Source organism: Procambarus clarkii, chromosome 45 (assembly GCF_040958095.1).
Source record: "Procambarus clarkii isolate CNS0578487 chromosome 45, FALCON_Pclarkii_2.0, whole genome shotgun sequence".
NCBI lineage: Eukaryota > Metazoa > Arthropoda > Malacostraca > Decapoda > Cambaridae > Procambarus > Procambarus clarkii.
Window position 1 is genome coordinate 37,112,940 of NC_091194.1, and position 56,277 is coordinate 37,169,216.

General features: G+C 44.8%; 1 protein-coding gene across 1 annotated transcript; it reads right to left on the bottom strand.

Moving 5' to 3' along the window:
* Positions 1-12,652: 12,652 nt before the first annotated feature.
* LOC138350346 (PE-PGRS family protein PE_PGRS26-like) lies at positions 12,653-51,716 on the bottom strand. The gene is made up of 7 exons (XM_069300972.1): positions 51,636-51,716; positions 18,987-19,161; positions 18,676-18,828; positions 17,812-17,940; positions 16,396-16,596; positions 14,956-15,156; positions 12,653-12,672 (listed from the first exon to the last, which is right to left on the bottom strand). Exons 1-7 carry the CDS (start codon positions 51,714-51,716, stop codon positions 12,653-12,655), a joined length of 960 nt encoding a protein of 319 aa, XP_069157073.1.
* Positions 51,717-56,277: the final 4,561 nt, after the last annotated feature.

A 56,277-nucleotide genomic window follows, 5' to 3' on the forward strand; every position in this document is an offset into this window, starting at 1 on the left:
GTTAGTGGTGGGAGAGTGGGCTAAGGTCTAGTGGTTGGGAGAGTGAGTTAAGGTCTAGTGGTTGGGAGAGTGAGTTAAGGTCTAGTGGCTGGGGAGTGGCTAAGGTCTAGTGGTTGGGAGGAGTGAGGTTAAGGTCTAAGTGGTTGGGGAGAGTGAGTTAAGGTCAGTGGTTGGGAGAGTGGAGTTAAGGTCTAGTGGTTGGGAGAGTGAGTTAAGGTCTAGTGGTTGGGAGAGTGAGTTAAGGTCTAGTGGTTGGGAGAGTGAGTTAAAGGTCTAAGTGGTTGGAGAAGTGAGTTAAGTCTAGTGGTGGGAGAGTGAGTTAAGGTCTAGTGGTTGGGAGAGTGAGTTAAGGTCTAGTGGTTGGGAGAGTGGGCTAAGGTCTAGTGGTTGGGAGAGTGAGTTAAGGTCTAGTGGTTGGGAGAGTGAGTTAAGGTTCTAGTGGTGGGAGAGTGGGCTAAGGTCTAGTGGTTGGGAGAGTGAGTTAAGGTCTAGTGGTTGGGAGAGTGAGTTAAGGTCTATGGTTTGGGAGAGTGAGTTAAGGTCTAGTGGAGTGGGAGAGTGAGCTTAAGGTCTAGTGGTTGGGAGAGTGAGTTAAGGTCTAGTGGTTGGGAGAGTGAGTTAAGGTCTAGTGGCTTGGGAGAGTGAGTTAAGGTCTAGTGGTTGGGAGAGTGAGTTAAGGTCTAGTGGTTGGGAGAGTGGGCTAAGGTCTAGTGGTTGGGAGAGTGAGTTAAGGTCTAGTGGTTGGGAGAGTGAGTTAAGGTCTAGTGGTTGGGAGAGTGAGTTAAGGTCTAGTGGCTGGGAGAGTGGTTAAGGTCTAGTGGTTGGGAGAGTGAGTTAAGGTCTAAGTGGTTGGGAGAGTGAGTTAAGGTCTAGTGGTTGGGAGAGTGAGTTAAGGTCTAGTGGTTGGGAGAGTGAGTTAAGGTCTAGTGGCTGGGAGAGTGGGCTAAGGTCTAGTGGTTGGGAGAGTGAGTTAAGGTTCTAGTGGTTGGGAGAGTGAGTTTAAGGTCTAGTGGCTTGGGGAGAGTGGAGCTAAGGTCTAGTGGCTTGGGAGAGTGAGTCTAAGGTCTAGTGGTTAGGGAGAGTGAGTTAAGGTCTAGTGGTTGGGAGAGTGAGTTAAGGTCTAGTGGTTGGGAGAGTGAGTTAAGGTCCTAGTGGTTGGGAGAGTGAGTTAAGGTCTAGTGGCTGGGAGAGTGGGCTAAGGTCTAGTGGTTGGGAGAGTGAGTTAAGGTCTAGTGGTTGGGAGAGTGAGTTAAGGTCTATGTGCTGGGGGCAGTGGCTAAGGTCTAGTGGTTGGGAGAGTGAGTTAAGGTCTAGTGGTTGGGAGAGTGAGTTAAGGTCTAGTGGTTGGGAGAGTGAGTTTAAGGTCTAGTGGTTGGGAGAGTGAGTTAAGGTTCTAGTGGTATGGGGCAGTGAGGCTAAGGTCTAGTGGTTGGGAGAGTGAGTTAAAGGTCTAGTGGTTGGGAGAGTGAGTTTAAGGTCTTAGTGGTTGGGAGAGTGAGTTAAGGTCTAGTGGTTGGGAGAGTGAGTTAAGGTCTAGTGGTTGGGAGAGTAGTTAAGGTCTAGTGGCTGGGAGAGTGGGTAAGGTCTTAGTGTTGGGAGAGTGAGTTAAGGTCTAGTGGGTTGGAGAGTGGGCTAAGGTCTAGTGGTTGGGAGAGTGAGTTAAGGTCTAGTGGTGGGAGAGTGAGTTAAGGTCTATGTGGTTGGGAGAGTGAGTTAAGGTCTAGTGGCTGGGAGAGTGGTTAAGGTCTAGTGGTTGGAGAGTGAGTTAAGGGTCTAGTGTTGGGAGAGTGAGTTAAGGTCTAGTGGCTTGGGAGAGTGAGTTAAGGTCCTAGTGGTTGGGAGAGTGAGTTAAGGTCTAGGTGGTTGGGAGAGTGAGTTAAGGTCCTAGTGGTTGGGAGAGTGAGTTAAGGTCTAGTGGTTGGGAGAGTGAGGTTAAGGTTAGTGGTTGGGAGAGTGAGTTAAGGTCTAGTGGTTGGGAGAGTGAGTTAAGGTCTAGTGGTTGGGAGAGTGAGTTAAGGTCTAGTGGTTGGGAGAGTGAGTTAAGGTCTAGTGGTTGGGAGAGTGAGTTAAGGTCTAGTGGTTGGGAGAGTGAGTTAAGGTCTAGTGGTAGGGAGAGTGAGTTAAGGTCTATGGTTGGGAGAGTGAGTTAAGGTCTAGTGGTTGGGAGAGTGAGTTAAGGTCTAGTGGTTGGGAGAGTGAGTTAAGGTCTAGTGGTTGGGAGAGTGAGTTAAGGTCTAGTGGCTGGGAGAGTGAGTTAAGGTCTAGTGGTTGGGAGAGTGAGTTAAGGTCTAGTGGTTGGGAGAGTGAGTTTAAGGTCTAGTGGTTGGGGAAGTGAGTTAAGGTCTAGTGGTTGGGAGAGTGAGTTAAGGTCTAGTGGTCTGGGAGGAGTGAGGTTAAGGTCTAGTGGTTGGGAAGAGTGAGGTTAAGGTCTAGTGGTTGGGAGAGTGAGTTAAGGTCTAGTGGTTGGGAGAGTGAGTTAAGGTCTAGTGGTTGGGAGAGTGAGTTAAGGTCTAGTGGTTGGGAGAGTGAGTTAAGGTCTAGTGGTTGGGAGAGTGAGTTAAGGTCTAGTGGTTGGGAGAGTGAGTTAAGGTCTAGTGGTTGGGAGAGTGAGTTAAGGTCTAGTGGGGGAGAGTGAGTTAAGGTCTAGTGGTTGGGAGAGTGAGTTAAGGTCTAGTGGTTGGGAGAGTGAGTTAAGGTCTAGTGGTTGGGAGAGTGAGTTAAGGTCTAGTGGGGGAGAGTGGTTAAGGTCTAGTGGTTGGGAGAGTGAGTTAAGGTCTAGTGGTTGGGAGAGTGAGTTAAGGTCTAGTGGTTGGGAGAGTGAGTTAAGGTCTAGTGGTTGGGAGAGTGAGTTAAGGTCTAGTGGCTGGGAGAGTGGGAAAGGTCTAGTGGTTGGGAGAGTGAGTTAAGGTCTAGTGGTTGGGAGAGTGAGTTAAGGTCTAGTGGTTGGGAGAGTGAGTTAAGGTCTAGTGGTTGGGAGAGTGAGTTAAGGTCTAGTGGTTGGGAGAGTGAGTTAAGGTCTAGTGGTTGGGAGAGTGAGTTAAGGTCTAGTGGTTGGGAGAGTGAGTTAAGGTCTAGTGTTGGGAGAGTGAGTTAGGTCTAGTGGCTGGGAGAGTGGCTAAGGTCTAGTGGTTGGGAGAGTGAGTTAAGGTCTAGTGGTTGGGAGAGTGAGTTAAGGTCTAGTGGTTGGGAGAGTGAGTTAAGGTCTAGTGGTTGGGAGAGTGAGTTAAGGTCTAGTGGCTGGGAGAGTGAGTCTAAGGTCTAGGTGGTTGGGAGAGTGAGTTAAGGTCTAGTGGTTGGGAGAGTGAGTTAAGGTCTAGTGGTTGGGGAGAGTGAGTTAAGGTCTAGTGGTTGGAGAGTGAGTTAAGGTCTAGTGGTTGGGAGAGTGAGTTTAAGGTCTAGTGGCTTGGGAGAGTGGTTAAGGTCTAGTGGTTGGGAGAGTGAGTTAAGGTCTAGTGGTTGGGAGAGTGAGTTAAGGTCTAGTGGCTTGGGAGAGTGAGTTAAGGTCTAGTGGTTGGGAGAGTGAGTTAAGGTCTAGTGGTTGGGAGAGTGAGTTAAGGTCTAGTGGTTGGGAGAGTGGAGTTAAGGTCTAGTGGTTGGGAGAGTGAGTTAAGGTCTAGTGGTTGGGAGAGTGAGTTAAGGTCTAGTGGTTGGGAGAGTGAGTTAAGGTCTAGTGGTTGGGAGAGTGAGTTAAGGTCTAGTGGTTGGGAGAGTGAGTTAAGGTCTAGTGGTTGGGAGAGTGAGTTAAGGTCTAGTGGTTGGGAGAGTGAGTTAAGGTCTAGTGGTTGGGAGAGTGAGTTAAGGTCTAGTGGTTGGGAGAGTGAGTTAAGGTCTAGTGGTTGGGAGAGTGAGTTAAGGTCTAGTGGTTGGGAGAGTGAGCTTAAGGTCTAGTGGTTGGGAGAGTGAGTTAAGGTCTAGTGGTTGGGAGAGTGAGTTAAGGTCTAGTGGTTGGGAGAGTGAGTTAAGGTCTAGTGGTTGGGAGAGTGAGTTAAGGTCTAGTGGTTGGGAGAGTGAGTTAAGGTCTAGTGGTTGGGAGAGTGAGTTAAGGTCTAGTGGTTGGGAGAGTGAGTTAAGGTCTAGTGGTTGGGAGAGTGAGTTAAGGTCTAGTGGTTGGGAGAGTGAGTTAAGGTCTAGTGGTTGGGAGAGTGAGTTAAGGTCTAGTGGTTGGGAGAGTGAGTTAAGGTCTAGTGGTTGGGAGAGTGAGTTAAGGTCTAGTGGTTGGGAGAGTGAGTTAAGGTCTAGTGGTTGGGAGAGTGAGTTAAGGTCTAGTGGTTGGGAGAGTGAGTTAAGGTCTAGTGGTTGGGAGAGTGAGTTAAGGTCTAGTGGTTGGGAGAGTGAGTTAAGGTCTAGTGGTTGGGAGAGTGAGTTAAGGTCTAGTGTTGGGAGAGTGAGTTAAGGTCTAGTGGTTGGGAGAGTGAGTTAAGGTCTAGTGGTTGGGAGAGTGAGTTAAGGTCTAGTGGTTGGGAGAGTGAGTTAAGGTCTAGTGGTTGGGAGAGTGAGTTAAGGTCTAGTGGTTGGGAGAGTGAGTTAAGGTCTAGTGGTTGGGAGAGTGAGTTAAGGTCTAGTGGTTGGGAGAGTGAGTTAAGGTCTAGTGGTTGGGAGAGTGAGTTAAGGTCTAGTGGTTGGGAGAGTGAGTTAAGGTCTAGTGGTTGGGAGAGTGAGTTAAGGTCTAGTGGTTGGGAGAGTGAGTTAAGGTCTAGTGGTTGGGAGAGTGAGTTAAGGTCTAGTGGTTGGGAGAGTGAGTTAAGGTCTAGTGGTTGGGAGAGTGAGTTAAGGTCTAGTGGTTGGGAGAGTGAGTTAAGGTCTAGTGGTTGGGAGAGTGAGTTAAGGTCTAGTGGTTGGGAGAGTGAGTTAAGGTCTAGTGGCTGGGAGAGTGGTTAAGGTCTAGTGGTTGGGAGAGTGAGTTAAGGTCTAGTGGTTGGGAGAGTGAGTTAAGGTCTAGTGGTTGGGAGAGTGAGTTAAGGTCTAGTGGTTGGGAGAGTGAGTTAAGGTCTAGTGGTTGGGAGAGTGAGTTAAGGTCTAGTGGTTGGGAGAGTGAGTTAAGGTCTAGTGGTTGGGAGAGTGAGTTAAGGTCTAGTGGTTGGGAGAGTGAGTTAAGGTCTAGTGGTTGGGAGAGTGAGTTAAGGTCTAGTGGTTGGGAGAGTGAGTTAAGGTCTAGTGGTTGGGAGAGTGAGTTAAGGTCTAGTGGTTGGGAGAGTGAGTTAAGGTCTAGTGGTTGGGAGAGTGAGTTAAGGTCTAGTGGTTGGGAGAGTGAGTTAAGGTCTAGTGGTTGGGAGAGTGAGTTAAGGTCTAGTGGTTGGGAGAGTGAGTTAAGGTCTAGTGGTTGGGAGAGTGAGTTAAGGTCTAGTGGTTGGGAGAGTGAGTTAAGGTCTAGTGGTTGGGAGAGTGAGTTAAGGTCTAGTGGTTGGGAGAGTGAGTTAAGGTCTAGTGGTTGGGAGAGTGAGTTAAGGTCTAGTGGTTGGGAGAGTGAGTTAAGGTCTAGTGGTTGGGAGAGTGAGTTAAGGTCTAGTGGTTGGGAGAGTGAGTTAAGGTCTAGTGGTTGGGAGAGTGAGTTAAGGTCTAGTGGCTGGGAGAGTGAGTTAAGGTCTAGTGGCTGGGAGAGTGAGTTAAGGTCTAGTGGTTGGGAGAGTGAGTAAGGTCTAGTGGTTGGGAGAGTGAGTTAAGGTCTAGTGGTTGGGAGAGTGAGTTAAGGTCTAGTGGTTGGGAGAGTGAGTTAAGGTCTAGTGGCTGGGAGAGTGGCTTAAGGTCTAGTGGTTGGGAGAGTGAGTTAAGGTCTAGTGGTTGGGAGAGTGAGTTAAGGTCTAGTGGTTGGGAGAGTGAGTAAGGTCTAGTGGTTGGGAGAGTGAGTTAAGGTCTAGTGGTTGGAGAGTGAGTTAAGGTCTAGTGGTTGGGGAGAGTGAGTTAAGGTCTAGTGGTTGGGAGAGTGAGTTAAGGTCTAGTGGTTGGGAGAGTGAGTTAAGGTCTAGTGGTTGGGAGAGTGAGTTAAGGTCTAGTGGTTGGGAGAGTGAGTTAAGGTCTAGTGGTTGGGAGAGTGAGTTAAGGTCTAGTGGTTGGGAGAGTGAGTTAAGGTCTAGTGGTTGGGAGAGTGAGTTAAGGTCTAGTGGTTGGGAGAGTGAGTTAAGGTCTAGTGGCTGGGAGAGTGAGGCTAAGGTCTAGTGGTTGGGAGAGTGAGTTAAGGTCTAGTGGTTGGGAGAGTGAGTTAAGGTCTAGTGGTTGGGAGAGTGAGTTAAGGTCTAGTGGTTGGGAGAGTGAGTTAAGGTCTAGTGGTTGGGAGAGTGAGTTAAGGTCTAGTGGTTGGGAGAGTGAGTTAAGGTCTAGTGGTTGGGAGAGTGAGTTAAGGTCTAGTGGTTGGGAGAGTGAGTTAAGGTCTAGTGAGTGGGAGAGTGAGTTAAGGTCTAGTGGTTGGGAGAGTGAGTTAAGGTCTAGTGGTTGGGAGAGTGAGTTAAGGTCTAGTGGTTGGGAGAGTGAAGTTAAGGTCTAGTGATTGGGAGAGTGAGTTAAGGTCTAGTGGCTGGGAGAGTGAGTTAAGGTCTAGTGGCTGGGAGAGTGAGTTAAGGTCTAGTGGTTGGGAGAGTGAGTTAAGGTCTAGTGGTTGGGAGAGTGAGTTAAGGTCTAGTGGTTGGGAGAGTGAGTTAAGGTCTAGTGGTTGGGAGAGTGAGTTAAGGTCTAGTGGTTGGGAGAGTGAGTTAAGGTCTAGTGGTTGGGAGAGTGAGTTAAGGTCTAGTGGTTGGGAGAGTGAGTTAAGGTCTAGTGGTTGGGAGAGTGAGTTAAGGTCTAGTGGTGGGAGAGTGAGTTAAGGTCTAGTGGCTGGGAGAGTGAGTTAAGGTCTAGTGGTTGGGAGAGTGAGTTAAGGTCTAGTGGTTGGGAGAGTGAGTTAAGGTCTAGTGGTTGGGAGAGTGAGTTAAGGTCTAGTGGCTGGGAGAGTGAGTTAAGGTCTAGTGGTTGGGAGAGTGAGTTAAGGTCTAGTGGTTGGGAGAGTGAGTTAAGGTCTAGTGGTTGGGAGAGTGAGTTAAGGTCTAGTGGTTGGGAGAGTGAGTTAAGGTCTAGTGGCTGGGAGAGTGAGTTAAGGTCTAGTGGTTGGGAGAGTGAGTTAAGGTCTAGTGGTTGGGAGAGTGAGTTAAGGTCTAGTGGTTGGGAGAGTGAGTTAAGGTCTAGTGGCTGGGAGAGTGGGCTAAGGTCTAGTGGTTGGGAGAGTGAGTTAAGGTCTAGTGGTTGGGAGAGTGAGTTAAGGTCTAGTGGTTGGGAGAGTGAGTTAAGGTCTAGTGGTTGGGAGAGTGAGTTAAGGTCTAGTGGCTGGGAGAGTGGAGTAAGGTCTAGTGGTTGGGAGAGTGAGTTAAGGTCTAGTGGTTGGGAGAGTGAGTTAAGGTCTAGTGGTTGGGAGAGTGAGGCTTAAGGTCTAGTGGTTGGGAGAGTGAGTTAAGGTCTAGTGGTTGGGAGAGTGAGTTAAGGTCTAGTGGTTGGGAGAGTGAGTTAAGGTCTAGTGGTTGGGAGAGTGAGTTAAGGTCTAGTGGCTTGGGGCAGTGAGGCTAAGGTCTAGTGGTTGGGAGAGTGAGTTAAGGTCTAGTGGTTGGGAGAGTGAGTTAAGGTCTAGTGGTTGGGAGAGTGAGTTAAGGTCTAGTGGTTGGGAGAGTGAGTTAAGGTCTAGTGGTTGGGAGAGTGAGTTAAGGTCTAGTGGTTGGGAGAGTGAGTTAAGGTCTAGTGGTTGGGAGAGTGAGTTAAGGTCTAGTGGTTGGGAGAGTGAGTTAAGGTCTAGTGGTTGGGAGAGTGAGTTAAGGTCTAGTGGTTGGGAGAGTGAGTTAAGGTCTAGTGGTTGGGAGAGTGGAGTTAAGGTCTAGTGGTTGGGAGAGTGAGTTAAGGTCTAGTGGTTGGGAGAGTGAGTTAAGGTCTAGTGGTTGGGAGAGTGAGTTAAGGTCTAGTGGTTGGGAGAGTGAGTTAAGGTCTAGTGGTTGGGAGAGTGAGTTAAGGTCTAGTGGCTTGGGAGAGTGAGTTAAGGTCTAGTGGTTGGGAGAGTGAGTTAAGGTCTAGTGGTTGGGAGAGTGAGTTAAGGTCTAGTGGTTGGGAGAGTGAGTTAAGGTCTAGTGGTTGGGAGAGTGAGTTAAGGTCTAGTGGTTGGGAGAGTGAGTTAAGGTCTAAGTGGTTGGGAGAGTGAGTTAAGGTCTAGTAGGTTGGGAGAGTGAGTTAAGGTCTAGTGGTTGGGAGAGTGAGTTAAGGTCTAGTGGTTGGGAGAGTGAGTTAAGGTCTAGTGGCTTGGGAGAGTGAGTTAAGGTCTAGTGGTTGGGAGAGTGAGTTAAGGTCTAGTGGTTGGGAGAGTGGAGTTAAGGTCTAGTGGTTGGGAGAGTGAGTTAAGGTCTAGTGGTTGGGAGAGTGAGTTAAGGTCTAGTGGCTGGGAGAGTGAGTTAAGGTCTAGTGGTTGGGAGAGTGAGTTAAGGTCTAGTGGTTGGGAGAGTGAGTTAAGGTCTAGTGGTTGGGAGAGTGAGTTAAGGTCTAGTGGTTGGGAGAGTGAGTTAAGGTCTAGTGGTTGGGAGAGTGAGTTAAGGTCTAGTGGTTGGGAGAGTGAGTTAAGGTCTAGTGGTTGGGAGAGTGAGTTAAGGTCTAGTGGTTGGGAGAGTGAGTTAAGGTCTAATGGTTGGGAGAGTGAGTTAAGGTCTAGTGGTAGGGAGAGTGAGTTAAGGTCTAGTGGCTGGGAAGAGTGAGTTAAGGTCTAGTGGTTGGGAGAGTGAGTTAAGGTCTAGTGGTTGGGAGAGTGAGTTAAGGTCTAGTGGTTGGGAGAGTGGGTTAAGGTCTAGTGGCTGGGAGAGTGAGCTTAAGGTCTAGTGGTAGGGAGAGTGAGTTAAGGTCTAGTGGTTGGGAGAGTGAGTTAAGGTCTAGTGGTTGGGAGAGTGAGTTAAGGTCTAGTGGTTGGGAGAGTGAGTTAAGGTCTAATGGCTGGGAGAGTGGGCAAAGGTCTAGTGGTTGGAAGAGTGAGTTAAGGTCTAGTGGTTGGGAGAGTGAGTTAAGGTCTAGTGGTTGGGAGAGTGAGTTAAAGGTCTAGTGGTTGGGAGAGTGAGTTAAGGTCTAGTGGCTGGGAGAGTGGGCTAAGGTCTAGTGGTTGGGAAAGTGAGTTAAGGTCTAGTGGTTGGGAGAGTGAGTTAAGGTCTAGTGGTTGGGAGAGTGAGTTAAGGTCTAGTGGCTGGGAGAGTGGGCTAAGGTCTAGTGGTAGGGAGAGTGAGTTAAGGTCTAGTGGTTGGGAGAGTGAGTTAAGGTCTAGTGGTTGGGAGAGTGAGTTAAGGTCTAGTGGTTGGGAGAGTGAGTTAAGGTCTAGTGGCTGGGAGAGTGGGCTAAGGTCTAGTGGTTGGGAGAGTGAGTTAAGGTCTAGTGGTTGGGAGAGTGAGTTAAGGTCTAGTGGCTGGGGCAGTGGGCTAAGGTCTAGTGGTTGGGAGAGTGAGTTAAGGTCTAGTGGTTGGGAGAGTGAGTTAAGGTCTAGTGGCTGGGGCAGTGGGCTAAGGTCTAGTGGTTGGGAGAGTGAGTTAAGGTCTAGTGGTTGGGAGAGTGAGTTAAGGTCTAGTGGCTGGGAGAGTGAGTTAAGGTCTAGTGGTTGGGAGAGTGAGCTAAGGTCTAGTAGTTGGGAGAGTGAGTTAAGGTCTAGTGGCTGGGAGAGTGGGCTAAGGTCTAGTGGTTGGGAGAGTGAGTTAAGGTCTAGTGGTTGGGAGAGTGAGTTAAGGTCTAGTGGTTGGGAGAGTGAGTTAAGGTCTAGTGGTTGGGAGAGTGAGTTAAGGTCTAGTGGTTGGGAGAGTGAGTTAAGGTCTAGTGATTGGGAGAGTGAGTTAAGTTCTAGTGGCTGGGAGAGTGGGCTAAGGTCTAGTGGTAGGGAGAGTGAGTTAAGGTCTAGTGGTTGGGAGAGTGAGTTAAGGTCTAATGGTTGGGAGAGTGAGTTAAGGTCTAGTGGTTGGGAGAGTGAGTTAAGGTCTAGTGGTTGGGAGAGTGAGTTAAGGTCTAGTGGTTGGGAGAGTGAGTTAAGGTGTAGTGGCTGGGAGAGTGAGTTAAGGTCTAGTGGTTGGGAGAGTGAGTTAAGGTCTAGTGGTTGGGAGAGTGAGTTAAGGTCTAGTGGTTGGGAGAGTGAGTTAAGGTCTAGTGGTTGGGAGAGTGAGTTAAGGTCTAGTGGTTGGGAGAGTGAGTTAAGGTCTAGTGGTTGGGAGAGTGGGCTAAGGTCTAGTGGTTGGGAGAGTGAGTTAAGGTCTAGTGGTTGGGAGAGTAAGTTTAGGTCTAGTGGTTGGGAGAGTGGGCTAAGGTCTAGTGGTTGGGAGAGTGAGTTAAGGTCTAGTGGTTGGGAGAGTGAGTTAAGGTCTAGTGGTTGGGAGAGTGAGTTAAGGTCTAGTGATTGGGAGAGTGAGTTAAGTTCTAGTGGCTGGGAGAGTGGGCTAAGGTCTAGTGGTAGGGAGAGTGAGTTAAGGTCTAGTGGTTGGGAGAGTGAGTTAAGGTCTAGTGGTTGGGAGAGTGAGTTAAGGTCTAGTGGTTGGGAGAGTGAGTTAAGGTCTAGTGGTTGGGAGAGTGAGTTAAGGTCTAGTAGTTGGGAGAGTGAGTTAAGGTCTAGTGGTTGGGAGAGTGAGTTAAGGTCTATAGTGGTTGGGAGAGTGAGTTAAGGTCTAGTGGTTGGGAGAGTGAGTTAAGGTCTAGTGGTTGGGAGAGTGAGTTAAGGTCTAGTGGCTGGGAGTGTGGGCTAAGGTCTAGTGGTTGGGAGAGTGAGTTAAGGTTTAGTGGTTGGGAGAGTGAGTTAAGGTCTAGTGGTTGGGAGAGTGAGTTAAGGTCTAGTGGTTGGGAGAGTGAGTTAAGGTCTAGTGGTTGGGAGAGTGAGTTAAGGTCTAGTGGCTGGGAGAGTGGGCTAAGGTCTAGTGGTTGGGAGAGTGAGTTAAGGTCTAGTGGTTGGGAGAGTGAGTTAAGGTCTAGTGGCTGGGAGAGTGGGCTAAGGTCTAGTGGTTGGGAGAGTGAGTTAAGGTCTAGTGGTTGGGAGAGTGAGTTAAGGTCTAGTGGCTGGGAGAGTGGGCAAAGGTCTAGTTGTTGGGAGAGTGAGTTAAGGTCTAGTGGTTGGGAGAGTGAGTTAAGGTCTAGTGGTTGGGAGAGTGAGTTAAGGTCTAGTGGTTGGGAGAGTGAGTTAAGGTCTAGTGGTTGGGAGAGTGAGTTAAGGTCTAGTGGTTGGGAGAGTGAGTTAAGGTCTAGTGGCTGGGAGAGTGGGCTAAGGTCTAGTGGTAGGGAGAGTGAGTTAAGGTCTAGTGGTTGGGAGAGTGAGTTAAGGTCTAGTGGTTGGGAGAGTGAGTTAAGGTCTAGTGGTTGGGAGAGTGAGTTAAGGTCTAGTGGTTGGGAGAGTGAGTTAAGGTCTAGTGGTTGGGAGAGCGAGTTAAGGTCTAGTGGTTGGGAAAGTGAGTTAAGGTCTAGTTATTGGGAGAGTGAGTTAAGGTCTAGTGGTTGGGAGAGTGAGTTAAGGTCTAGTGGTTGGGAGAGTGAGTTAAGGTCTAGTGGTTGGGAGAGTGAGTTAAGGTCTAGTGGTTGGGAGAGTGAGTTAAGGTCTAGTGGTTGGGAGAGTGAGTTAAGGTCTAGTGGCTGGGAGAGTGAGTTAAGGTCTAGTAGTTGGGAGAGTGAGTTAAGGTCTAGTGGTTGGGAGAGTGAGTTAAGGTCTAGTGGTTGGGAGAGTGAGTTAAGGTCTAGTGGTTGGGAGAGTGAGTTAAGGTCTATTGGTTGGGAGAGTGAGTTAAGGTCTAGTAGTTGGGAGAGTGACTTAAGGTCTAGTGGTTGGGAGAGTGAGTTAAGGTCTAGTGGCTGGGAGAGTGAGTTAAGGTCTAGTGGCTGGGAGAGTGAGTTAAGGTCTAGTGGTTGGGAGAGTGAGTTAAGGTCTATTGGTTGGGAGAGTGAGTTAAGGTCTAGTGGTTGGGAGAGTGAGTTAAGGTCTAGTGGTTGGGAGAGTGAGTTAAGGTCTAGTGGCTGGGAGAGTGAGTTAAGGTCTAGTGGTTGGGAGAGTGGGCTAAGAGTCAGGAGAAGTTGTGAAGTGGTGGGAGAAAGTGATGAGGGTTGAGACTATACAATGACGACTGATAGGGAATGTTAAGGGTTGAGACCTAGAGGTAAAAGTTAAGAGAGAGTAAAAGTTAATTGTTTAGAGAAAGCAAAAGTTAAAGAAGGTAATGTTAAAAATTAAGAGAAAGCGAATGCTAAAAGTTAAGAGAAAGTAAATGTTAAAAGTTAAGAGAAAGTAAATGTTAAAAGTTAAGAGAAAGTAAACTTTAAAATATAAGAGAAAGTAAATGTTAAAAGTTAAGAAAAAGTAAGTGTTAAAAGTTAAGAGAAAGTAAATGTTAAAAGTTAAGAGAAAGTAAATGTTAAAAGTTAAGAGAAAGTAAACTTTAAAAGATAAGAGAAAGTAAATGTTAAAAGTTAAGAGAAAGTAAATGTTAAAAGTTACGAGGAAGTAAATGTTGAAAGCTGTGAAAGAGTTAATGACTGAAGGATGGCGATAACATATTTGTAATATTATTACGGGATAAAAAGCTTGATCTTTATGAGTGATCGTTAAACGTTTTTGGGAAAAATGGCAAAATAAAATAATGTTTAGATTAGAGACAAAAAGTTAATGCGTTATCAAGACGCTACTGAATCAAGAGAGAATGTTCAGGGTTAAGGATGAAAATTAGGAGTTGAGGAAGCAAACTGAAAGTATAAAAATGTGGAGATAGGGAATAAATTGTTGATATGCAGAACGTTTTGGCGGATTGTTGAGGTCTGAGGAGAAACGTTAGGGGCTAAGAGGGGAGATTATTGGCTTAGGAAGAAAGTTAAGGGGGCTTATAGGATGTTGTTGACTGGGTAATAAATTTAACATCATACATGGGAATTTTTCTTTTACTGGAGAAGAATGTTAAGAGCGTTGAGGAGAAGTCATTGGTTGAAATACATTTATAATGAAGAAATTCAAGATAGAAGAGAGTGTTAAAAGATAAGATACTGAAGTTGCACATGAGTTTAGAATTATAAATGAAAGTTATAGAAAGTTAATGATGGTGAACAAAATAATAGAAAGTTAAAGAAAACTTAAAGAAATAACTTAAAAGTTAAAGAAAACATCAGTTCCCAGGGCCGGGACCGCTGTGGCCACTCAGTCATCGTCATTTGCCAACTACATGCAAAAATAATTCCGCGTATTGGACTGGGTCTACCAACTCCAAAAGCGGCGGCAGCCACTCTCCACCAAATACCAATATATGAAAAAAATGACGCGTGTCTCAGTCAACTTCGCGCGCGTGAGAGAGAGAAAATTGGGAAATTGTCAAAAACCTGCAACACCTCAGTGGAGTGAAGCACACTGCTGGTGCTGTAAACACCATCAGATTGAGGTAACTGGGTGAGCAGCAGCACTGCGCTGCAGGGTGAAAGAAAGCACTGAGGCGGACCGCTGGCATGCAGGGAAGTGAAGCTGGCGGTCTGACCGTACACAAAGGTGTTTATTGGTCAGATGTATATGTATACAGGTGGAGGAAGGCGGCCGCCATTGTGAGCCAACAATACCTGAAGAGACGGGGTGAACACCGAGCCGGAGCTGGCCACTGACAGGAGTTGTGATCACAACCACGGGGAGAGGGACAGGTTCACAGAGACGCTGTGGGTAGGCACGAGGTGATGATCACGGGAGACGGAGGCTTCATGCTTCTCCAAGTTGTGGTATCTGTCATGGTCTGTCTGTCTGTCTTCTCTCCTGTCACTGACGCCCGTCAGAGTCTGTCTGCCTCCTCTGTTGTCACTGGCACCCCGCAAAATACTGACTACCGTCATTCACGTCTCATTAGAATTTTTTTATATACTGGTAAATTTTTGGACTGTCATTCAGCTTGTTAATGTGAGCCAGTCCATTAACATTTAAGTACACCGTTATGAGCATCATTTCCATCAAGCGCTGACGAATTACCAATTCTTCATTTTTTTATACATTTCTTTGTTACCAGATAAATGTTTTTTTATTTGGATTACATTATTCAAGAATATTAACCTTGCAGAATCTTCCTCGTATTCTTGATGTTTTGACTTTGTGTGGAGGTCGTATTAGAAGACCCAACAACTCACTCTTTGTTTATGTCATATTCTTTCTAGTTCATCCTCCTATGTTGACTGTTTGCCGACGTATTTATTTCCTGCAGTTAGCGCTCTTATTCTTCCAGCAGTCATCGCTATTATTCTAGTAGGAGTCATCATTAAAATACTTCCCTGATCCATCATTACCACACTTCCCTGATCCATCATTACCACACTTCCCTGATCCATCATTACCACACTTCCCTGATCCATCATTACCATACTTCCCTGATCCATCATTACCATACTTCCCTGATCCATCATTACCACACTTCCCTGATCCATCATTACCATACTTCCCTGATCCATCATTACCACACTTCCCTGATCCACCATTACCATACTTCCCTGATCCATCATTACCACACTTCCCTGATCCATCATTACCATACTCCCCTGATCCATCATTACCATACTTCCCTGATCCATCATTACCACACTTCCCTGATCCACCATTACCATACTTCCCTGATCCACCATTACCATACTTCCCTGATCCATCATTACCACACTTCCCTGATCCATCATTACCATACTCCCCTGATCCATCATTACCATACTTCCCTGATCCATCATTACCACACTTCCCTGATCCACCATTACCATACTTCCCTGATCCATCATTACCATACTTCCCTGATCCATCATTACCATACTTCCCTGATCCATCATTACCACACTTCCCTGATCCATCATTACCATACTTCCCTGATCCATCATTACCACACTTCCCTGATTCACCATTACCATACTTCCCTGATCCATCATTACCATACTTCCCTGATCCATCATTACCACACTTCCCTGATCCATCATTACCATACTCCCCTGATCCATCATTACCATACTTCCCTGATCCATCATTACCACACTTCCCTGATCCATCATTACCACACTTCATTGATCCATCATTACCACACTTCATTGATCCATCATTTCCACACTTCATTGATCCACCATTACCACACTTCATTGATCCATCATTTCCACACTTCATTGATCCACCATTACCACACTTCCCTGATCCATCATTACCACACTTCCCTGATCCATCATTACCACACTTCCCTGATCCATCATTACCTCACTTCCCTGATCCATCATTACCACACTTCATTGATCCATCATTACCACACTTCATTGATTCATCATTTCCACACTTCATTGATCCACCATTACCACACTTCCCTGATCCATCATTACCTCACTTCCCTGATCCATCATTACCATACTTCCCTGATCCATCATTACCATACTCCCCTGATCCATCATTACCACACTTCCCTGATCCATCATTACCTGATTTCACTGATCCATCATTACCGTACTCCCCTGATCCATCATTACCATACTTCCATGATCCATCATTACCACACTTCACTGATCCATCATTACCATACTCCCCTGATCCATCATTACCACACTTCCCTGATCCATCATTACCTGATTTCACTGATCCATCATTACTGTACTCCCCTGATCCATCATTACCACACTTCACTGATCCATCATTACCATACTCCCCTGATCCATCATTACCACACTTCCCTGATCCATCATTACCTGATTTCACTGATCCATCATTACCGTACTCCCCTGATCCATCATTACCACACTTCCCTGATCCATCATTACCTCACTTCCCTGATCCATCATTACCATACTCCCCTGATCCATCATTACCACACTTCTCTGATCCATCATTACCTCACTTCCCTGATCCATCATTACCATACTCCCCTGATCCATCATTACCACACTTCTCTGATCCATCATTACCTCACTTCCCTGATCCATCATTACCAAACTTCCCTGATCCATCATTACCATACTCCCCTGATCCATCATTACCATACTTCCCTGATCCATCATTACCACACTTCCCTGATCCACCATTACCATACTTCCCTGATCCACCATTACCATACTTCCCTGATCCATCATTACCACACTTCCCTGATCCATCATTACCATACTCCCCTGATCCATCATTACCATACTTCCCTGATCCATCATTACCACACTTCCCTGATCCACCATTACCATACTTCCCTGATCCATCATTACCATACTTCCCTGATCCATCATTACCATACTTCCCTGATCCATCATTACCACACTTCCCTGATCCATCATTACCATACTTCCCTGATCCATCATTACCACACTTCCCTGATCCACCATTACCATACTTCCCTGATCCATCATTACCATACTTCCCTGATCCATCATTACCACACTTCCCTGATCCATCATTACCATACTCCCCTGATCCATCATTACCATACTTCCCTGATCCATCATTACCACACTTCCCTGATCCATCATTACCACACTTCATTGATCCATCATTACCACACTTCATTGATCCATCATTTCCACACTTCATTGATCCACCATTACCACACTTCATTGATCCATCATTTCCACACTTCATTGATCCACCATTACCACACTTCCCTGATCCATCATTACCACACTTCCCTGATCCATCATTACCACACTTCCCTGATCCATCATTACCTCACTTCCCTGATCCATCATTACCACACTTCATTGATCCATCATTACCACACTTCATTGATTCATCATTTCCACACTTCATTGATCCACCATTACCACACTTCCCTGATCCATCATTACCTCACTTCCCTGATCCATCATTGCCATACTTCCCTGATCCATCATTACCATACTCCCCTGATCCATCATTACCACACTTCCCTGATCCATCATTACCTGATTTCACTGATCCATCATTACCGTACTCCCCTGATCCATCATTACCATACTTCCATGATCCATCATTACCACACTTCACTGATCCATCATTACCATACTCCCCTGATCCATCATTACCACACTTCCCTGATCCATCATTACCTGATTTCACTGATCCATCATTACCGTACTCCCCTGATCCATCATTACCACACTTCACTGATCCATCATTACCATACTCCCCTGATCCATCATTACCACACTTCCCTGATCCATCATTACCTGATTTCACTGATCCATCATTACCGTACTCCCCTGATCCATCATTACCACACTTCCCTGATCCATCATTACCTCACTTCCCTGATCCATCATTATCATACTCCCCTGATCCATCATTACCACACTTCTCTGATCCATCATTACCTCACTTCCCTGATCCATCATTACCAAACTTCCCTGATCCACCATTACCATACTCCCCTGATCCATCATTACCATACTTCCCTGATCCATCATTACCACACTTCCCTGATCCATCATTACCACACTTCCCTGATCCATCATTACCACACTTCCCTGATCCATCATTACCATACTTCCCTGATCCATCATTACCTCACTTCACTGATCCATCATTACCACAATTCCCTGATCCATCATTACCACACTTCCCTGATCCATCATTACCATACTTCACTGATCCATCATTACCACACTTCTCTGATCCATCATTACCTCACTTCCCTGATCCATCATTACCACACTTCCCTGATCCATCATTACCTCACTTCACTGATCCATCATTACCACACTTCCCTGATCCATCATTACCACACTTCCTTGATCCACCATTACCACACTTCCCTGATCCATCATTACCACAATTCCCTGATCCATCATTACCACACTTCCCTGATCCATCATTACCACACTTTCCTGATCCATCATTACCATACTCCCCTGATTCATCATTACCACACTTCCCTGATCCATCATTACCACACTTCCCTGATCCATCATTACCATACTTCCCTGATCCATCATTACCACACTTCCTTGATCCACCATTACCATACTCCCCTGATCCATCATTACCACACTTCCCTGATCCATCATTACCACACTTCCCTGATCCATCATTACCATACTTCACTGATCCATCATTACCACACTTCTCTGATCCATCATTACCACACTTCCCTGATCCATCATTACCATACTTCACTGATCCATCATTACCACACTTCACTGATCCATCATTACCTCACTTCCCTCATCCATCATTACCACACTTCCTTGATCCACCATTACCACACTTCCCTGATCCATCATTACCACAATTCCCTGATCCATCATTACCACACTTCCCTGATCCATCATTACCACACTTCCCTGATCCATCATTAGCACAATTCCCTGATCCATCATTAGCACAATTCCCTGATCCATCATTACCACAATTCCCTGATCCATCATTACCACACTTCCTTGATCCACCATTACCGTACTTCCCTGATCCATCATTACCTCACTTCCCTGATCCATCATTACCATACTTTCCTGATCCATCATTACCACACTTCCCTGATCCATCATTACCACACTTCCCTGATCCATCATTACCACACTTCCCTGATCCATCATTACCATACTCCCCTGATCCATCATTACCACACTTCCCTGATCCATCATTACCATACTTCCCTGATCCATCGTTACCATACTTCCCTGATCCATCATTACCACACTTCCTTGATCCACAATTACCATACATCCCTGATCCATCATTACCATACTCCCCTGATCCATCATTACCACACTTCCCTGATCCATCATTACCACACTTCCTTGATCCACCATTACCACACTTCCCTGATCCATCGTTACCATACTTCCCTGATCCATCATTACCACACTTCCTTGATCCACAATTATCATACTTCCCTGATCCATCATTACCACACTTCCCTGATCCATCATTACCATACTTCCCTGATCCATCATTAACATACTTCCCTGATCCATCATTACCACACTTCCTTGATCCACAATTATCATACTTCCTGATCCATCATTACCACACTTCCCTGATCCATCATTACCACACTTCCCTGATCCATCATTACCACACTTCCCTGATCCATCATTACCATACTCCCCTGATCCATCATTACCACACTTCCCTGATCCATCATTACCATACTTCCCTGATCCATCATTACCACACTTCCTTGATCCACAATTATCATACTTCCCTGATCCATCGTTACCATACTTCCCTGATCCATCGTTAACATACATACCTGATCCATCATTCCTACACGTCAATTCATCACATTCCAGCCTCATCTGTTGGATGGTTGTTCATGACCACAACCATTATATTCCCTCGTGTTCTTACTCCTCCAGGGTTAGATCTTCCAGGCTTTCTCAAATTATTATATCTTTCTTTCACTTTCTCTTTTTGTGTTAACTGCTACTCTTTTATTTTCGTAATTAGGTGCGAAGCTTCATGGATATACTGCAACTGGGATAGCTAGTCAACAGTTATCACATCTGTTAAAACATCATAGTCTCTCTCACTTTCCCTTCACCCCTTGATATAGAGATTTGATCTTCTTTAGTGAATGTAATTGAGAAGCGTGTGTTGGTTGACCTTTTGGTTCTGGTTTCTCTACTGATTCTCATTGGTTGTTTGTTATGTCTGGCCGGATGTTCAGAGGGGGTGGGGGAGCATGTTGTAGATATGGGCGGGGTTCAGTAGAGAGAGTGGGTGGAGCATGCTGTAGATATGGGCGTGGTTCAGTTGAGAGAGTGGGTGGAGCATGCTGTAGATATGGGCGGGGTTCAGTAGAGAGAGTGGGTGGAGCATGCTGTAGATATGGGCGGGGTTCAGTTGAGAGAGTGGGTGGAGCATGCTGTAGATATGGGCGGGGTTCAGTAGAGAGAGTGGGTGGAGCATGCTGTAGATATGGGCGGGGTTCAGTTGAGAGAGTGGGTGGAGCATGCTGTAGATATGGGCGGGGTTCAGTAGAGAGAGTGGGTGGAGCATGCTGTAGATATGGGCGGGGTTCAGTTGAGAGAGTGGGTGGAGCATGATGTAGATATGGGCGGGGTTCAGTAGAGAGAGTGGGTGGAGCATGCTGTAGATATGGGCGTGGTTCAGTAGAGATGGTGGGTGGAGCATGCTGTAGATATGGGCGTGGTTCAGTAGAGATGGTGGGTGGAGCATGCTGTAGATATGGGCGTGGTTCAGTGGAGATGTGATCAGTTAGGTACTTAACATAAGGCCAACCACCACAGATGGGTCGGTCACTGCCTGGCATATAGTTTTAAGAATAATGATGAATTGAGTCGCTCATAAGGATGTTTTTATCATTAGGTAAGGGTTAAGCTTTTTGAACAAGTTTCTCAGAAATAGTCACTGGCCTTTCACACACACAAACAAAACTGTGTCTAAAATAACGCCATGTGGGAGGGAGGTTGAAAGACTCACTCTTTAGTAACACTAAACTTATACGTTAAAATATGACAGAAATATTACCTGTGGCGCCAAGTCCTCGCATATCAATATCGAGAAACGTCATTAAAATATATACTTTTTGACATTCATTAAATAAAAATCACTAAATGGCTATTGTTACAATACTCATACCTCAACAATTAGTTCAAAAAAATATCATTAAACAACACACACACACATAGCATATCTACTGACAACATATTATAAATACATTCATGAATATATATATATATATATATATGTATATATATATATATATATATATATATATATATATATATATATATATATGTCGTACCTAGTAGCCAGAACGCACTTCTCAGCCTACTATGCAAGGCCAAATTTGCCTAATAAGCTAAGTTTTCCTGAATTAATATATTTTCTATAATTTTTTTCTTATGAAATGATAAAGCTACCCATTTCATTATGTATGAGGTCAATGTTTTTTTATTGGAGTTAAAATTAACGTAGATATATGACCGAACCTAACCAACCCTACCTAACCTAACCTAACCTATCTTTATAGGTTAGGTTAGGTTAGGTAGTAGAGAAAGTTAGGTTAGGTTAGGTTAGGTAGGTTAGGTAGTCGAAAAACAATTAATTCATGAAAACTTGGCTTATTAGGCAAATCGGGCCTTGCATAGTAGGCTGAGAAGTGAGTTCTGGCTACTAGGTACGACATATATATATATATATATATATATATATATATATATATATATATATATATATATATATATATATATATATATATATATATATATATATATATATATATATATATATATATATATATATATATGTCGTACCTAGTAGCCAGAACTCACTTCTCAGCCTACTATGCATGGCCCGATTTGCCTAATAAACCTAGTTTTCATGAATTAATGTTTTTTCGACAACCTAACCTACATAACCTAACCTAACCTAAAGTTTTCGGCTACCTAACCTAACCTAACCTATAAAGATAGGTTAGGTTAGGTTAGGTAGGGTTGGTTAGGTTCGGTCATATATCTACGTTAATTTTAACTCCAATAAAAAAAATTGACCTCATACATAATGAAATGGGTAGCTTTATCATTTCATAAGAAAAAAATTAGAGAAAATATATTAATTCAGTAAAACTTGGCTTATTAGGCAAATCGGGCCTCGCATAGTAGGCTGAGAAGTGAGTTCTGGCTACTAGGTACGACATATATATATATATATATATATATATATATATATATATATATATATATATATATATATATATATATATACATATATTAGTATATTTTGGTAGCAGTCTTTCCTGTAGACATATATTAATTAATATGACCGAAAAAGTAAGATTAATAGTTCTAACACGAATTTTCTATATTTATATTGTTATGATCTCAGCCTGCAGGAGAAACGAGTCTTCCCCCTTGAGAGTTATTTAGCAAGCCTGACCTAACCAGAAGGTCTAGGATATATAGAGGAGATAACACAGATGTAAAATAGCTGGTTGGATATGATGAACAATTTAAGATTATGGGCAGTGAAGAAGAAAACAGATAAATGACTGGCTAGGAGATGTGGACATTTTGCTGGAGGCGTGAAGTCTCGCTTCTGGAGGGCTTTGACCTCACTTGAGGCCAGACATCACAGGGGGAAAGCCGCGCTCCGTTGAGCTCCTGTCAGAAAGGAACCCCTAGTGATATATCTCGAAGAGAAGAGAAGTGTGCAGACATACCAGCTGTGGAATTGAGCTGGGGATGTGTGGTCTCAAGTCCTGGGCGACGAGGAGTGTTTATTAAACTGCCCAGAGGCATTATCGTGGCCCATGGCAGCGCCCTGAGCAAGCTCCGTCAGAGGGAGGAGCGCGCTCGACTAGACAATCTGTGGTAAGCACGATTTAAGCCAGTTCATAGTGATTGCTTGTAGTTAGTCGTGTGCCCAGCGACAGTAGCAATGTTTATTTATAAGTTTGACATGTTTTGATAAGGCAGAAAGCCTAAAATAAGAGAGTGGAGAGGGAGAAACACGGAGGGACGTCCGTCCCCTCTGAGCGCTGGCAGGTGACTGAGAGCTCCCGACGGCGGAGACCCCTCCCGGAGTGAGTGAGGCCCACCAGGCAAGGTGGAGCATGGACCCGCCCAACGGGGGAGTCCACTCTCACAGTATGTAGAGGACAGATAGAGGTTCTAGGCAAACATATTGTGTGATTATTTTTGTTTATGTGTTAAACGGGAAACATTTTTATTGGAGTGTCGATGGGTTGCAGGTTTGTCTTTGGGGAAGAAGTTGCTGAGAACTTCGAAGCCAGCACAGATGAACTGATGAGACTCCAAGGTAGTGGAGCAGAGGACCTCAAGCTGTGAGGAGAAGCAGTGAAGAGGAGTGTCACGTGCTTCTGTAGAGGTGGTGAAGCACCATAATTGCTCGAGGAAACTTCATGGTGTAGCAGCCAAGAGAGCTGTGGAGGACCCTAGCAGAAGGGTGAAGCACCCTAGTTGCTCAAGGATCCTTCATGGTAGCAGCCTGGAGGAGCTGCAGAGGATCCTGGTAGTTAAGCCCGGAAGAACCTAAAGATCAGGGTAGTGAACTTCTAGAGGTGGAAGGGAAGTTCTGGTGGATTACTTGTAGGGAAGTGATAGTGTTTGTTTGTCATTAGCGTGCAAGACGCAATGAGAGGTGAGTGATTGTTTGCATTCTTATGTCAAGGAGTGTTTTATACTGAAGTTTAGAGTTACATTCGTAGGCTGGATTACCTACAGATGTATGTGTTCTAGGAATGATAGAGTGATCGATTGATCATTGTTGTGTATCAAGGAACATTTATACTGATATATATATATATGATATTGCATTCAATGCTGATTTTCCTTGTACATGTTTATAGATATATTCTCTTGTTGATCGTGCAACATTGTAGTATAAGACAATCTACTATTGTCTTATACTATATATAATCAATATGTATATTGATCTACTTGAAGAGGTAGACAGTATCAGGTGGGGAATCAGAAGATAGGATACCACTTGATAAACTGATAATAGAGTTCTGATGGTGTTGGAGTGCACCCTGATGGTAATAGTATAGAGTATAGGATTCATTATTATTATATGTGTATATGTATTGTGTATGTGCTCTGTCCAGTAAATGTATTCCAATTTGCTGGCATTTGACCTTGTCCTAGTGAGGCTTCCCATGAAATAGTACAGAAGGAGAGAGAGAGAAAGAACAAAAAACCACTGCTGTGGACAGGGTTGAAGGTAATACTAATAAGTCAAAAGGGGATTGAGGAGATCATATCACATAAGGAGAGAGAGGGGAGCCACAGCGGCTCGAGTGGGTGTGTGCACGTGACAACGAGGCTGAGTGTTGGAGCCGCATCCCCTAAACGTGTGACGTTGAACCCGTCTCCAAGAGCCAGAAGCGCCAAGGGTGATCTCCTAGAGAGGTATAAGCACTCATAAGCGAGTTGTGGGTTGGGTTGTCCGTAGAGAAGGATCAACGACGACAACAACACCAACCTACACTATAATAAATTGGGGGCCTGTGTCCGGGAGAGTGAACTGACACACCCACACCCTGTCCAAGAGTGGATTTGTATACCCCTTGCTGGAATAGATACACTGTGTGACTGCAGGTGTATATTTTCTCTCTTGGGAAGACTCACAGGACAAGATGGATAAGGTGCAAGCGTTTGTGGAGTCAGGCAAGCCTGAGGACTTGGAAGGTTGCACGAGGGATCAATTGAAACAAATAGCAGAAAAATGTGGCATTAGGTTGAAAGCATCTAAAGTAGTTGGGATGAAGGATGAGACCCTGAGGCAGTTAAGAGCCAAAAATGAAGTGGTAGAACAAGGAGCCCAGAAAGGAGCTGAAAGTGGAAAGGAGGATGATGGGCAGGATGAAGTGAGATCCCAGGGATCAAGTAGGAGCAGCAAGAGTAGCTGCAGTAGCAGGAGTAGCCGAAATAGGAGCTTGGAGAGATTCCAGTTAGAGCTCCAGATGCAGCAACAACGAGAGGACAAGGAGAGACAGTTCCAGCTGGAAAAGCTGAAATTAGAACTCCAGATAAAAAATGAAGCCGAGAAAGAAAAAGAGAAAACCAGACTGGAAATAGAAAAGGAGAAAGCAAGACTAGAGGTGGAAAAAGAAAAAGCCCAGGTCGAAAAAGAAAAAGAGAGAACCAAACAAATGCATATAGAAGCGAACAGAACCTTGGCTGAGCAAAGGATTGAACATGGGTTGCCAGAGGGCACCGCCCCGGTATCACACTCACCAGATGTTAGGATTAGGGAGAAGGACATTCCCTTGTTTGTTCCCGAAGAGGCAGAGAGCTTCTTCGAGCATTTTGAAAAAGTAGCCAGCATCAAGGAGTGGCCACAGGAGGAATGGGCCCAGTTGGTCCAGTTAAGATTGACCGGTGCAGCCAGGGAGGCATACACCCATTTGTCACTGGAAGAGTGCCAGGATTATGCCACGGTAAAGAGCAGCATATTGCGCTCGTTTCAGTTAACCCCAGAAGCTTATAGGAAGCGCTTCAGAGAAATGATCAAAGTTGGAGCATGTACGTTTGCTGAGACAGCAAGGGATCTGGAAAGACGATTCCAAAAGTGGATTGAGGCTGCTGGAGTTGGATCTTACGCTGACCTGAAGCAACTGATGGTCATGGAGAAGTTCTTGGAGATGATGCATCCCGAAACGAAGTTCAAGATCCAAGAAGCAGGGATAAAGGAGGTGAAAGATGCCGCAGATAGGGCGGATATGATTACTGAAGCATATAAGAGCTTGAGGGAGAACAGAGTGAGAAGCGAGGCGAGACGCAGCAATGGCAGATCCAGTGGAGTCTGGGGAGGAAGAAATTATGAAAGACCCAGAAGAGTCTGGGGTGAAAAGAATTTTGATAAATGGGCAGATAAAAGTAAGTACCCTAAAACTCAGAAGAGTAGGTCGCGCACTTCGTCTGAAAGTGAAGATGGAGGAGCTAAACGAGAAACTGATCATTATCCAGGAAGTCAAGAGCCCAGTAAAGCCCCACAGAGTGCAGGTAGTGTGCCTGGCCCGAGGAACTCTCATGCGAGTGGACAAAGTCAGAGCCACTCTGGTACATATGGAAGAGACTTTTCCCAGGTGAGGTGTTACAATTGTAACGGATTGGGTCACGTGATGCGAGATTGTCGGCAGGGCAAAAGAGTTGTGACCCTGGCCATGTGTGACCCCCGAAGTAGATATACTAATGTGTTCCAAGACAAACCACAGAAGGTGAACTTAGTGAACGAGAGGTATAGGCCGTTCATGAGCAAAGGTTGGATCAGTATAGGAGGCCATCCTGAGGTAGAAGTTGGTATCTTAAGAGATACCGGAGCTAATCAGAGCTTGATTACGAGAAGCCTGATTGGGAATGTTCGACGGTTAGCTGGCAGGAGTAAGATGAGAGTATATGGGTTGTTGTCTGAGAGTGACATGCCCGTTTGTACTGTCCAGCTAAGGTCGGAATATGTGTCGGCAGAGATGATGTTGGGGGTATGCCCCGACATACCTGTTCCAGGAGTCCAAGTGATCCTGGGGAATGACTTGTGCGGGAGAAAGGTGTTGCCAAGAGTCATGGTGGAGACTGTGCCAGAGGAGTGCCCAGGAGGCCACGGCACGGGTGGGACACCTGAGAGTGTGAACCTGACTGACATCCGAGGAGATGAGTCAGGAGACCACCAAGCCATTGAGTACCCTGTCTCGGTAGTGATGAAGGCAGAGGTGGCCGACAAGGAAGACGCTGGAGAAGATGAGACAGTGTCGATTAAACCGGTAGAAGATATCGATGTAGATATAGCATGGCTGTTTGATGAAGGTCCAGCCCAGGAAAATGAAGTCTCGGTGAGGTCAAAAGTGAAGATGACCCAGCCGAAGAAGAATCATGTGAAGAGAGCGAACCTGAACAGAGCCCAGTCCGCTGAAATTAAGAGTCGGAAGGCGAATGCAACTGTGCTGAGTAGAAATGAGGAAGGATGTGGACAGACTGAGGACGGGAGTAGAGCGTCAAGTTGTCAACGAGCACAGAGGCATATGGATAGTGGAGTTAAGTTGTGGGAGATGTCAAGAGTTGACATGTTTCACGGAAAACGTGGAGGAGAGATAGTGAAGAAGAGTAATAGCCGAGAAAATGAAAGGAGAAGAGTCAGTATGTGTGGAGAGAGGCTTATGAGCACTCTAGGAGAGGTAAAGCGACATGTACGGTCGAGTGCTGTTGGATGTAGTACAGTGCTCTAAGAAACTTTTAGGGAACGAAGAAGAGTTGAAGGAGAAGAAATGGAGTTGTATAGAAGTGAGAAGTGTGGGAAGAGGATGATGATACAAGCATGGAGGAGTAGACGAAAGCCGAGAACTCGATGGAAGTCAAACAGGATGAGGTCTCGGATAAATAAGAAGACGAAAGGGAGGATCGTCGGTGAGGACAAGGGAGTGAAGTATGATGACAGGAGACGGAAGTATAATGGCAGTAGATGGAAGTGTGAAGACGACAGAGGAGGTACAGACACTAGATGTCTGACTCTGGACGTAAAGAGAAGAAGACGAGGAAACGGAGGGTGGAAACAGTAAGTAGAGTGGACCGATGGAGTGCAGGCGTCCAAGGAGGACAGCCTAGCCAAGAGGTGCAAGAGGAGCCAGATCGTTTGTGAGAGGATCATGTTTCTGGCGAGTTGTGAGCCAGATGTTACAAGGAGCAACGAACTAATTGTAGACTCCTAAGGGAGTACATAAGCAGATCAACCGGTCGAAAATATTGGTTGAAGAACGAGACAGTGTGGTGGCGGATGTATTATCCCGAGCTTTGCCACTGGAATAACTCTCAAAAATAAGGGGAGGGGAGTGTTATGATCTCAGCCTGCAGGAGAAACGAGTCTTCCCCCTTGAGAGTTATTCAGCAAGCCTGACCTAACCAGAAGGTCTAGGATATATAGAGGCGATAACACAGATGTAAAATAGCTGGTTGGATATGATGAACAATTTAAGATTATGGGCAGTGAAGAAGAAAACAGATAAATGACTGGCTACGAGATGTGGACATTTTGCTGGAGGCGTGAGGCTCGCCTCTGGAGGGCTTTGACCTCACTTGAGGCCAGACATCGCAGGGGAAAAGCCGCGCTCTGTTGAGCTCCCGTCAGAAAGGAAACCCTAGTGATATATCTCGAAGAGAAGAGAAGTGTGCAGACGTACCAGCTGTGGAGGTGTGGTCTCAAGTCCTGGGCGACGAGGAGTGTTTATTAAACCGCCCAGAGGCATTATCGTGGGCCGTGGCAGCGCCCTGAGCAAGCTCCGTCAGAGGGAGGAGCGCCCTCGACTAGACAATCTGTGGTAAGCACGATTTAAGCCAGTTCATAGTGATTGCTTGTAGTTGGTCATGTACCCAGCGACAGTAGCAATGTTTATTTATATGTTACACATGTTTTGATAAGGCAGAAAGCCTAAAATAAGAGAGTGGAGAGGGAGAAACATGGAGCGACGTCCGTCCCCTCTGAGCGCTGGCAGGTGACTGAGAGCTCCCGACGGCGGAGGCCCCTCCCGGAGTGAGTGAGGCCCACCGGGCAAGATGGAGCATGGACCCGCCCAACGGGGGAGTCCACTCTCACAGTATGTAGAGGACAGATAGAGGTTCTAGGCAAACATATTGTGTGATTATTTTTGTTTATGTGTTAAAGGGGAAACATTTTTATTGGAGTGTCGATGGGTTGCAGGTTTGTCTTTGGGGAAGAAGTTGCTGAGAACTTCGAAGCCAGCACAGATGAACTGATGAGACTCCAAGGTAGTGGAGCAGAGGACCTCAAGCTGTGAGGAGAAGCAGTGAAGAGGAGTGTCACGTGCTTCTGTAGAGGTGGTGAAGCACCATAATTGCTCGAGGAAACTTCATGGTGTAGCAGCCAGGAGAGCTGTGGAGGACCCTAGCAGAAGGGTGAAGCACCGTAGTTGCTCAAGGAAAACTTCATGGTAGCAGCCTGGAGGAGCTGCAGAGGATCCTGGTAGTTAAGCCCGGAAGAACCTAAAGATCAGGGTAGTGAACTTCTAGAGGTGGAAGGGAAGTTCTGGTGGATTACTTGTAAGGAAGTGATAGTGTTTGTTTGTCATTAGCGTGCAAGACGCAATGAGAGGTGAGTGATTGTTTGCATTCTTATGTCAAGGAGTGTTTTATACTGAAGTTTAGAGTTCCAGTCGTAGGCTGGATTACCTACAGATGTATGTGTTCTAGGAATGAGAGTGATCGATTGATCATTGTTGTGTATCAAGGAACATTTATACTGATATATATATATATGTTATTGCATTCAATGCTGATTTTCCTTGTACATGTTTATAGATATATTCTCTTGAGTACAGAAGAAGAGAGAGAGAGAGAAAGAACCAAGAACCACTGCTGTGGACAGGGTTGAAGGTAATACTAATAAGTCAAAAGGGGATTGAGGAGATCATATCACATAAGGAGAGAGTGGGGAGTCACAGCGGCTCGAGTGGGTGTGTGCACGTGACATCAAGGCTGAGTGTTGGAGCCGCATCCCCTAAACGTGTGACGTTGAACCCCTCTCCAAGAGCCAGAAGCGCCCAAGGGTGATCTCCTAGAGAGGTATAAGCACTCATAAGCGAGTTGTGGGTTGGGTTGTCCGTAGAGAAGGATCAACGACGACAACAACACCAACCTACACTATAATAATATATACATACATATACATACATATATATATATATATATATATATATATATATATATATATATATATATATATATATATATATATTATTAAATATGACCGAAAAAGTAAGATTAATAATTCTAACACGAATTTTCTCAGTCTTTCTTACATTTCTTTTCACTGTTGGTGGTAATTCAAAAATCAATTCTCCAAAATTCATTTTTATTTCTAGTCTGACGCGACACTTGAGCGCGTTTCGTAAAACTTATTACATTTTCAAAGACTTTAGTTACACATACACAACTGAATAGAACTTACACATCTCCGATTTGTTTATATCTACATTTGAGTGAGGTGGATGGGGTGAAGTGGTATTTAATAGGGTATTCAATTCATCAACACAAGACAGAACACGAAACAATGGGTATTGAATAGAAGTGATTGTAGAAAGCCTATTGGTCCATATTTCTTGATGCTTCTATATTGGAGCGGAGTCTTGAGGTGGGTAGAATATAGTTGTGCATTAATTGGCTGTTGATTGCTGGTGTTGACTTTTTGATGTGTAGTGCCTCGCAAACGTAAAGCCGTCTGCTATCGCTGTATCTATCAATGATTTCTGTGTTGTTTACTAGGATTTCTCTGGCGATGGTTTGGTTGTGGGAAGAGATTATATGTTCCTTAATGGAACATATAATCGGAAATGGAAATGTCAAGACACACAAGCCTGGAAACCCACTTCAGCCAATCATTAGCCAGATACTCACACCCACGTACAGACTGGCGAAGCGACTCAACGGCCTGCTAACTCTTTATGTCCCTTGCGCCTTCAGCCTGAAGTCTCCAAAAGAATTTGTTGACTTACTGCGGGGCACACGGGCCACAGGGATAAGAGCCTCGTTGGACATAGAATCACTGTTCACCAACGTACCTGTGGACGAGACAATCGGGATGATAGCCGACAGAGTGTATCGTGATCGTGCCTGTACTCCTCTTGACATACCAGAGAATATTCTAAGGAAACTACTCCAAGCTTGTACTAAAGAGGCACCCTTCTTGAGCCCGGATGGGCACATGTATAAGCAAGTAGATGGGGTCGCCATGGGTTCTCCCCTAGGTGTCCTGTTTGCAAACTTCTACATGGGTACCATCGAGCAAAGTGTCTTAGTCGACATGAACTTGAAACCGGCCATATACTGCAGGTATGTTGACGACATTTTTACACAGGTACCTGATGTCAGACATCTGCAGGAGCTGAAGGAGGCGTTTGAGCAGAGTTCCGTGCTGCGTTTCACTTACGAGATGGAAAAGGATGGGAAGCTGCCCTTTCTAGATGTAACAGTCATTGAAAAGAGCGGAGGTTTCCACACTGCAGTCTACACTAAGGAAACGAACATAGGAATGTGCCTAAATGCCAACAGCGACTGCCCAGAGAGGTACAAGAGGAGTGTTGTTAACGCATATGTCGGCCGTGCTCTCAGCCACAGCTCAGAATGGAAGCAAGTCGACGAAGAACTCTGTAGGGTAAGGCAGGTCCTAGTCAACAACGGCTTCTCCAATGGTTTCGTCGAAGACATCATAAGAAGGAAAGTGACACGCCATGCAACCTCTGAAGAGACAACTAACACAACACCTATACCCCCTATTAGACTATTTTACAGGAACTTCTTTTCCACAGCTCATAAAACGGAGGAATGGGTCCTGAAAGATATTGTTAATAGAAACGTTATCCCTACAGACAAAAATCAGAGGATACAACTGACGATTTACTATAAAACCAGAAAAACGACCAGCCTACTCATGAGAAACTCTCCAGACACAAAGCAGAACGCTTTAAAAGAGACCAACGTCGTCTATGCCTTCAAATGTCCTCTTGGGGATTGTAAGCTCCAAAAAAAACAGTATATAGGCAAGACAACAGCATCTCTTCTAGGTGTTTAACGATGCATAAGCAACAGGGCTCCATTAAGGAATATATAATCTCTTCCCACAACCAAACCATCGCCAGAGAAATCCTAGTAAACAACACAGAAATCATCGATAGATACAGCGATAGCAGACGGCTTGACGTTTGCAAGGCACTACACATCAAGAAGTCAACACCAGCAATCAACAGCCAATTAATGCACAACTATATTCTACCCACCTCAAGACTCCGCTCCAATATAGAACCATCAAGAAATATGGACCAATAGGCTTTCTACAATCACTTCTATTCAATACCCATTGTTTCGTGTTCTGTCTTGTGTTGATGAATTTAATACCCTATTAAATACCACCTCACCCCATCCACCTCACTCAAATGTAGATATAAACAAATCGGAGATGTGTAAGTTCTATTCAGTTGTGTATGTGTAACTAAAGTCTTTGAAAATGTAATAAGTTTTACGAAACGCGCTCAAGTGTCGCGTCAGACTAGAAATAAAAATGAATTTTGGAGAATTGATTTTTGAATTACCACCAACAGTGAAAAGAAATGTACGAAAGATTGAGAAAATTCGTGTTAGAATTATTAATCTTACTTTTTCGGTCATATTTAATAATATATGTCTACAGGAAAGACTGCTACCAAAATATACTAATATATATATATATATATATATATATATATATATATATATATATATATATATATATATATATATATATATATATATATATTACATAATGTATTTATATATATATGATATATATTATATAATATATATATATATATATGTCTCTGAAAACTCACACCCCAGAAGTGACTCGAACCCATACTCCCAGGAGCAACGCAACTGGTAACTACGGGGCGCCTTAATCCGCTTGACCATCAAGGCCGGACAAAAGGAAGTGATAGCCAAAGCTATTTGAACCACTTCCCCGCCGGCAACTCGGATGGTAATCTTGGGCATAGCATTTTATCAAATCACCTCATTCTTTGGGGCACACGTGAGGAACACAAATGCGAACAAGGGATACGAGTGTTTAGTATATCTTGATTAAAATGATTATTTTGTTTCCAGGATAAGATGGTTTACAGCGTTGATACCACTAAAAATATATTTCAAATGTCCTATACACACACACACACACACACACACACACACACACACACACACACACACACACACACACACACACACACACACACACACACATACACACACACACACACACACACACACACACACACACACACACATACACACACACACACACACACACACACACACACACACACACACAAACACACATGAAATTTAGGATAGGGGCGGAAAGATTCACTACAAATGACAAGGAAGTGTGTGAGGAATTGAATAAGAAATTCCAGGAGGTCTTCACCTTAGAGGAAGGAGAAATTCCAGAGGTAAGTGAGGGAATAGCTAACCAGGAAGCACTGGAAGAGTTTGAGATTACCAGTGGGGAAGTAAGGAAGTGTTTACTAGAGTTGGATGTGACAAAGGCTATAGGCCCAGATGGAATCTCCCCTTGGGTTCTAAAGGAAGGAGCAAGAGAACTGTGCCTACCACTCTCCATAGTGTATAACAAATCACTGGCAACATGGGAACTGCCAGATATTTGGAAAGCAGCTAACGTAGTCCCGATATACAAGAAAGGGGATAGACAGGAGGCACTGAACTACAGGCCAGTGTCCCTAACCTGCATACCATGCAAGCTGATGGTGAAGATTGTGCGAAAAAAAACTGGTGGAGCATCTGGAGCGAAGGAACTTTGTAACACAGCATCAACATGGGTTCAGGGATGGCAGATCCTGCCTCACAGGGTTACTTGAATTCTACGACCAGGCAACAAAAATAAGGCAAGAAAGAGAAGGGTGGGCAGACTGCATATTTTTGGATTGTCAGAAAGCCTTTGATACAGTGCCACACAAGAGGCTAGTGCGAAAGTTGGAGATGCAGGCTGGAGTGAAAGGGAAGGTACTCCGGTGGATAGAGGAGTACCTAAGCAACAGGAGACAACGAGTTTGTGTGAGGGGTGAGGTCTCAGATTGGCGAGACGTCACAAGTGGAGTCCCGCAGGGGTCAATCCATGGACCTATACTGTTTCTGGTATATGTAAATAATCTCCCAGAGGGTATAGATTCATTCCTCTCAATGTTTGCCGACGATGCAAAAATTATGAGGAGGATTGAAACAGAGGATGATAGTAGGAGGCAACAAGATGACTTGGATAGACTGAGTGAATGGTCCAACAAATGGCTGTTGAAGTTCAACCCGAGTAAATGCAAAGTAATGAAACTAGGCAGTGGAAACAGGAGGCCAGGCACAGGATACAGAATAGGAGATGAAGTACTTAATGAAACAGACAGAGAGAGAAAGATCTAGGAGTTGATATCACACCAAACCTGTCTCCTGAAGCCCACATAAAGAGAATAACGTCTGCGGCATATGCGAGGCTGGCTAACATCAGAACGGCGTTCAGTAACCTGTGTAAGGAATCATTCAGAATCTTGTAAACCACATATGTAAGACCAATCCTGGAGTATGCAGCCCCAGCATGGAGCCCGTACCTTGTCAAGCACAAGACGAAGCTGGAAAAAGTCCAAAGGTATGCTACTAGACTAGTCCCAGAACTAAGAGGCATGAGTTATGAGGAAAGGCTGCGGGAAAAGCACCTTACGACACTGGAAGACAGAAGAGTAAGGGGGGACATGATCACAACCTACAAAATCCTCAGGGGAATCAACCGGGTAAACAAGGATGAACTATTCAACACTGGTGGGACGCGAAGCAGGGACACAGGTGGAAGCTGAGTACCCAAATGAGCCACAGAGACGTTAGAAAGAACTTTTTCAGTGTCAGAGTAGTTAGTAAATGGAATGGACTAGGAAGTGATGTGGTGGAGGCTGACTCCATACACAGTTTCAAATGTAGATATGATGAGCCCATTAGGCTCAGGAATCTGTACACCAGTTGATTGACAGTTGAGAGGCGGGACCAAAGAGCCAAAGCTCAACCCCCGCAAGCACAATTAGGTGAGTACAATTAGGTGAGTACACACACACACACAGACGCACACACACACACACACACACACACACACACACACACACACACACACACACACACACACACACACACACACACACTTAAGGGGCCTCGTAGCCTGGTGGATAGCGCGCAGGACTCGTAATTCTGTGGCGCGGGTTCGATTCCCGCACAAGGCAGAAACAAATGGGCAAAGTTTCTTTCACCCTAAGTGCCCCTGTTACCTAGCAGTAAATAGGTACCTGGGAGTTAGTCAGCTGTCACGGGCTGCTTCCTGGTGTGTGTGTGTGTGTGTGTGTGTGTGTGTGGTGTGAAAAAAAAAAATAAGTAGTTAGTAAACAGTTGATTGACAGTTGATAGGCGGGCCGAAAGAGCAAAGCTCAACCCCCGCAAAAACACAACTAGTAAACACAACTAGTAAACACACACACACACACACACACACACACACACACACACACACACACACACACACAATTTGTGTTTGTGTGTGTCTGATCCTGTCTGTTGGTCCAGACGGGATCACACCATGGGTACTGAAAGAGTGTGCAGAGGCACTTTGCTTGCCACTCCCCATAGTGTATAGTAAGTCACTGGAGACGGGAGACCTACCAGAAATATGGAAGATGGCGAATGTAGTCCCAACATACAAAAAGGGCGACAGGCAAGAGACACTGAACTACAGGCCAGTGTCCTTGACTTGTTTACCATGCAAGGTGATGGAGAAGATCGTGAGAAAAAACCTGGTAACACATCTGGAGAGAAGGGACTTCGTGACAAATCGCCAACATGGGTTCAGGGAGGGTAAATCTTGCCGGACTGGCTTAATAGAATTTTGCGATCAGGTGACAAAGATTAAGCAAGAAAGAGAGGGCTGGGCGGACTGCATTTTCTTAGATTGTCGGAAAGCCTTTGACACAGTACCGCATAAGAGGGTGGTACATAAGCTGGAGAGACAGGCAGGTGTAGCTGGTAAGGTGCTCCAGTGGATAAGGGAGTACCTAAGCAATAGGAAGCAGAGAGTTATTGTGAGGGGTGAGACCTCTGATTGGCGTGAAGTCACCATTGGAGTCCCACAGGGCTCTGTGCTCGGTCCTATCTTGTTTCTGATATAAGTAAATGATCTCCCGGAGGGTATAGATTCATTTCTTTCAAAGTTTGCGGACAATGCAAAATTATGAGAAGGATTAAAGCAGAAGAGGACTGTTTGAGGCTTCAAGAAGACCTAGACAAGCTGAAGGAATAGTTGAACAAATGGTTGTTAGAGTTTAACCCAACCAAATCTAATGTAATGAAGATAGATGTAGGGAGCAGGAGGCCAAATACAAGGTATCATCTGAGAGAGGAAATTCTTCAGGACTCAGAGAAAGAAAAAGACTTGGGGGTTGATATCACGCCAGACCTGTCTCCTGCAGCACATATGAAGTGGATAACATCAGCGGCATATGCCAGGCTGCCCAACATACGAACGGCATTTAGAAACTTGTGTAAAGAATCATTCAGAACTTTGTATACCACATATGTCAGGCCAATCCTGGAGAATGCAGCCCCAGCATGGCGTCCATATCTAGTCAAGGATAAGACTAAACTGGAAAAGGTTCAAAGGTTTGCCACCAGACTAGTACCCAAGATGAGAGGTATGAGCTACGTGGAGAGACTACGGGAATTAAACCTCACTTTGCTGGAAGACAGAAGAATTAGGGGGGGGGGACATGATCACCACATTCAAAATTCTGCAGGGAATTGATAGGGTAGATAAAGACAGTCTATTTAACACAAGGGGCAAACGTACAAGGGGACCCAGATGGAAACTGAGTGCCCAAATGAGCCACAGAGATATTAGAAAGAACTTTTTTAGTGTCAGAGTGGTTGACAAATGGAATGCATTAGGAAGTGATGTGGTGGAGGCTGACTCCATACACAGTTTCAAGTGTAGATATGATAGAGCCCAATAGGCTCAGGAATCTGTACACCTTTTGATTGACGGTTGAAAAGCGGGACCAAAGAGCCAGAGCTCAACCCCCGCCAACACAACAAGGTGAGTACAACTAGGTGAGTACACACACACACACACACACACACACTCACGGGATGGGAGGACTGCATTTTTTTGGACTGTCGGAAAGCCCTTGACACACTACCCCATAAAAGGCTGATGCATAAGCTGGAGAAACAGGCAGGAGTAACTGGTAGGGCGCTCCAGTGGATAAGGGAGTACCTAAGCAATAGGAAGCAGAGAGTTACAGTGAGGGGTGAGACCTCAGATTGGCGTAAAGTCACCAGTGGAGTCCCACAGGGCTCTGTACTCGGCCCTATCCTGTTTCAGATATACGTAAATGATCTCCAAGAGGGTATAGACTCATTCCTCTCAATGTTTGCTGACGATGCCAAAATTATGAGAAGGATTAAGACAGAGGAGGACAGCTTGAGGCTTCAAGAAGACCTGGACAAGCTGCAGGAATGGTCGAACCAATGGTTGTTAGAGTTTAGCCCAAGCAAATGTAATGTAATGAAGATGGGGGTAGGAAGCAGGAGATAAGATACTTGGTATCATTTGGGAGATGAAATACTTCAGGAGTCAGAGAGAGAGAAAGACCTGGGGGTTGATATCACGCCAGACCAATCCCCTGAAACTCATTTCAAGAGGATAACATCAGCGGCATATGCCAGGTTGGCTAACATAAGAACGGCATTTAGAAACTTGTGCAAGGAATCTTTCAGAACATTATCTACCACATATGTCAGACCAATCCTGGAGTTTGCGGCTCCAGCATGGAGTCCTTATCTAGTCAAACATAAGACTAAACTGGAAAAGGCTCAAAGGTTTGCTACCAGACTAGTACCCGAGCTGAGAGGTATGAGCTACGAGGAGGGACTACGGGAATTAAACCTCACTTCGTTGAAAGACAGAAGAGTAAGGGGAGAGATGATCATCACATTCAAGATTCTCAAGGGAATCGACAGGGTAGATAAAGACAGGTTATTTAACACAAGGGGCCCACGCACTAGGGGACACAGGTAGAAACTGAGTGCCCAAATGAGCCACAGAGATATTAGAAAGAATTTTTTTAGTGTCAGAGTGGTTGACAAATGGAATGCATTAGGCAGTGATGTGGTGGAGGCTGACTCCATACACAGTTTCAAGTGTTGATATGTTAGAGCCCAATAGGCTTAGGAAACTGTACACCTTTTGATTGACGGTTGAGAGGCGGGACCAAAGAGCCAGAGCTCAACCCCCGCAAACACAACTAGGTGAGTACACACACACACACACACACACACACTTGTCTTGACAAGACAAGAAAGGATAGAGACGGAAAATATGAATTGCATGAGATATTGAGATGTATTGGAACATTAATGACAGAAAACGAGGTTGATATCAGCTGCCGGGATAGACCTTACAATTGTACCAAGAATAGACCTGTTCTGGTGCAATTCTCCATGAGGAGGCTGTGGAGTACATAATGAAGAACACGCATTTACTCAGAGGAAGTGAAACCCATTACAATGTCTTTATTGAAAAGTTTATGACGAAAGATGAGCAAATAGCCCACAACAATAGATGGCAAGCACGACACCGTACCCCTAGCCTCTCAGGTAGCCTCACCTCCCAGGTCACATCCCAGGCCACCTCCCAGGTCACCTCTCAGGTCACCTCCCAGGTCACCTCCCAGGCCACCTCCCTGGCCACCTCCCAGGTCACCTCCAAGGTCACCTCCCAGGGCACCTCCCAGGTCACCTCCCAGGTCACCTCCCAGGTCACCTCCCAGGCCACCTCCCTGGCCACCTCCCAGGCCACCTCCCAGGCCACCTCCCAGGTCACCTCCCAGGCCACCTCCCAGGTCACCTCCCAGGTCACCTCCCAGGTCACCTCCCAGGTCACCTCCCAGGCCACCTCCCAGGTCACCTCCCTGGCCACCTCCCAGGTCACCTCCCAGGCCACCTCCCAGGCCACCTCCCAGGCCACCTCCCAGGTCACCTCCCAGGCCACCTCCCAGGCCACCTCCCAGGTCACCTCACAGGTCACCTCCCAGGTCACCTCTCAGGTCACCTCCCAGGTCACCTCCCAGGTCACCTCTCAGGTCACCTCCCAGATCACCTCCCAGGTCACCTCCCAGGCCACCTCCCAGGTCACCTCCCAGGTCACCTCCCAGGCCACCTCCCAGGTCACCTCCCAGGCCACCTCCCAGGTCACCTCCCAGGTCACCTCCCAGGCTACCTCCCAGGCCACCTCCCAGGTCACCTCTCAGGCCACCTCCCAGGTCACCTCTCAGGTCACCTCCCAGGTCACCTCCCAGGCCACCTCCCAGGTCACCTCCCAGGCCACCTCCCAGGCCACCTCCCAGGCCACCTCCCAGGTCACCTCTCAGGTCACCTCCCAGGTCACCTCCCAGGTCACCTCTCAGGTCACCTCCCAGGTCACCTCTCAGGTCACCTCCCAGGCCACCTCCCAGGCCACCTCCCAGGCCACCTCCCAGGCCACCTCCCAGGTCACCTCCCAGGCCACCTCCCAGGCCACATCCCAGGCCACCTCCCAGGTCACCTCCCATTCCACCTCCCAGGTCACCTCTCAGGTCACCTCCCAGGTCACCTCCCAGGCCACCTCGCAGGTCACCTCCCAGGCCACCTCTCAGGTCACCTCCCAGGCCACCTCCCAGGTCACCTCCCAGGCCACCTCCCAGGTCACCTCCCAGGTCACCTCCCAGGCCACCTCCCAGGCCACCTCCCAGGCCACCTCCCAGGTCACCTCCCAGGCCACCTCCCAGGCCACCTCCCAGGCCACCTCTCAGGCCACCTCCCAGGTCACCTCCCAGGTCACCTCCCAGGCCACCTCCCAGGCCACCTCCCAGGTCACCTCCCAGGCCACCTCCCAGGCCACATCCCAGGCCACCTCCCAGGTCACCTCTCAGGCCACCTCCCAGGTCACATCGTCCAAAACTCAGCCCTCCTATACCTCCCCCTGCTTCAGCCCCCTGCCTCATCCCCCCAAACCCCCCCTGCCCCTTCCACATTTGCACTTCCCCAACAACTTCCCTGCCCCTGCTACATCACACTTGTCAACGACCCCAGTGGGTCAAGCCATGCCCTCCCCAAACCCACCTTCCCATCCCCCCTCCCCAACTACCCCTCCTACTCCCCTGGCCCTTCTACTCCATTGCCTTCACTTCCATCTGCTCCATCCCAGCTTTCGCTGCACCCCTCTTCCACTCACCCCCAAACCCCACCCAACCATCACCCCTCCTATGCACCTCCAGCCCACATTTAACCCTGTGACCCCCTAATACCTTCCCCCATCACCCTCTTCTACCATAAAACCCCCATCTACCCCCGATTCCCCCCCCCCTAACTAATACACCTTCTCTTCCACCCCCCACTCCACCCCTCTTCCATCCATTCTCCATTCTCCTCTCAGCCCTCTGCCCTTATTATCCCTTCCCCCCCATCCTCTCAACCTCTATCTGACTCTCAGTCTCACTCTATTTCTCAACCCCCCTATGCCATTCAGACTCTCCCTAAGACCCATTATGCCCTTCCTATCCCCCTAGATGCCCAGACCCCATTTGCCTACCAGGCACTCCCAGGCACCCCCTAGCACTCCCCCCCAGACACCCCCACAGCCCCCACTCGCCCCCCAGACACCCCCCAGTACCCCCAGACCCCAGGCGAAAGTGGGAACTCTGGCACCAGAGTTTCCAAAAAGAGTCTCAAGGTTTGGTACACCAATGCTGATGGGGTATCCAATAAAGCAGAAGAGATAAAAGAAAGAGTTAGTGAGGCAGACCCAGACATAGTGGCAATAGTGGAAACTAAAATAAATGATATGATCTCGGATGCAATCTTTCCAGAGGGGTACCAGGTGATAAGAAAGAAAGGACACAGAGACAGGGAGGGGGAGTGGCACTCCTAATAAAGCGGAAATAGAAGTTTGATGAGCTGGAAAATCCGGGTACCAATGAAAGCATGAACTCCATATATGGAACTCTGACAGTAGATGGGAAGAAAATATTAATCTTGTTACTCTACAATCCCCCACCAAACAGTAGAAGGTCCAGGCAGGAGTATGATGATAGCAACAAGGCATGTATAGATGAACTGCAGAGGGCTGCAACTATTGCGCATAGAATGAGAGCGAAGCTGCTGGTCATGGGGGACCTAAATCATGGAGAGATAGATTGGGAAACGAGGAATCCCCATGGTGGGGAGGAGACCTGGGGAGCGAAGCTGGTAGACGTTATTGACAGGAATTTCCTAACACAGCATGTGAAGGAAGACACTAGGGAAAAAGGAGGGGATACGCCCAGCCTATTAGACCTCGTTTTCACCCAGAATGTAGAAGACATCGAGCATTTAGAACATGAAATACCACTAGGAGCCAGTGACCATTGTGTCCTAGTCTTTGACTACATCATGGAGCTTAAAATTGTGACCAAAGGACAAGAGGTCCGAGTAAGGAGACTTGATTACAGAAGAGGGGACTACAGAAGGATAAGGGACTACCTGGGAGAAGTGCAGTGGGAGGAAGAAATTACAGGGAAAAATAGTACAAGATATGATGAACCAAGTGATATGGAAATGCAAGGAGGCTGAAGAGAGATTTATTCCAACAGTAAAGGAAAAAAGCAGGAGGGAATATAATAACCAATGGTTTAATAGACAGTGTCAGGAAGCAAAAGTGAGAAGCAGGAGGGAGTGGAGGAAGTACAGAAGACAAAGGACAGAGGACAACAGGATTAGATGTAACAGAGCTAGGAACGATTACATTAACATAAGACGAGTGTCGGAAAGAAATTATGAGAATCATATTGCAATTAAAGCGAAAAAGCTACCTAAATCACTACATAGCCATATAAGAAGGAAGATGTCGGTAAATGACCAAGTGACAAGACTGAGGAAAACAGAAGGGGCATATACAGAAAGCGACAAGGAAATCTGTGAGGTACTGAATGCAAGTTTCCGTGGAGTGTTCACAACCGAGCCTGAGTAGCTCCCATTGTTAGAAGAGATTACCCTAGATGGAAGACTATCAGATATAGAGGTGACAGCAGAGGATGTAATGAAACAGTTGACAACACTGGATGCAACTAAGTGGTTGGACCAGACAAAGTATCACCGTGGATACTAAAAGAGGCAGCGCAGGCTCTCAGCGTGCCTCTAGCAATGATCTGTAATGAGTCACTTATGTCGGGAGAAATGCCCAGTTGCTGGAAGGAGGCAAATGTCGTACCGAATTTCAAGAAAGGTGATAGGGAGGAGGCACTTAACTACAGACCCGTATCACTGACAAGCATCCCCTGCAAAATACTTGAAAGAATAATTAGGCTAAGACTTGTTGAGCACCTGGAGAGCATTGGGTTTGTAAACAAGCACCAACATGGGTTCTGGACAGGGAAATCATGCCTAACAAACCTTTTAGAATTCTATGACACAGTAACAAGGATAAGGCAGGACAGAGAAGGCTGGGCAGACTGCATATTTCTTGACTGCCAAAAGGCCTTTGATACAGTACAGCACATGAGACTGCTTTACAAACTTGAGAAGCACGCAGGAGTAAGCGGAAAGGCCCTAGCATGGGTGAGGAACTACCTAACAGGAAGGAGCCAGAGGGTAATGGTAAGGAGCGAGAAGTCTGACTGGCGAACAGTAACAAGTGGTGTACCTCAAGGATCGGTGCTGGGCCCAATCGTCTTTCTAATTTACGTAAATGATATGTTTACAGGAGTGGAATCATACTTGTCAATGTTTGCGGATGATGCAAAATTAATGAGAAGAGTTGTGACAGACGAGGATTGTAGGATCTTCCAAGAGGACTTAAACAGGTTACAGAGATGGCCAGGGAAATGGCTACTGGAGTTCAATACCAGTAAATGTAAAGTTATGGAAATGGGATCAGGTGATAAACGACCAAAAGGACAGTACACAATGAAGGGGAACTGCCTACCTGTAACGATTCGAGAAAGAGACCTGGGAGTGGATGTGACACCTAATCTAACTCCAGAGGCACATATAAATTGGATAACGACAGCAGCTTACTCTACACTGGCGAAAATTAGAACTTCATTCAGAGACCTAAGTGAAGAGGCTTTTAGGGCGCTTTACACTGCCCACGTGAGACCCGTCTTAGAGTATGCCGTGCCATCATGAAGCCCCCACCTGAAGAAACACATAAGAAAACTAGAGAAGGTTCAGAGGTTTGCGACGAGGCTTCTCTCAGAGTTACGAGGGATGAGATATGAAGAACGTCTGAGGGAACTTGAACCTTACGACACTAGAGAAAAGAAGGGAGAGAGGAGATATGATAGGGGCATATAAAATACTCAGGGGAATTGACAAAGTGGAAATAGATGAAATGTTCACACGTATAATAACAGAACGAGGGGACATGGGTGGAAACTGGAAACTCAGATGAGTCACAGAGATGTTAGGAAGTTTTCTTTTAGCATGAGAGTAGTGGGAAAATGGAATGCACTTGGGGAACAGGTTGTGGAAGCAAACTCTATTCATAATTTTAAAATTAGGTATGATAGGGAAATGGGACAGGAGTCATTGCTGTAAACAACCGATGGCTGGAAAGGCTGGATCCAAGAGCCAGTGCTCGATCCTGCAAGCACAAATAGGTGAGTACACACACACACACACGCACACACACAGGAGGAGTTTCAGGAGTCAGAGAAAGAAAAAGACTTGGGAGTTGATATCACGCCAGACCTTTCTCCTGCAGCACATATCAAGAGGATAACTTCAGCGGCATATGCCAGGCTGGCCAACATACGAACGGCATTCAGAAATTTGTGTAAAGAATCATTCAGAACTTTGTATACCACATATGTCAGGCCAATTCTGGAGTATGCAGCTCCAGCATGGTGTCCATATCTAGTAAGGGATAAGACTAAACTGGAAAAGGTTCAAAGGTTTGCCACCAGACTAGTACCCGAGCTGAGAGGTATGAGCTACGAGGAGAGACTGAGGGAATTGAACCTCACTCGCTGGAAGACAGAAGAGTTAGGGGGGACATGATCACTACATTCAAGATTCTCAAGGGAATTGATAGGGTAGATAAAGACAGGCTATTTAACACAAGGGGCACACGCATAAGGGGACACAGGTGGAAACTGAGCGCCCAAATGAGCCACAGAGATATTAGAAAGAACTTTTTTAGTGTCAGAGTGGTTGACAAATGGAATGCATTAGGAAGTGATGTGGTGGAGGCTGACTCCATACACAGTTTCAAGTGTAGATATGATAGAGCCCAATAGGCTCAGGAACCTGTACACCTGTTGATTGACAGTTGAGAGGCGGAACCAAAGAGCCAGAGCTCAACCCCCGCAAACACAACTTGGTGAGTACACACACACACACACACACACACACACACACACACACACAGTAGGCAGTAGGACGGCGGTCAGGGAGCAAGTGTAGGACAGCGGTCTGCGAATTACTTCAATATTCTCGGGATATTTACGTACCAGTGAGACCAAAACATAGTTTTTGGTCATATGAAGGTTACAGCAACGCAGTGATAACGAAACATAGTGAATTCTGATAAAGGTTGATAAGAAAGAAATTGAAAAAGAACGAGATTGTGGCAAGACGGTGGCACCAGAGGCCCGAGAAGGAAGAGCTTGGATCGAGAAGGAAGAGCTTGGATCACCTCGTGGGAGGACCTCTGGAGGAGACGTCAACAATTAAGGCGGACATCGCTTCATAAATCACCTAATTGTGCTGTGGGATGCTTACTCGGAGGTGAGTGCCTCTCAAAGTCAGTCATACAAGGTGTACAGTGTTTTTTATATAGTAAATAGCTTTGGACATAAGTTAATTAAAATAAGAAAAAGTAGCTCAAGAGCTCAGCTTGGTACCAGTTTCTCACACCTGTGTGTTACATTACACTGCCACTGACTAGACCTACCCCCCCCCACCACCTCCTCACCATAACTGACTAGACCTACCCCCTGGACCTACCCCCTAGACCTAGCCACTGACTAGACCTACCCCCCCCCCCACCTCCTCACCATAACACGCCAGTGTAAACACACCCACACACACACACACACTGGTGACCGCTCACCGCTCACCCATCCTCACCCCTCACATTCCCACGCCTTACACTGCCCCAAGACACCCCCCTACCCCTCCCCCTATACACAAACACCCCTGCACTCAACACACACACACACACGCGCGCACACACACGCACACACACACGCACACACACGTACGCACACACACGCACACACATGCACGCACACACACACACGCACACACACGCACACAAAGACACACACGGACACACACACACGCACATACACACACACACACACACACACACACACACACACACACACAAACACACACACAAACACACACACACACACACACACACGCACACGCACACGCACACACACAAAGACACACACGGACACACACACACACGCACATACAGACACACACACACACACACACACACACACACACACACCTACACACACACACACACACACACACACACACACACACACAGGTCAAGCGGGATGGTAAGACAACAGAATGAAGCTGGAGGAGAGGGACTGGACGAGTCATTCATGGAGATGATTGCTAAGGCTTGGAAGGAAGTCAGTGGGGAATTGAAGGACCTGAGGGAAACTATATGTAAGCTGCAGATAGAACTAAGTGCAGCACAAGAGGAGATAAAAAGCCTAAAAACAGGCCCTCATCAGACTCTGGCCCAGGGGACTAACCCCCAGGTGCCAGGAGATGTAGCTATGGCAGGGACCCCAACAATTGGCCCAACCTTTGCTGAAATGCTCAAGAGCCCAGGAGCAATGTCCACAGTCAAGGAAGTTGTAATGAAAGCAGTAACCTCACAGGAGGCAGCTAGATGCACAAGCCAGCTAATGGAAAGGAAAAGAGCTGTAGTAGTGGTAGGTGTCGAGGAACAAGAGGGCTCCACAAGGGAGGAAACGAAGACTAAAGACAAAGCTGCAGTGGCAGGGATATTAAAGAAGATAGGAATGGAAGGAGCTGAACGAGACATAGAACAGTTTTTTCCGGATTGGCCAGTACAACAGAGAGAAAAAAAGATTGATCAAGGTAGTATTCAAGAGCGAGGACATCAAAGAGGACATTCTAGTAAGGAAGAGCAAACTGAGGTATGCAAGGAACTACAAAGAGGTATATGTTCAGAGGGACATGACCAGAGACGAGATAGTAAGGGCAACATTTGCAAGGAAAAGGCGCAAGGAGAGGGAAGAGAGCCAGGGAACCTCAGCCTCCAACCCAGCAATCCCAGAGGGGAGTGGGGAACCCCAATCCAGCAACCCAGGAACCCCAGGGGGGAATGCAACACCCCAGTCCACCACCCAATAGGGCCCTCCCTACCCCCCAGCACAAACCCTTCCTTGCCCCTGCATAATGCCCATCATGAAACCCAAATCCTCCCCCTCCCCTTACCCCAAGTAGCCCCTGCTTTCCCAGCCCCTGGTCTTCTCCCTGCCCCAAGCAGGCCTGAGCAAGACCAAAGCCCTCTATCCCCCACTCCACCTCCCTCCAAACCCCTGCCAACTACACCGCAGGAGGGCGTGCCCTCTCCCCAAGCAATCCCTGCTCCCTCACCCCCAGGACTTCTTCCTGCCCCAAGCAGGCCTGAGGAAGACCTAAGCCCTCCACCCCCCACTCCACCTCCCCCTGAACCCCTGGCAACTACCTCACAGGAGGAGGAGCCTACCCAAGTAGCAATGACCATAGAACAACCTCCTACACTTGTAGGGAGTGTGGGTGAAATTGGATATAAGAAAGTGAGCTTCAAGGTAATGTACTCAAACATTGATGGGATTACCAATAAAGCAAGTGAACTGGCAGAAAGGGTGCAAGAAGAAAACCCTGATGTAATAGGACTAACGGAAACAAAATTGTCAGGAGTCATAACAGATGCTGTGTTTCCAAAGGGACTACTATATAGTAAGGAAAGAGAGGGAAGGGAGAGGAGGTGGAGGAGTGGCCCTGCTGATAAGGAAGGACTGGAGTTTTGATGAGATGGAAATTCCGGGCTGTGACGGATTCAGAGATTACATAACAGGAACTATAACAATGGGTGGACCTAAGATAATAGTGACAGTCATTTACAACCCTCCCCTAAATGACAGAAGACCTAGACAGGAGTTTGATAGGAACAACATGGCAACCATTAATATAATAAAGAGAGCAGCTTCAGTTGCCAGCAGGAATGGCTCAAGACTCTTAATCATGGGTGATTTCAACCATGGAAAGATAGACTGGGAGAATGGGGACCCACATGGTGGCGCAGATACGTGGCGAGCTAAACTCTTGGAAGTGGCAACAAGGAATTTTCTGAGCCAGCATGTCAAGGAACCCACAAGAATGAGAGGCAATGATGAACCAGCTAGACTCGACTTAATATTCACCCTGAATGAGTCAGAAATAAGGGAAGTCAAAGTTGAAGCCCCCATAGGAATGAGTGACCACAGTGTACTGACCTTTGAGTACTTGGTGGAGATAGGGATAACCTATCCAAGGATGGGAGTGGAGGGGAAAAGACTGAATTACCGAAGAGGAAAATATGACGAGATGAGGAACTTCCTCAGGGGAATACCATGGGAACAGAACTTAGAGACAAGAATGTGCAGGTCATGATGGATATTGTCACCCAAAACGTGCCAGGAAGCTACAGACAGGTTTATCCCCGTCCAAAAGGAGAAAAAACGAAAAACAACAGAAAACCCCATGGTTCAACCAGGAATGTAAGGTAGCGAACAACTGAGTAAAAGAACATGGAGAAACTACAGAAATAACAGAACACCAGAGAGCAGGGAGAGATACCAGAGGCCAGAAATGAGTACATCAGAGTGACGAGGGAAGCAGAAATTTCTTTAAATTTTTTTAAATTCCAGATAATTACTGGAATGGGGCAAAAAGCATTACCAATTGTGGTGATTTCGTGGAACGGAATTTGATTGAGTCTGCTCTAATCAGTCAGTGTCCAAATCTTCTTAATGTTAGTACTGGAATGTACAAACTTGATCCATTTTTAAGTTATAATATTGCACAACAGTTTAAGAAACAACTCTGATAAAGAGGCTTACAATGTCTCATAATTGTATATTCATATATTGTGTGTTCATGAGGCTTTTCTTTAATCTTTCATCCTTATTCTCTGACCGCTTAATCCTCTTTGACCATTCTAAGCTAAGGTATACCTGTTTTTGGTTAATTACACCTGACCAACCCTAGGGATGGGTTGGTCAGGTGTCGGCCTATATATCCTCCCCCTTCTCCCTTCTCCTTAGTCAGTCTGGTGTTGACAAAGGCTTTAACAAAGCCCGAAACGTTCACCTCATTTCATATTTCTCTGTGGATTTTCCGCATATATATATTAATATATATATATAATATATATATATATATATACTATATATATATTATATATATATCTATATAACTATATATATATATATATATTAGACATATATTATTAAATAATGACCGAAAAGTAAGATTATAATTCTAACACGAATTTTTCTCAATCTTTCGTACATTTCGTTTCACTGTTGGAGGTAAAATCAAAAAATCAATTCTCCAAAATTCATTTTTTATTTCTAGCCTGACGCGACACAGAGCGCGTTCGTAAAACTTATTACATTTTCAAAGACTTTTAGTTCACAAATACACAAACTGAATAGAACTTACGCATCTCCGATTTTATATCTACATTTGAGTGAGGTGGAAGGGGTGATGTGGCATTAACACAAGACAAGAACAAGATGTGGTATTAATAGGGTATTAATTTCATCAACACAAGACAGAACAAGAGTATTAATAGGGTATTAATTTCATCAACACAAGACAGAACACGAAACAGGAAAGACTACTACCAAACAGGAAACTACTACAGGAAAGACTGCTACCAAAATATACTAATGTATATAATATATATTATATTATATATATATATATATATATATATATATATATATATATATATATATATATATATATCAACCCTTCAAGTTGATCTAGATAGGGTTTTGAAATGGTCAAAGGATTGGCAGATGCAGTTTAATGCTGATAAATGTAAAGTTCTGAGGTTAGGTAATGATGATAGAGTTACAAGATACGAGCTAGATGGTGTTGTGATTGCGAAGTCGGATTGCGAAAGGGATCTGGGAGTTATGATTAGTAAGAATTTAAAACAAAAAGGATCAATGCATAAAATGTTCGTAATAAGGCAAATCGGACACTTGGATTTATTAATCGCAGCTGTTAGTAACAAGACACCTGGTGTGGTTCTCAAGCTATATCTTGCTCTAGTTTAGGCCCCATTTAGATTATGCAGTTCAGTTTTTGGTCGCCATATTATAGAATGGATATAAATTCACTTGAACGTGTCCAGCGTAGGATGACTAAAGTTAATTCCCCAAATTAGAAATCTTTCATATGAAGAAAGATTAACAAAGCTTAAGTTGCATTCACTGGAAAGGCGAAGAGTTAGGGGTGACATGATAGAGGTTTACAAGTGGATGAATGGACATAAACCGGGGGGAATATTAATAGGGTATTAAAAGTATCAACACAGGACAGAACACGAAACAATGGATATAAATTGGATAAGTTTAGATTTAGGAAAGACTTGGGTAAATACTGGTTCAGTAACAGGGTTGTTGATTTGTGGAACCAATTGCCGCGTAACATTGTGGAGGTGGGGTCCCTCGATTGTTTCAAGGCACGGGGTTGGACAAGTATATGAGTGGGATTGGGTGGTTATTAGAATAGGAGCTGCCTCGTATGGGCCAATAGGCCTTCTGCAGTTACCTTTGTTCTTATGTTCTTATATATATATATATATATATATATGTATATATATATATATATGTATATATATATATATGTATATATATATATATATATATATATATATATATATATATAGGGTATTAATTTCATCAACACAAGACAGAACAAGAGGTGGCATTAATAGGGTATTAATTTCATCAACACAAGACAGAAACAAATGGGTATTGAATAGAAGTGTTTGTAGAAAGCCTATTGGTCCATATTTCTTGATGCTTCTATATTGGAGCGGAGTCTTGAGGTGGGTAGAATATAGTTGTGCATTAATTGGCTGTTGATTGCTGGTGTTGACCAGCAATCAACAGTGGTGTTGTTGATATAAATATATATATATATATATATATATATATATATATATATATATATATATATATATATTTATATATTATTAAATATGACCGAAAAAGTAAGATTAATAATTCTAACACGAATTTTCTCAATCTTTCGTACATTACGCTTCACTGTTGGAGGTAAATCAAAAATCAATTCTCCAAAATTCATTTTTATTTCTAGTCTGACGCGACACGGGCGCGTTTCGTAAAACTTATTACATTTTCAAAGACTTTAGTTCACAAATACACAACTGATTAGAACTTACGTATCTCCGATTTTATATCTACATTTGAGTGAGGTGGGAGGGGTGATGTGGCATTAACACAAGACAGAACAAGAGGGGATATTATACCATTATTATAATACATACCAAGAGGTTCTGAATTATACCAACGGTCCAAGTGTCTTCTTATAGCAGCGTTTATTTCCACGTTGCTATATCCGTTGTTCACCAATACCTGAGTTATTCTTTCAAACTCTCTACTCACGTTGCTCCATTCAGAGCAGTGGGTAAGCGCTCGACGAATATAAGCATTGAGAACACTGGCTTTGTATCTTTGGGGGCACTCACTTCTACCGTTCAGGCAAAATCCTATGTTGGTGGGCTTGGTATATACGTTTGACATGCCATCTTCAATCTGGTGCCCCTAGGAATCACATGAGACAAGCCCATGACATTCCTCTAACAAGAGAAATGTTGAACACGAATACTTGCATAAGACAAAACCCAAGATTGAAGAAGATTACAAATTCTTGAGGCAATTCACATAAGAATAGAGCGACCTACCATGAACACCCAAATCACGGAACTATTTACTCTACCCACCATGAGAGTAAGGACAAGACAAGAACATATCGATGCCAACACAGAAGACAATGTCCAACATAACAGGCCAATTACACTGGATTAATCTTTGTGTTTGGATTGGAGATGCCTCGTATGGGCCAATAAGCCTTCTGCAGCCCCTATGTTTATCCCTTATGTATCCCCCCATGTTTTCACCTTCATTGTATTATCACCTGACCTAATGCGGGTATAAAATCAACTAGTATTGTAAGATCTGTTCACTTGAGAATGAACCATGGAGGTTCGAAACGTCGTGCAAATTATACAAATAAGTGTAATACACTCTATAGTAAATCACTTCTTTTCTTCACCTTAAAAGTACGAAAATGAGTTTTGGAGAACTCCTATTTCAATTAAGCCCTGATGCTAAGAAAATAGTTAGAGGGATAGAAGCCCTAAACCAGAAAATAATAAATACAGAATATGCGGTCATATTCAATGAAACATGTTTGAAAGAAAACCTGCTGCCAGTATACACCATTCAGGCTTGTTCGCACCAATATATATATATATATATATATATATATATATACATATATATATATATATATATATATATATATATATATATATATATATATATATACATATATATATATATATAGCTTGGATTAAGGGCTTTTGAGCGTATCACCCAAATATTAAATTCTTTTCCAGTAACCAGCTGTCACGGGCTGCTGGAGAGAGAATATGCACATTCCAAATATTTCTGATTAATAATTCTAGCATAACTAATATCTATATTCGTTGAATAAATTACTTGTGAGGAATATTGACAATATTATTCTTTAAAATTCATCTTCACTTATAATGAGGCTGACGCATTTCGCCAAGGTACTTTCAGCATATTCAGAAGCAGAGGGAAGGTGTACAGTTATGTATAAACATAACAATACGTACTCTAAGTGGTAGTGATGGAACGTGAGGGGGGGGGGGGATACCTTGTATGGAGTGGACTGGATTGTCTGTCAATACGTTGAGTATGTCTTTCTGTTTTTCTGTTTATTCATATTTGAAGCCCAGAGACTAGTCTCACCCAGCTTTGCAGGGTGATTGGTCTGGCGTTACTGCACGGACAAAGGCTGGTCGGGTCAGTTCTACTGGCCCTATTAAATACTGGGTGGGGCCTAATAAAGACCCACACACATATTGAAATGTGGCTGGCATAGTTCCTAGATTACTTCATTTGAACGTAACGTAGGAACATCAAGCAGTCAAAAACTTCTGGAAGATCGACCGCAAGAACCTTATACTACCAATTATAAATGAGCTAATCGGTGCACAGAATAAATGGTTTCGAATCTCCTTTGTATGGATACCATCACACATAAATATAACACATTATAATGAGACAGATTCTGCAGCCAAATTAGCGTGTAATAAAGATAAAGTTGAATTAGGTCTAGGAATCCCCATCTCTACTGTCAAAACTATATTGTTCCAAACACTCAGGTCTGATAGGAAATAAATTACTGACTCCCAACGACCTGAAAGCACTAGTATAAAAAGCTATGATTTGTCCAGATCTAAAACTTATATCTATGGGCAGCACAAAACTTCCACCAGACTGTGCGACACAGTGGTTGCAAGGATCAGGTTGGGTTACCGTTACCTGTGGCAGGTGGCTGCAGGTGACAGATCTCCCAATCCTGAGCACTCCCGGTGCAAACTCGGTGAGCAGGAACTGCGGCATGATGTCCCACACTACATCACCGAATGCCCAGTTATTAGACCACTCAGACCTAAGAACATAAGAACGAAGGAAACTGCAGAAGGCCTATTGGCCCATACGAGGCAGCTCCTATCTATAACCACCCAATCCCACTCATATACATGTCCAACCCGCGTTTGAAACAATCAAGGGACCCCACCTCCACCACGTTACGCGGTAATTGGTTCCACAAATCAACAACCCTGTTACCAAACCAGTATTTACCCAAGTCTTTCCTAAATTTAAATTTATCCAATTTATACCCATTGTTTCGTGTTCTGTCTTGTGTTGATACTTTAATACCCTATTAATATCCCCTTTGTTGTGTCCATTCATCCACTTATAAACCTCTATCATGTCACCCCTAACTCTTCGCCTTTCCAGTGAATGCAACTTAAGCTTTGTTAATCTTTCTTCATATGAAAGACTTCTAATTTGGGGAATTAACTTAGTCATCCTACGCTGGACACGTTCAAGTGTCCAGCGTAGGATGCACCAGCGTAGGATGCACCAGCGTAGGATGCACCAGCGAAGGATGCACCAGCGTAGAATGCACCAGTCAGGTGCAGTCACAGTGAGAGATTGTGTTAGCTGGAGCTCCGATTCTAGTAACATTATTATTGCAATAATGGAAGGATTAGTGAGGGATTTGGTGAGTCTGGTTGGAGCTCTGAGAGCAGAGATGGATTCCCTGCGGGAGGAGGTACGACGGCTGAGACTTCGGGAGGAAACGAAGGAGGAGGCCAGTGTTGACGGGACCTCATTAAGTAGGACTGACAGGACCAGTAATAAGGAGACCTCGTCTTGGCAAGTTGTGAAAGACAGGGGTCTTAAGAAGACCTTGGCAAAACCGACAACTAATAGCCTACACCTAAGGACTTTTAACGCATTTGACGTATTAGAGGACGAGTGCTGTGGTGAACCTGTTGTTCAAAGAGGAGGCAAAGCAACGAGGAGCATTGAAGCGCAGGTCCCTCAAACTGCTTGAAAGGAAAAGGGAGAATCGAAGCGAATTTTGGTTGTGGGAGATTCCCAGGTGAGGTATTTAGACAGATCGTTTTGTGCCAGAGATAGGGGGAACAGATTAAGGGTTTGCTATCCTGGAGCTGGAATTGGTGATATTGTTGGAAACATGAATGATATTATGACGGGAAATGGAAACAAGCCCATTATTTGTATTAGTGCAGGGGTAATGATGTTGGGCGAGTTAGGAGTAAGGAACTAATACAGAGATTCAGGACAGCCATTGAATTAGTTAGGAGCAAGGGAGGAATCCCGATCATATGTGGCATTCTTCCAAGAAAAGGAGTGGGAAATGAATGGATGTCGAGGGCACTTGGTGTCAATTGCCGGCTGGAAAGATATTGCAAATCAAATGCAATATCTTTCATAGACAACTGGGAACACTTCTATGGAAGAAATGAAATGTATGCTCGTGATGGGGTGCATCTATCGAGGGCTGGGGTTGTTGCTGTTGCGAACTCGTTGGAAGAAGTGGTTAGAGGTGTTTGTTTGGGTTTAAACTGTTAGTAGATAGAGGTATGGGAATTGATTTGGAGGAAGGAGGTAATAAAAGTATGTGTTTGTGGGAGAAAGGAATTGGCAAAATGATCAGGGAAAGAGAAGGGCCTCAAAATAACAATTCACTTAGGGTATATTACACTAACAGTAGAAGTCTAAGAAATAAAATTAACGAATTAAATGCTCTTGTCTGCACAGAAAAAATAGATATTATTGCACTTACCGAAACGTGGATGAATGTAGAAAATAGAGAACTATTAGCTGAATATCAAATAAATGGATTTAAACTATTTCACACAGACAGATATATTAGACGAGGAGGTGGAGTAGCCATATATGTTAGGGACAATTTGAAATGTAGTCTCAAAGAGGGAATCAAAACTGAGCCACACACAGAAACTATTTGGATAGAATTAAACGAAAAAGCAAATCATATTATAATAGGAGTTATATATAGGCCACCAAATTTATACAGAATGGGCAAAGCATCTATGGGATGAAATATCTAGAGCATCTAGATCTAACAGTATTTATGTCATGGGTGACTTTAATTTTAGTGGAATAAACTGGCTGAACAAAACAGGGAATAGTAAAGAAGAAGATTTTCTAGAATTAATTGACGATTGCTTTCTTACGCAACACATTAAGGAACCAACACGGGAAAATAATATTTTAGATTTAGTGTTAACTAACAAGGAAACACAAATTAATGACATCGAAATAGGGAGTGAGCTAGGGAACAGTGATCACAAAGAAATCAGATTTAGCATAGAATGGAATAGACCTGTAGGAGAAAATTCTGTTAAAGTGCCAGATTTTCGAAAAGCTGATTTTAATAGCCTAAGAAATTTTTTGAGACAAATTGATTGGAAAGTCTTGGGTATGGGGTGTGGGCCGGTCTTGGAGCGAGACATGAACCCAGCGATAGGTGACTTAAATGGGGATTTCGATGTGGATTCAATATATAACTTATTTAAGAATATTCTAAACAAAGCACAGGAACGTAGTATACCATACAAATTGAATAGATCGAATACTAATGACCCAAAGTGGATAACAAAGAATTTGAAGAACCTTATAGGTAAAAAGAGAGCTTGGTACAAAAGGATTAAAAATGGAGAGGCCACTTTAGAACAGGAATTCGTACAACTGGTTAGAAATGTTAAAAAAGAGATAAGGAAAGCAAAAAGAAACTATGAAGTTCGCATAGCAGGGCAAGCAAAGACAAATCCTAAAGGTTTTTTTCAGTTATATCGTACTAAGACTAGGGAAAGGATAGGTCCATTAAAAACTGAGACAGGTCAAATAACAGATAGTGATGAAGAGATGAATAGTATTTTTAATAAATATTTTATATCTGAATTTACTAAAGAGGAACTTAACAATATGTCTTCAGCCGAACAAGTCTATGTGGGTGGGGACGAGGACAGGTTGACGAGTTTTGCAGTTACCAGGGAGGATGTTCTTAAACAAATAGTAAAACTCAAACCAAACAAATCCCCAGGGCCGGATGAAGTGTTTGCCAGGGTGCTTAAAGAATGCAAAGAGGAGCTTTGTGACCCACTGTCAACCATATTTAATAAATCAATAGAGTCAGGCAGAGTGCCAGAGTTTTGGAAAGTTGCTAATGTGATACCAGTTTTTAAGAAAGGAGATAGATCACTTGCATCTAACTATCGACCAATTAGCCTAACGTCTATTGTGGGAAAGTTACTCGAATCTATAATAGCAAATAAAATTCGTCTTCATCTTGAAAAACATAAATTAATAATTGAGTCGCAACATGGTTTTATAAATGGCCGTTCATGTTTAACAAATTTGTTGTCTTTTTATTCTAGCATAGTTGAGGCAGTTGATAGTGGTAAGGATTGTGATGTTGTGTACCTTGACTTTAGCAAAGCTTTTGATACAGTGCCACATGAAAGACTGATTAAAAAAATAGAAGCTCATGGTATTGGGGGTGCTATATTAACTTGGATTAGGGCATGGCTCTTCCAAAGGAAACAGAGAGTTAGTATAAATGGGGTTAAGTCAGAGTAGGATAATGTTGTTAGTGGAGTACCTCAGGGCTCTGCCCTGGGACCTCTGTTGTTTATAATATATATAAATGATTTAGATTCAGGTTTGAGTAGCAACATTTCCAAATTTGCCGATGATACGAAAATCGGCAGGGAAACTAATTCGGAGGAGGACTCACTATCACTTCAAGTTGATCTAGATAGGGTTTTGAAATGGTCAAAGGATTGGCAAATGCAGTTTAATGCTGATAAATGTAAAGTTCTGAGGCTAGGTAATGATGATAGAGTTACAAGATACGAGCTAGATGGAGTTGAGATTGCGAAGTCGGATTGCGAAAGGGATCTGGGAGTTATGATTAGTAAGAATTTAAAACAAAAGGATCAATGCATAAATGTTCGTAATAAGGCAAATCGGACACTTGGATTTATTAATCGCAGCGTTAGTAACAAGACACCTGGTGTGGTTCTCAAGCTATATCTTGCTCTAGTTAGGCCCCATTTAGATTATGCAGTTCAGTTTTGGTCGCCATATTATAGAATGGATATAAATTCACTTGAACGTGTCCAGCGTAGGATGACTAAGTTAATTCCCCAAATTAGAAATCTTTCATATGAAGAAAGATTAACAAAGCTTAAGTTGCATTCACTGGAAAGGCAAAGAGTTAGGGGTGACATGATAGAGGTTTACAAGTGGGTGAATGGACATAACAAAGGGGATATTAATAGGGTATTAAAAGTATCAACACAAGACAGAACACGAAACAATGGGTATAAATTGGATAAGTTTAGATTTAGGAAAGACTTGGGTAAATACTGGTTCAGTAACAGGGTTGTTGATTTGTGGAACCAATTGCCGCGTAACATTGTGGAGGTGGGGTCCCTCGATTGTTTCAAGCTCGGGTTGGACAAGTATATGAGTGGGATTGGGTGGTTATAAATAGGAGCTGCCTCGTATGGGCCAATAGGCCTTCTGCAGTTGCCTTCGTTCTTATGTTCTTAAGTGA

Bases quoted from the DNA above. Each gene is read 5' to 3' on its own strand.
- LOC138350346 (XM_069300972.1), bottom strand. From the start codon at position 51,716: ATGCCGCAGTTCCTGCTCACCGAGTTTGCACCGGGAGTGCTCAGGATT. The intron at 19,162-51,635 runs GTAACGGTAACC...ACCATCCAACAG, and splicing joins CCTGCAGCCACCTGCCACAG to ATGAGGCTGGAATGTGATGA. The intron at 15,157-16,395 runs GTAATGATGGAT...ATGATGGATCAG, and splicing joins TGATGGATCAGGGAAGTGTG to GGAAGTGTGGTAATGATGGA.